This window comes from Myotis nattereri, assembly GCF_964212035.1.
Source record: "Myotis nattereri genome assembly, chromosome: X".
Classification (NCBI taxonomy): domain Eukaryota; kingdom Metazoa; phylum Chordata; class Mammalia; order Chiroptera; family Vespertilionidae; genus Myotis; species Myotis nattereri.
This window is the reverse complement of record NC_138078.1, coordinates 119,485,035-119,557,123: the sequence shown is the minus strand read 5'-3', so window position 1 is coordinate 119,557,123 and position 72,089 is coordinate 119,485,035. Positions and strand designations below refer to the sequence as shown.

Here is a 72,089-nt window from a genome sequence, read left to right as displayed (position 1 = left end):
TCCCCAAAGTTAATATTGAAATCTAATGTAATCCCAATTTAAAATTCAAGCTGTGCTTTGTTTTGTTTTTCCCTTTGGAGCTAGGTAAGTTATTCCAAAGTCCTTGTGGAAAAATGAACATAATAGCTGGGAAAACCTTAAAAAAGAACAATAGTTAGGAGTAACTCTCCCAGATATTGAATACACTAAAAAGCTTTTATGATTAATTAGTGCTTTACTGCCACATGAAGAGACAGACAGACCAATAGAACAGAATAGAAAACCAAGAATGAAACTGATGTATATATGGAAAAATTATATATAAAGGTGACATCCCACTTTGCTGGGGAACATATGGGCATTTTTATAAATGTTGTTGGGACAATTAGATAGCCACTTGAAAAAAACATGAAATTGGATCCTTATCTCACACTATATAACTATAGATGGATCAGAGATTTCAATGCATAAAATTGAAACCACACAAATACTAGATGAGAACACAGATGGCTGGGTAGGGAGAAATACTTTCTAATTTTGACTCATAATCCAGAAGCAATAAAAAAAAAAGACTGATAAGTTTGGCCACATAGAATACTAGAGGAGGAGACTATAAAGTGACAGCATGAGGGAGATTTTGGAACTGTTCTTCATCCTAATTGTGGGGGTGATTACACAAATCTATAAATGTATTAAAATTCCTAAAAAGTCAATTTTACCATAATTTAAGCATTATTACAAATGAATGCATAAAATAATTTACAAATGAATGCATAAAAATAATAATTCTGCATAGCATAAAAATCACAGTAAGTAAAGTCAAAAGACAAATGACAAACTAGGAGAAAATATTATTTGCAATTTATATCACAGATAAGGACCAGAAAGCTATTTTTTCCCTTTTGCTATAAAGAACATTATCAGGATAACTGGTGAAGCTGAATAAAGTCTTTAGATAATAATATTGTGTTGGTGTTGATTTCCTGAATTTGATCACTATACTGAGATTAAACAAGAGAATGTCCTTGTGTTCTGGGACATACACATTGAAGAATTTAGGAATAAATGGGCATCATGTCTGCAACTGACTCTCATATAGTTCAGAAAAAAATAATATGTATACATGGAAAGAAATAACAATAAAGCAAATATGGTAAAATGCTAACATCTGGGAGCTCTGAGTAAAAGGGATAAAAGTATTCTTCATACTATTTTATAACTTTTAAGTTTTAAGCCTGAAATTCTTTCAAAAGAAAAAAGGAATATAGAAACTGGCTTGAAGGGACTCCTAACAGACCACATTGGAACAATTTGAATATCAAGATGCCCTGACCAGTTTGGCTCAGTGGATAGAGCATTGGCCTGCGGACTGAAAGGTCCCAGGTTCAACTCTGGTCAAGGGCATGTTCCTTGGTTGCGGGTACACCCCAGTGGGGGGTGTGCAGGAGGCAGCTGATTGATGTTTCTAACTCTATATCCCTTTCCCTTCTTCTCTGTAAAAAAATCAATAAAATATATTAAAAAAAGAAATAATAATGATGGCAATGTAGTATAATACATCAAACTTTTAAAAAAATAAGTCCATAGTAATACAATACATGACAAAGTGTTATAATAGAGTTAATATCATTAATACATGAAGGGCTCTTATAAAATCAGTAAGGAAATGAGGAACAAACCAATAGAAAAAAAATAGGCAATGGATATGAATATACAATTGACAAAAAAAAACAACAATAATGGTTTGTAAATCTATGAAAAAATGTACTCCTCACTGATGATGAAATAAAGGCAAAGTAAAATAATAATGAGAAGCCATATGGCAAATATTTTTAAGATAATGATTGCTGATTAGGAGTCAGAAAATGGGCATTCTAGTAAGAGTGGAAATTGCTATAACCTTTTCGGAGAGCAATATCCAATGTTTATAAAACATCTTAAAAATGCTAACATATGGATCCAATAATTTCTCCAAGGAAACCATCAGGAATACATACAAAGATATAGATACCACAATGAACATAGCAGTATAATTTATAGCAGCAAATATTGGAAATTATGCCCAGCAATTTTAAAAAATTATAAATAAGTACACCAAATTAACAGTTTTTCCTTAAAATACATTCTATTATCTTCTTTATACCTTTTTTCACCAAATGTTCTATAATGACTAAACATCACCTTGATAATCAGAAAACGAACTATTTTTGAAAGCCACTGTTATCAATGACAAAGGCAATCTTCATGGAGGGAGCAATGTGTGTAGCCATAGCAGAGAATTAGAATAAATCCACACACTAGCTGATCAGCACTCAATGCAAATAAGACAAAAAACAGCTCCTAGATGAAACGCTGGAGCAGATAGAGGTACCATGAAGGGGTAGACATTATAGGCTGCACCTTCTGTGAACTTCCTGATGCTCAGAAGTTGGAGGAAGCAACCTCTATCCCTGCCATGGCCCTGTGCCTGTATAGACTGCCCAGGCCCTCCACCATGGCCCTTTCACATGTATTGCCCAATGTCTTTCCCATGACCTTCTGCCCTGAATGCTGCCCAACCACTCAGCCAGGGCCTCCTGCCTATGGGGTGACCCCAACCATCCCCTCCCATGGCAATGTCTCTGCCAGGGTGTGCTGGCTATGTTTGCTTGCTATATCCTGTTTGCCATGGTCCTCTACCTATACATGCTATCCAACTTCTTTGCAATAGTCCTCTGCCCCTGATGGCTACACAACCCAGGGGCCATGGACCTCTGTTCCTGTAAGCTGCCAAGGCCCCCTGGCTCTAAGGACTATCTAATCACTCTGTGTAGCTCTGGGGTTGTACCCAGCCCCTCTCCTAAATCACTGCTGCCACTACCAGTGTGAGCTGCCAAGACCCTCTCCCACCCAGTGCTGCTGCGATCATCTCATAGAACAAAGAATGTAAGGTTCTCCTATTCATTTGTGTTCCTCATCAGCCTTTGATTCTCAGCCTCTGGGTAAAGAGATAAGACTCTGCTCACCAACCTTACACTCATCTAGAAACAAAGAAAGCAAACTACTGCCTAAACCTTTTGCTTTTTTCCACCAATTCTGCTGTGCTTTGCCCTAATTCTATAAGGTCACACAGGTGTGAACCCAGAAGGGCCCTGTGATCATGAATTACCCCTAGTTTATAAGAGCCCAAGGAGATGGGCCAACATAGTATCTTCCTGGGAGTTGCAGTCTGTTCCACTGTAGGCCCACACTGAATGATCCTCAGTGAAAAAGCAGTAAAAATAGACCAGAATTCCCAAGAGAGCCTCCTAAAACATCCAACTTCTTGGAATTTTCCACACTGGGAGAGTACTAGAACCATGTACTGTGATTGACCTAGACTAGAGTAGGAGCTCCAGCCCTCACCATGCAGGCCGGCCAGTCAACCTAGAATGAAAACAAATGGCTTTTGTGATGCCACAAAAATACCTTATGGAAGCAAACTAGTCTGGCAACCAAAAAGGCAGGACATGAAAGGGGACTTACTGTGAGAATACACAGATGATATCTCCTTCAGTCAGTTCATAGGGAAGTCCTCCTAGAAGAGAAAACCACATTTCAGTTCAACTACCATTTACTAAGTGTCTATTAATACCATGCACTAGGCCAGGCACTGAGGGTGCAAAAAAGAGTAAGCCACAAGGTCTGCCATCAGAGAACTCAGTCTGATGCAATGACAGAAGTGAATATAGACTGCAACAATAGTACAGAAAAAGGAGTGACTGAGTAGAAAGGTCAAAGTTGCCACTAACCAAACTAATCCTCCTCATACGTAAACTCTTATGGAAAAAGAAGATTGTTTCCAGAACAAAACTCTGCTTCCACAAACGTACCTTAAACTCATCTACTCCTTACAAACTCACCACTAAGATCCAAAATCAGTTTAAATATGCAAATATTAACTCCACCTCACATAGACCCTGGATTAGTCAATTGTTAAGCATTTCATAGAAAATTAATTCCCCTGCAAGTTTCCTTCCTCATCTATAAAGTGGGATATTAGTACTTACCTCACAGAACTATTATAAGAATTAAATAAAACAATGAATACAAAGTGTTTAGCACCATGACTGGTGCAATCACTTCTTTGAACAAACTGTCAAATTACTGGATATGACACAAAGTGAATAGAGAGATGGTAATATGAACATGAACAGAAGGCCAGAACTAATCAGGTGAGGAAAATGAATTCTGAAGGAAGGGGATTAGGGCAGGAAGGAATTAGCAGTAATACGGGATAGTGGCTAAGACCATGAGTTCTAGAATCCCATAGTTCTGGCTGTTCCACTTACTAGCTATGTGACCTTAAAAAGACCATTAACTTCTCAGTGCCTCAGTTTCCTCAGCTGTATAATGGGGAAAGGGGTGGTAATAATGATCTGAGACAGAGAAACACAAACACCATAAGATTTCACTTATATGTGGAATCTAAAAAACAAAAATGGAAAAACAAAACAGAAACAGATTCATAGATACAGAGAACAGATTGATGGTTGCCAGAGGAAAGGGAGGTTAGTGGGGGATGGGTGAAAAAGTAAAGAGATTAAGAAGTACAAACTGGTAGTTACAAAATTGTCATGGGGGTGTGAAATACAGCATAGAAAATATAGCCAAGTCCTAGCTGGTTTGGCTCAGTGGACAGAGCATTGGCCTGTGGATCCTGGGTTCAATTCTGGTCAAGGGCACAAGCCTGGGTTTCAGGCTGGATGCCCAGGTTTCAGGCTCGATCCCCAGTAGATGGTGTGCAGGAAGCAGCAAATCAGTGATTCTCATCTTTGATGTTTGTATCTCTCTCTCCCTCTCCCTTCCTCTCTGAAATCAATAAAAATATATTTTTTTAAAAAGAGAGAATATAGCCAATAATATTGTCATAAGTAAGTACAGTGTCTGATGGGTTCCAGACTTAATAGGGCGATCCCTTTGTAAGTTATTATAAATGTCTAATCACTATGTGTACACCTAAAACGGATACAATATTGTATGGCAAATGTAATTGAAAAAAATATATACAAATAGTGACAATGGTCTGAGAAAGTGGCAAGACTCTTAGTACAATGAATGGCAGAAGGTAACAGCACTGAGTTGCAGGGAGAGCAAACTAGACAGGGGAGAAAAGAAATATGGAAAACAGATTTATGGGCAGACAACAGAAAGAAATAAAATTGGGTGATGAAATGTCGGGATGTATGAAGGGAGGAAAAGCTGACATGTTAGGAAAGCAGGGCAGTAGAGACTGAGGAGCACTGCTGGAGAAAGATGGGAACCTCACCCAGGAAGATCCAGGCGCTGTCTTTGTACTCGGAATGCCAGGACACTGTATCCGCCACCCCAAGCTGGACCTCACGCTCATTCAGCTCATTGATCAGCTTCACTTTCGTTAAAGGGCTGCACAGGGGGGTGGAAGAGTAGACAAGTAAGTGCGGCCTGACCGGGGACTAGTTTTCTAGAATTCGAGCCGCTCCCGCACCTAGGCCGGGCAGACCACCCCAGCCCGGTAGGTCACCCCCGCGGCCCGCCCCCAACCGATCCCCATTCTCCCCTCTTCTCAGAAAGAAGCTGAAGTCTTACTTCATCTCCGCGGTTTCGCGCTCAGCACAGAGGCACCCTCTACGGGAGAGGCTCCAGGGCGCATGTGCGGCTCTGGCACCACCCGCCCACAGGGCTAGGTGGAGTTCCGCTCCTCCAGACTAGCTCCGCCTCACCGGGGCTCAGCGCCTGCGTACTAATGCAGGAAGCGACTTTATTCTTCGGATTGGACGACACCTAACAGTGATTGGGTTAACTAAAAATGTTTGCTGAATGAAGACTTGAAAAGGTGCCAGCTGTAAAGACTGTAGCCCCAGCCTTAGTTAGCTGCAGTGCAAATCCCCACTGGGGTCAAGGGCGCGCGCGCGCGCGCGCACGGACACATACACATCAAAGCATCCCTGTTCAGGAGTTAGGGCAGAAAAGTAATGCAGATATGTGAGAGGGTAAATCTCTTTTGTCCCTCAATTCCAATGCATAGATAACTGACCAGTCGGCCTCTATAGGCTTACTTGAATACCCAGTTTTGTGTGAGAGCTGCTATACTCACCCTTTTCCTTAGTCTCTCTCCTACTTAAGCAGAAGGCATAAGTTAATATTGTTAAATTAATACCTAACACTTAAGCAGATAATGCTAGGTTACGTGCTAAGTAATTTGCATGTATTGACCCCTCTATCCTCAAAATAACCCCATAAAGTCTGTAGTTACCATCCCTATTTTATAGAAGAAGAAACTGAGGTTTGATAAAATTCATTAGCATGAAAGGTACTCTGCCTCTATCCATGGGTTCTGGTTGACTTAATCAGTCCTTACTGGACATCTCTATTTGTCCTGTACAGCAAATCTGTAGAAGGAGGGTAAGGTTGGGTTCTCTGTCCTCAAGGAGCTAATAATATTCTAGAGGAGATAAGATATATTTACTTTATAAATTTCATATTAGAAGTAATCAGGAACCCATAAAAGAGATAGTGGCAAATAATGTGTGATTTAAGCCATATTGAAGATTTGAATCCATCTTGCATGTGTCCACATCAATATCTTGTCTCAAACCATAAATGGTCTAAAAGTGAAGGTCCAGAGCTGTGTAGTTCTGTGCAGACTTAGCTCTAAACCTTTCATAAAAGCACTTCGATAATTACAGTGCTGATGACAACTATACCCTCACTGGCTCACCATGTTAACTCAATGTCCTGCCAAGAAGCAGAACAGAGGCCTCATTCATTCTCTGCCTTTCCCCCACTCTAAACCAGCTATTCATTAACTTTTTAGAATTATCTTGGCAATGAAAGCTAAACAGTGACAGATTGCATATGGGTTTTATCTGCTCATAGAAATCTTGGGTTGCTTAGTTGTATGGTTGAAGTAGCCCCTGCAGATTCAGCATTATCTAGTTGGATTCTTTAACCCAGCTGTGCCGTTGTCATCACAGTTCAAAAGGAAGCTGAAGCAAAAAGAGAAGAGTAAGACCAATTAAAAGGGAGGACAATTTAGGTTGAGCAGAACATGAGAAGACTGCTACTATCCAGTTGGTGGGTTCAGCAGATTTTCTGAAGCTAGGAGAGCTGAAAACTGTCCCAGTTTGCCTGGAACATCTCAGTGAATGTGCTTGGAATTGTTAGGAATTGGTATGTAAAATGATACATAGAGATTTTCATAAGTGAGTGGAAAGGGGTGGGGGTCCAGAGGGCCCTCTAAAATTGTCATCCAAGGTGGCTATTAGTAATATCCACCAATAACATTCATGTAGTACCCACTGTATGCAGAGCTCAGTTCTAGATTCTGCAGATAATGCTAAGGAAGCCCAAAGGCAGTCCCCACATTCAAGGAAAGACTAAACAAAAAAATATCTAGCAAAATTAATCTCTTCACTTCATAGTTTTTCTGTTCCGAGTTATTATCTCATGCCTTCTAACTCTTTCAGTACTTTTATAACTGCCAAGCCCCTCTTCTCTATTCTTTCTTCCCCCTGGTCTCCAACATGAAGCCTCAACTTCAACCAGACTCCACTTCTGATCATTTGCTCAAAGGCCCCTTTCATTATGCAAACTAGACACCTCTGCTGAGAGAGCCCTATATCCCAGGGCTGCCCCAGTTCCCAAACTTCCATCAAGGCATCTCTCATGCAGAAAACCTTTTCTGACCTTGCCCCCCCACAGTGATGGTTCCCACTTCTGAACTCTGCAGCACATCCCAATTCTTTTATGTTCTCCCTGCAGAAAGACTAAGATCCTAGACCTAGAAGGTAAAGGCTCTGCATTTTTAAGCCCTCAACACCTCAGCCCTCAAACATTTTCCTGCACACAAAGCAAGCACCCAATAAACTTATCTATATACTAGAGGCCTGGTATAAGAAGATTCGTGCAATGGGGGGGGGTCCCCTCAGCCTGGCCTGAACCCTCTTGCAGTCCGGGAGCCCTCTGGGGATGTCCGACTGATGGCTTAGGCTGCAATCTGGCCTCCCTCTGTGGGAGGCAACTGGCATGCCAATCAGGGGATGGCACTGGCTGGCAAGTGGCCGGCCCCGCTCCCCAACCCCCCTCCACTGGTCGCCACTGCCCCTCCGACCCCCCAATTTCCACCCCCTCCCTCTGCCCGCTGGCACCCGCCTTGGCTGGCCTGGCACCGGCCCTGCCTCCCCACCAACTGGTTATTTCATCATTTGGTCAATTTGCATATTAGGCTTTTATTATCTATCTATACTAATACAAGGGTAATATGCTAATTAGATTGGAAGACCTTCCAGATGTCCTTCCGGACAAAGCCATGCTGGCGGGGCCAAGGCAGAGGTGGTTAGGGGTGATCAGGCTGGCACGGGAGGGAAGTTGGGGGCGAGCAGACCGGCGGGGGGGGGGCAGGTGGGAGCAATCAGGCTGGCAGGGGGGCAGTTGGGGGTGAGCTGGCCGGCAGGGGGGGCAGTTGGGGGCAAGCAGGCCTGCAGGGGGGGCAGTTGGGGGCGAACAGGCCGTCAGGGGAGGGCAGTTAGGGGTGAGCAGGCTGGCGGGGGGGGTAGTTGGGGGTGAGCTGGCTGGCAGGCGGGGGCAGTTGGGGGTGAGCTGGCTGGCAGGCGGGGGCAGTTGGGGGTGAGAAGGCCTGCAGGGGGTCAGTTGGGGTAAGCAGGCCAGCAGAGGGGGTAGTTGGGGGCGAGCAGGCTGGGGGGGGCAGTTGGGGGCGATCAGGCTGGCAGGCAGAGTGGTTAGGGGCAATCAGGCAGGCAGGCAGGTGAGCGGTTAGGAGCCAGCGGTCCCAGATTGTGAGAGGGATGTCCAACTGCCAGTTTAGGCCTGATCCCACAAGAATCGGGCCCAAACAGGCAGTTGGACATCCCCCGAGGGGTCCCAGATTGGAGAGGGTGCAGGCCAGGCTCCACCCCCTCATGTACGAACTTCATGCACCAGGCCACTGGTAATAAAATAAAAGGGTAATATGCTAATTAGACCGGACATCTTCCAGACATCATTCCAGACATCCTTCCTGACGAAGCCGGGGCTGGAGGGAAGCCAGCCCCTGTCCCTGGTGCCTATGGGTGGCCTGAGGGAAGCCAGCCCAGGTCCCAGGTGCCTGCCGGTGGCCAGAGGAGGGAAGCCTGGGTCACAAGTGCCAGAGGGAAGCTGGTGCCAGCACCCGGGGGAAGGAAGGCCTACTCTTGCATAAATTTTCGTGCATTGGGCCCCTAGTATAGGATATAAAAGGCAAAGTGACTGACCATATGTCTGTCTAACCATCCGACCAACTGGCCAGCCATTACATATGACAGCGCACTAGCAATTTAAAAATAAATGTTGACTCGTGCATATGCGATACCTATAAAGCTCTCACTGGCACCAATTGCACACGTGTGTTTCTATCTGTTATTGCCGATTGTGAATTGGGTTGTTTTTGTTGACATTCTGAAGCTGAAAGAAAGTGGCATCATCGATAGAATATGTCTGAAGACCAACTATTGGCAGAGCATGTGACATTAAAGTTAAAGTTGTAAATACTTCATCACAAGGGCAATTAGTCAAGCATTCTGAAAGTGTTTTTACTATTAATGTGGTATACAGGGAGATATTAGAATAAGTTTAATCAATTTATCAGTCATTGTTTTTATCAATGTTGTTTTTATATCATGTTTTTGTTGTTTTTATATCATGTCTTTGTTGTTGTTATATCATATTATTGTTTATTTATTAATCAATTTATATATTATTTTCATATACCTTTTACTAATTTTCTTTCATCTCTGACACTTCTATTATAAAGAAAGGGCAAATAGCTATATTAAAATATTTCTTCTAATTAATTTCCTTTCAATGTGCATGAATCTGTGCACCAGGCCACTAGTTGGTTAATGAAATTGAAAATACACACAGCTATGGTTATTTTTAGGGAAACAGATGAGCATAGGGGGAGAAAGACTTTTATTTTCCCTTTCTATACTGTGAGAATTTTCTTACCTTTATCCAGATATTGCTTACATTTGTATTAACATGTTATCTTGGAAGAGAAATCATGACCTTTATATTCTCACTTTTGTCTTTCATTCATTCATTCAAATATCTATTGAACAGCTATTATATGCTAAATACTGCTCTAGGTGCTGGGGTTATAACAGTAAAAAAGGCAAGCAGAGATCCTGTCTTCTTGCAGTTTACATTCTTGTTGGGGTAAAGGAAAAGAAACATCCTATATAATAAAAGGCTAATATGCAAATTGTCCCCTTAGGTGGGAGTTCGACTGACTGGGAGTTTGACCAGAGGGCAGGGTCGGTCAGCCAACCGCCTATGGCTCCTCCCCCTGGCTGGCCCCTCCCCCAATCAGGGTGGGGGGCTTGTTGGGGGCAGGGCCTGCCAACTGCCCATGGCCCCTCCCCTTGGCCAGCCCCACCCCCGATCCCCCCCACCCCGATCGAGAGCGGGGCCCGCTGGCCAACCTCCTGTATCCCCTCCCTGATTGGGGTGGGACAGCCGGACCCCATCCATGCATGAATTCATGCACCGGGCCTCTAGTCTATATATATAAAAAGCTAATATGCTAAGTGTCCAACCTTCTGACTGGTCACTATGATGCACACTGACCACCAGGGGACAGACACTCAACACAGGAGCTGCTGAGCTGCAGTGACTTGGCAGAGGCGGTTCTTGGGTGACACACCCTGAAACCAGAGAGGAGGGAGTCCAATTCCTCGTGGGGCCATGCAATTCCACCTTCGGCCGTGGGTTATATTGTTGCTGGGGCACTATCATCCCCAAATCTGGTTTACTGCACACTTGCATTTACATTCCATACCCTGTATGACATAAACTTTTCAGAGTGCCCTCTCACACTCTGGGACCCCTCAGGGGATGTCAGAGAGCTGGTTTCGGCCCAATCACCACAGGCCAGGTCAAGGGACCCTACCTGCCGGAGGGACCCTGCTCATTCCACAGAAGCCCTTTCAGCCATGGTGCCATCCAGGTGCGGCTGGCTGGAAGGGACCATGAGAGGTTGGCTCCAGGGCATGTCCAGCCCATCTGGCCCAGTCACACCCCTCCAGCCACCTTCTAATTAATTTCTTTTCAATGTGCATGAATATGTGCACCGGGTCACTAGTATAAATATGTACTCAATGTTGATAAGTGCTATGAAAGAAAAACAAAGCAGGGTAAAAGTATAGGCAGTGACAGAGTGTTGCTATTTTATAAAGTGTGAGTGATCAAAGAAGGCCTCCCTGATAAAGTGACATGAAGGCAGAGACCTGCAAGAAGATGGGGAGCAAGCCATGGTATATCTAGAAGAACAGTGTTCTAGGCAGAGAAAACAATAAGTGCAAAGGTCCTGTGTGTTTGTGAAACAACAAGGAAGCCAGAGGAGCAGGCAAGGAGGAGAATGACAGGAGATTTTTATTTATTTAACAAAATCTAATTTAGTAGCCAATATGTACCAGACACTCTTCTTGATACTTTACTCACAACTCATTTACTTCTCACAATAACCCTATAAGGTAGACACTATTGTCCCCATTTTGCAGATGAAACTGAGGCACAGAGAGGTTAATTCACTTGCCCTAGGTCACACAGATGGTAAATGGCAGAGCCAGGATTTGAACCCAAGTAGTGTCACTCCAAAATCTGCATCCTTAGTCACTATGCACAGGATAAGTGGGAGCAGAGGAACAGATCAGACAGGGCCATGTTGAGTAGAAACTTCGGATTTTGCTCAATGTGAGGCAAGAAACCATCAAAGGATTTTATTCTGATTTACATTTTAGCAGGATCACCTTGGCTGCAGACTGGAGGGACAGGGAGAGCAGATAGGGGGCACCTGGAGTAGAAGCAGGAAAACTAATTAGGAAGCTCTGCAATAATTCAGGCAAGAGATGATGGTGGTTTGTCTCAGGATGATAGCAAAGGAAATGGTATTCCACTCTGATATTTTTTTAAAATATGTTTTCTATTGGTTTCAGAGAGAGGAAGGGAGAGGGAGAGAGGGATAAAAACATCAATGAAGAGCGAGAATCATTGATTGGCTGCCTCCTGTATGCCCCCTACTGGGGGTGAAGCCTGAAACCTGGGCATGTGCCCTGACCAAGAATCAAACCATGATCTCCTGGTTCATGGGTCGATGCTCCACCACTAAGCTACACCAGCTGGGCAATGCTGGTATTTTTTAAGCTTAAACATATGTTAAACAAAATAAATAAGAACACATATTACATCAACACATATTACATAAAGGCATATACTGTGCTTGTGAGTGCTCAGGTATTGGGCTAGATGCTGGGGATAATGCAGTGAATAAGACCACAAGACCCAGGCCCTGCCCATGACCAGCTCACAATGTTGCCAGAAGGTTATATATATGAGTAAATATAATACAAAGTGATGAATAATGAAGGTAATAGTGAAATGCTATTGGAACCAGATGAGAAATTATTTAATTCTGACTACTGAGGGTAGAGGGAGCGGTAGAAAGTGGATTGTTGCGGGGAGAGCTAGAGAGATAGGTGACAGTGAAATTGGGTCTCAATGGCAGTCACCATGTAGACGGAAGACAGAGGATGGGTGCCATGCAGAGAGAGCATTTTGAACAGAGCAACCAGCAGAAGAGCCTCCAGAGGCCACAACATTGAAGTGTGAAAAATGTATGGTGTGACCAGGGGATAGAATGGGGTAGGGCATCCCAGGAAGATGGAAGAATTCAGGCCATTTCTTGAAGGGCCTTATAAATTGAGCCAAGAAGTTCAGATTCCAGCTTGTAGGCAATGAGAAGTAATCATACGGCTCAATCATTCAGTCATTCAACCAACCAACAAGGCAGCCATTTCTGTTGAGGAACTGCTATATGCAGACACTGCATTAGGTGCTGAGATTACACAGGTAAACATGCTCAGTCTCAAGGGAAAACGTATGTGAAAAAAAGACAATTCAAATATGCTCCCTGGACTCTGGGAATACAATGGTCATTTTATTTTAGATCACCTTGGGACCAGTATAAGGGATGGATTAATGCACACAAATCTTGATGTTGGGAGAGCAGTTGGCTGTGGTGAGCATGAACTAAGTGAACATATTTCAGTGGCATAACAGGTTGAGTAAATCAAATGTGGGTAGTGAGAAAACATCTGAGAATGATGCTTAGGTTTCTGGTTTGAGAGACTAGTTGGGCAGTAACACTCTGTCAAACTAAGAAAGGCAGGGAGGAAGGCTGCTGTGGGAGAAAACTGATGAATTCAGTTTGGAAATTGTTGAGTCAAAAGTGCCTGAGGGGCCAACAAAGGAGACTGAGGAGGAAGATGAAAAGTGAGAATGAAGCATCATGAGAAAGTAGAATTCAAGAAGAGAGCAAGAGGTGACCGATATTGTCAAACTCTGCAGAAAAGTGTTCTTGGTATAAGCACCTTTAATTTTTCAGTGTTTCCACCACTTATTTCAATTGATCCACAAATAATTCCCCCATCAGGATAGTGGACTCCAGAGGACCCATATATACATCCTGTACTTACCTGCCCCTACACTGAAGACTTTGGGGTAATGCTATTTGATGGAAGCAAAATAGAAACCTAAAAGGGTAGGTGTGGACCACACTTTCCTTTAGTTGAAGAAACTGATTAAATATTTTTTAAATATATTTTATTGATTTTTTACAGAGAGGAAGGGAGAGAGATAGAGAGTGAGAAACATCGATGAGAGAGAAACACCGATCAGCTGCCTCCTGCACATCTCCTACTGGGGATGTGCCCGCAACCCAGGTACATGCCCTTGACCGGAATCGAACCTGGGACCCTTCAGTCCGCAGGCCGACGCTCTATCCACTGAGCCAAATCAGTTTCGGCCTAATTAAATATTTTATTTAAAGATCTGTTCCTTAATTATAGGTTACTGGGGAAATAAAGGGAGTACGAAATTATGTATTGTGTTAACAACAGAGGATCTCTTCCAGGTATATAAACCTAAAGTCATGATGTGTATGTAATGAACATGTGCATTTTTTAGAAGGTCCATGGCTTACATCCGATTCTAAAAAGGTTCTATGTGCCCAGCCACCATGGCTCACTGGTTGAGCATCAACCTTTGAACCAGGAGATCACCATTCAATCCCTGGTGAGGACACTTGCCTGGCTTGTGGGCTTGATCCCCAGTAGACGGCGTGCAAGAGGCACCCAATCAAAGTTTCTGATCATTGGTGTTTCTATCTTTCACTCCCTCTCCCTTCCTCTCTGAAATCAATAAAAAATATTAAAAAATAAAATAAAAAGGTTCCATGGTTCATAAACAACAGCCAAGGACCACTGTTTTAGAGCATCTAAGGATTATCTGTGAATACTGTCATCCACAGATAATTTGGAGCAGTTTGCAAAGCTTAGCAGGAAGCTGTTGCAGGAAAACGTGCATGAACTGGAAGCACAACAGCACCCCCATGGATTCCCCTCTAGGCCGGGCACAGCTGCTTGCTGCCAGCAATCTGACATTTAGGTAGCAACTTGAGGAGCTGGATAGAGTATCCCAAGCTCTTGAGGAGGAGGAGGCCAGGGGGAAGTATGCCTTCTAGAAAACACACAACAAATGTTCTCATACCACCTGGCTATCATTTTTCACCCTTCCTCCACTGTCTAGGCCAAAACAGCAGTTTGCCATACCTCAAGCATCACACATTTCAGAAGCTGCCAAAGTTTTTGATAAACTGACTTAAAAGGCATAATCTAGTTCCAAGGAAGAAACGGACAGAATAGAGAAGTTGCTGAGGAGTGTATGGCTCTAGTCCAAGTGGAATCTACCTGTCATCACAAATCACATTTACTCTAAATTCATAATGTGAAGTCCCCATTGGCATGCAGGTCTATGGAGCATGCATGCTAAACTGAACTGAGTAGAACAAACAGAGCAGGTGTGATGAGGAGTAGAGCTAGGCTGATCTAAATGGAGCTGAATGGAAAAGAATATTCAAGGGATGACAGGAGCCTGCCTAGAGCAGAAGTTCCAAAATGGTAATCACAATTGCATCTAAGCAGATAAATACAGATTAGGCACTCGATAGGCCAAAGTCTAGTACCCCACCTCCTATTCTCTAAAACAGTGGTTCCCAACCTGTGGGTCGCGACCCCTTTGGGGGTTGAACGATCCTTTCACAGGGGTGGCCTAAGACCATCAGAAAACACATATATAATTACATATTGTTTTTGTGATTAATCACTATGCTTTAATTATGTTCAATTTGTAACAATGAAAATATATCCTGCATATCAGATATTTACATGACGATTCATAACAGTAGCAAAATTACAGTTATGAAGTAGCAACGAAAATAATTTTATGGTTGGGGGTCACCACAACATGAGGGAGGAACTGTATTAAAGGGTCGCGGCATTAGGAAGGTTGAGAACCACTGCTCTAAAAGATTCCTTATATAGTCAGCTTTTACCCTCTCAGTCATTTTCACTATCCTAAGTCAGACTTTTCCTGGGGTGTTCTATTGCTGAGACAGATCATAGGATGCCATATTGAGACCAAGGTAAAGAAGTCAGTTACCAGGAGTGCCAGGTAAAACACTGATCCAGGGAATAGGAGATAGTGCAAATTAGGGAAAGGAGTGAGTGGGCCATGAGGCAGAGAAGCCAGATCACTGAGACATATTACTGTGAAGAGCAAATGGATGGTCAGAGAGACAGGCTGAGGGGCAAGCAAAGCCCTCAGAGATGAAGCACAGAGCAGGCTTGTCTTAGCTCATGCCACAATGACATTGCATGTTGGCTGGCAGCATTGTTCTTATGGGTGCTGGGGTTTGGCATCCCTCGAGAGGCTGAACACAGTTTTCAAAGCTATAGGATGATGCCACACATTTTTATTCTATCTCTGTTCAGCAACTTACCTTCTGGAGAGAACAGGTAACAAGTTAGAAGAATGTAGACTCTGAGGCTTGACAGACTTGAGTTCAAATCCCACTTCCACCATTTGCTAGCTGTAAAACGGTTGTTGATTTAGTTGGCTGCAATAATTTCTTTGTGCATTGGTGAAAATATCACTTCACAGGGTTGTTATGAGAATTAAATGATATCATGCATGTAAAGTTTGTCTGATCCTAGGTAGGTATTACTAATATTTTGTTTATTTTTTGTTTATTTTTTTGTTTTCTTCTTCTTTCGGTATTACTAATATTAATAATAAGCTTCTCATGTTCCAAATACCCCCAGCCATTGTTATAACCCCCAAATTTTTTCAATCCCCAAATTTTACCACTAGCTCTTCTTCAGGGAAAAGTTGGAATGGCTGCCTGAGAGATGGAGGGTTGCAATATACAATTCAGGCTAGCATGACCCCTTCAGTGCAGTCTTTTTTGAAGAATAGCCTTCAAAAACTACTTTCAATGAAAAATGCAAGAAGTATTAACTGAATATATATTTTCAACTCTCGCCTCACTCCATTCCATAAGCCATGGGAATGAACCAAAAATGTGTATGCCTCATTACCCAACTCCTACTCTGCAGGAGAGGAAAGGATTTCAAAGTACTAGCCCAACAATATCCTATATAATAAAAGCCTACTATGCAAATTTCCCGAACAGCAGAATGACTGGTGGAACAACCAGTGGCTATGATGCACACTGGCTACCAGGGGGCAGACGTTCAACCTGCAGGCCCAAGCTAGCCAAGGTGGATGCCAGCGGGGGTGGGGGGGGCTGATTGCCCTGCCAGTCGCCCCACAGAAGGAGGTGACGGGTGGCAGCGGCAGGGGGATGGGGCTCATGAGCAGGTGGCGCCAGGCTGTACAAGGTGAGTGCCAGCACCCCCCGCCCCCCATCATCCTGCCGGTGGCCCCATTGAAAAGCTCTGATTGCCAGCCAGGCCTAGGGACCCTACCCATGCACGAACTTCATGCATTGGGCCTCTAGTAAATAAATAAAAGGAGCAAAAAAGGTCTGACTCTGAGTGGCAAATGAAAAGGTTTTCATATTCACCATGCTCCTCTGGCCTGCATGAAGGCTTGGCCTAGATGCAACACAACCACAGCAATCCAGAAGTGCCTGGAAGGATCTTTCCTTTTAGAGACCTACCTGTTTATATAGCTACATGGGAGCAAAGCCTCGCCAAGGATTGCTTTCTCCCTATAGAGTGCCTGCCCTCTGCTGGGCTTCCTGGTCATTGGCATTTTGGCCTTCAAGCTTCTCTTTCCTGGCTAAGTAGGAACCTTTGTAGTATTGCAACCAAGTGTCTCTTAGTCAGTAGGCACTGCCAAGCAGCAATATGACCAGGACACAGTTTTTTTTAACTGTCTCCTCATATTAACCCTATAGCTCAGTTTATTCGTTTCCTGTTATTGCTGTAACAAATTACCACAAACTTAGCACTTAGAACAACACTAATTGATTAGCTACAGTTCTCAAAATCAATAATCTGAACTCAGTTTCACTTGGCTAACATCAAAGTGTCAGCAGGCCTGGTTCCTTCTGGAGACTCTAGGGGAGAATCTGCTTCTTGGCTTTTCCAGCTTCTAGAGGCCGCCTGCAATCTTTGGCTTGTGGCCCCTTCCTTGATCACTCCAAACTCTTGCTTCTGTGGTCATAAACCCTAATACTGCTCACTCTGATCTCCCACCTTCCCCTTATATGGACCCTTATGATTGTATCATTGGGCCCACCCAGAGAATCCAGGATAATCTCCAATCTCAAGAGCCTTAATCACAACAGCAAAGGCCCTTTTGCCACGTAAGGTAACATATTCACAGGTTACAGGGATTAGAACATGGATATCTTTGGGGGGCATTTTTCACCCTACCATACCCAGGCTTCTGCGACACGAGTAGCAAAAAGACCGTTAGACTAGGAGTGAGGATAACTGGATTTCAATCCCAGATCTGTCACTCCTTCCCCATTGCATAATCTCAGGCAGTTCCTTTTGCCTCATCTTCATTTGTAAACTGGGGGTAATAACATCGAGCTCCCAAGATGTTACTTGAATGTATGAAAAGCTCTTTCCAAGCATAGTAACTGGCATGGAGTAAGCACTCAATAAACATGCTAGAAGAAGGATGTCAGCATGGGGAGAAACAGAACGAGCAGTTAAGAGATCATAAACATAGTGCAGATGAAGATAAAGAAGTACTAAATAAGAGAGGCAATGGCAAGAATGGAAAGAAGGAGCAGGAAGATAAATGGAGAAGTATATATGAATCCAGATTTATATATTTCCTTGAGCTTAGGGTAAACATTATCCTCATTTCCCACAATCACTGGGCTTTAGCGACAACCAAAAAAAAAAAAAAAAATGGCTTCTACTTAATCTCAGTGCAAGTACCTTAAAAAAAAACAAAACCCAAAGCATATGCCCAGCCGGTGTGGCTCAGTGGTTGAGCATTGACCTATGAACTGGGAGATCACGGTTCAGTTCCTGGTCAGAGCACATGCCCAGGTTCAGGCTCAATCCCCAGTGTGGGTCATGCAGAAGGCAGTGGGTCAATGATTCTCACTCATCATTGATGTTTCTATCTCTCTCTCTCTCTCTCTCTCACTTCCTCTCTGAAATCAATAAAAATGTATTTTTAAAAAACCCAAAGCATAAAAGTGTCACGTTGAAGGTCACAGGTAATAGGATGTGCAAAGGCACAGAAGCACATAACTGGCAGGAAAAGAGGACAACATGTGATCTCTATGGTTGATATGAGATAGGACAAACTCTTAATGGCTGTCCTACACAAGCTAATGGCCTGTGTGCCAATTTCCAATACCTATGGCTCACAAGCTGTGTGACCTTGGGCAAATAATTTACCCACTCTGTGTGCCTTGTTTTCCTCAACTGTAAAATTGAGGTATTAGAAATGTTGTGAGGATGAAACAAGAATCCATGTTGTATATTTAGCACAGTACTCAGCACTTAAGCGCCCCACAAATGTTAGCTGGTATCATCATTGCTACAAGAAGGTTCAGATGCCCCAGAAGGCTAGGTCTGTTTCCTCAAAGTACCTCCCACTTCAAGGAGAGACTAAAGCCTCAAATACTGATTCTCCCACCCTATCTTACCTTACCCATTCTCTCAGTACACACACACAGGTAAAAATATGAGCAAAAATATATAAATATAGGTAACTATATATGCACACATAAATATATACACATGTATATAAATATATCTACAAATACATATATAAATATACACTGCATTTTTGTGTGGTCTGTAAAAGACCTTTCCAAATTAATGACTAAGCTAGAATAGGGAGGGGGAGTTTGAGGTTTTTTTTTTTTCTTTTGAAATTACTTGACTACATTCTCACTATGAAAATATATAACAAGTCAGAAAGTATTCAAAGTAAATTGTGACAGTGAGTCTTCACCCCCTCACCAATCCCACTTCCCTCCTAAAAAATATTCACTGTCTATTAACAATCTCCTTTCTATGTATTTATACACACATATAGATGGGTTTTGGGGTTTTATTTTCATAAGTGAGCCCAGACTCTATATATTGATGTGTGACTTGATTTATCAATCAACAATATAGCTTGGAGGTCTCTCTGTGTCAGGATGTATAAACCTTATCCCATATTTTTCACACAGTTGCGTAATATTTCATAGTAATGGATGTAAGAGTCTATTCATTCAGAAAAAAATATTAAATGTCACTTCTGCCTTTGTCCTTAGGCAAGATACAGCTAAACCATCACAGGCAAATGGCTGGTCTAGGAACCATGAGAAATCAGGCACAACTTGCCTTGGATATCTTCCTAGAGCTCCTTTTCCAGGGGCCTGGCTCTGAAGGCGGGCTGTGTTGAAGCCAGGTGTCTCCTCCATTCCCATTCCAGCCAAAACCTCTAGTCCTCAGCCCCATGCCCTCAGGGTGGATGAAGCACCCTTTTGCATGTTTGGTGACAATCCAGTATGACTAGCCTTTAATGCATTCATTATGGGATAGTTTGACCAGAGAATAAACCCTCTCATCCTTTCCTTCCTTCCCTTTCTCAACCGCCCATTTGTTTGCCTTGTTGACACTCCATTCCAGAGACTCTGAAAGCCCTAAGCCAACTCCAGTGGAGCAGGACTGTAAGCTCCAGCCACCAACCTCCCAAGAAGGAACCAAATTCTCTGTGGTCTTGACCTCACTGCATGGGCACACACCTAGGATGCACAGTTGAAACCATGTGGTAGTGTCAGAAAAGGAGCATAAAAGACCAAGGCTGATATAGAAGTGGAGGTAGCTAAGAGAGAAGAGGGGGAGCTGAGGGAGAGAAAAGACTCCAGGGTCCCATCAAAAACAGATTATGTAGGGACTGAAAGACAAATCAATGGGAGTAATGATGTTTTGCACCACTACAGGAATTCCATCAAAGGTCCTCCAGGCAGGTGAGCATTCAGCCTCTGCTTGCATACTCCCAATGACAGGGAGCTCACTATTTTACAAGGCTGCTTATACTAGTTTGAATCAGGTTATGGATTACTGAGAGGACAAGACAGAAACAGGGAAGTGTTTATGGTTAAAGAAAAATAAATAAATGTTTAGGGTATGGGCAAAGAAATAGCATACTCAGAAAAGCATCTGTTATGGGGTGGAGGGAGAAGAGACCTGGCAGCAGAGAATAGTGATATGGTAGGCAGAATAATGCTCCCCTGCCCACCCCCTCAAAGATGTGCATGTCCTAATACCCAGAACCTGTAAATATTTTACTTTACATGGCAAAAGGTACTTTAACTTAAGGGTCTTGAGATGGGGAAGAAACGGATTATCCAGGAAGACTCAATCTAACCACAAGGGTCCTTAAAGAAGGAGGACGGAGGATCAGAGTCAGAGAAGGAGTTGTGACTAAAGGATCAGAAATCAAAGTGATGTGCCATGAGCCAAGGAAGGTACCCAGCATCTAAAAGCTGAAAAAGCAAGCAACTTATCCTCCCCTAGAGCCTCTTAAAGGAATGCAGCCCTGCCAACACCTTGAGTTGAGCCCCTTTTTTGGACTTCTCACCTGGAGAACTTAAATTTGTGTTGTTTAAGCTACTAAGTTTGTGGCAATTTGTTATAGCCGGAAAGAAAACTAATACAACCAGGCACCTGAGAGTGAGAAACAGAAAAGTACAACCTTAATGTGCATATAGATCACCTGGAAATCTTATTTAAATGAAGCTCTGCTTTAGTAGGTCTTGGGTCAGACCTGAAATTCTGTATTTCTACCAATATCTCATGTCATACGAATACCTGATCTGATAAATACTTCAACAAGAGACTAGAAGACATGCAATAAAAATACCTGTGTAATGTTTTACAGTTTATGAAGCCCTTTCACATCCATCATACTCATTTTATCACCCCTGCAACCCTGTCATGTAGCTATTATTGCCCCAATGATACATATGAGGAGGTCAAATCTAAGTCAGAGAGGTGAAATTATTTGGCCAAGCAAAATCACAGATAGTATCAGGCCAGACCCCTGGTCTCCTGACTCTAAAACCTGTGTTTTTGCCATTGGACAGTATGTGGGAAACTAATATAGGGTTAAGCCTCCGACTGACCTGCTGGCAAAGTCATAAACAATTCCCAGCTTGGAGAGCACAGTCCTCTTAGCATAATTAGGCTTGACCTTATAACACTCCCTAGATCTTATCTGGGAAGCTAAGGGGCTGAGGAAGTGCAGGAAGTATAACCATGGTGTAAACAAGTGAAATTCACAAGAACAGTGTAACTTTGGTAACCACTGCCTTGTTTACCCCTCACTATAAAAAGCTTGGTGAGGCCTGAGCACAGGGAAGTCCTTCCTCTTGAGTTGGACTTGCCCGCCTGGTCCCCCAATATTCCCAAATTATTCTCGTGTCTTTTCTATTTCATTTGTTGTGCGGCTCCTCTTCCAGACCCGAACCCTGAACCACGCAGAACGTGGAGGGGAACACTTACGACACAGTAGTTCTCACCTATGCCTGAATATTGAATTACTTGAGAAACTTTTGAAACCCCAGATGCATAGGTCATATCCCAGACTAATGAAAGGAGAATCTCTTGGTGTGTGGCCCAAATTTCAGTAGTTTTGGAATTACCAAGTGATTCCACTACACAGCTGAGGTTTAGAATCATTTTAGTAGAGCAGTGGTTCTCAAAGTGGTTCTGAACCAGTAGCATCAGCATCACCTAGACGAGTCCCAACTGGGCTGACCTGGCACTTCAAGTCTTTGCCACATATCTGTTCCATGCCAGTAGGCTACCTCAGGAATGTCCTCATGGAGATGACAGAAACACAAGAAAGAGCAAGGCCTCTCGAGTTGTAGACTTAGAAGCACCATACTTGCACTTCTGCTTCATTCTATTACCCAAAGCCAGGTACATGGTCAAGTCCAGAGACAGAGGCAGAGGACACTTCAAAGTTAAATGCCCAAGGGGGTGGATGCAGAGAGGGTAAAAGATCATTCAACCCATCAGCAAGACCTATCAATTCTACCTTAGAAATACTTTCCACGCCTGTCCAATACTCCTTCTATCTTATTGCTACCTCCACTTCAGTTCCCCATGATCTCTCTTACCTATCACCACCTGACTGCTCTGCCCAAAGTTTTCTTGTCCATTCCTTCTCAGACCATTCTCAATGCAGCAACGAGAATAAACTTAAAAAGAAAACCTGCTCTGACCACTCATTTAATTAAGTCTGCCAAATGGTTTCTTATTGTTCTCAGGATAAAGATGAAAATTCTGAGTAAGAACTGAATTGTTTTCAATTGAGGGGTTATTTTAAAGCAAATAGGTGAACCTGGTGAAAGGGAGAAAGAGAGTGAAGAGGGAGTGTGGGAAAGAGAGGCTTTGTAATGACTTCCATGTGAGGACAGCCTGGGACCCCTTTCTCCAACCTCATCTCCTTCCATCGTTTCTTTCACTTTATGGTTGGAACACATCATAACTCCCCAACTTGTACACTATTTCAAGCCTCTGGGGTCTTACTTGGACTGCTCTGTGTGCAAGTAGAGCTCTTTATCCCTCCTTTTGGTACGGCTTCCAAACCCTCTGCCTTATCCCCTAAAAAAAAAAAGAGAGAGAGAGGAGAAGAGCACAGATTGGTTTGGCTGAGTGGATAGAGCTTTGGTCTGCGGATTGAAGGGCCTCAGGTTTGATTCCAGTTAAGGACAAGAGAGAGGGAAAGGGAGAGGACGTTTTTAGCAAAGGCCAGCTTAGGAGTACCCTAATTAAGTTAATAACAATTTACCTACCTATATAGTTTAAGTTTTAAAAATTTGGCTCTCAAAAGAAATTTCAATCGTTGTACTGTTGATATTTGGCTCTGTTGACTAATGAGTTTGCCGACCACTGACCTAGGAAGTGGTTAGAAATGCAGATTCTCAGGCCCACCACAGACCTAATGAATCCCAAATTCTGGGGATGAAGCCCAAGCCCCATAGGAGATTCTGATGCACTCTCAAGTTTGAGCATCTTGGGCCATCTTGACTCCATGAATGGAGTCTAGGGCTGGGAAAACAAAAGCACGTATAAAATTAAGCCAGGTGCCAAGCAACTGAAATCAGCCTTCTAATGGATGTAACAAGAATAAGAACAGTACTCAGGCTGGCAACTGAAATACCAAGTCCCCACGCCACAGCCTTTCTGATCCTTTGTAGGAGAAACATCTGCCAAAGGCCCACTTAGTCTGTCAAAACATCTGAATATATTTGCCTCCAACTCTGCACCTTGCTCCACTCCCTCACTTAAAATAACCTTTCCCATTTGTGCTGTCACCTGAACTGTGTAAATAAGCTTATAACCACTCTTCTCCCCACCCCTCTTTTCTTGGTATCCAAGAAGAGAGCAGCAGGCAAAAGGTTAGTTCTAATGTACCTGCGCAAATGGATATACAACCTAAAATAGGAGTGACCTACACAGCTGCCCTTTCTGAGCCTATCTCACCTGCCTCAACAACACTGTCACCCTTTGGCCTAACTCTATCCCTGGGAAATGGAAAATTCCACAAACATTAGAGCAGACACTTTCTAGAATGCAGTCCACCTCCTCTTCTCCTGTCCCAGATATATCTTAGGTCTACAGGATCAAGAAAGACAAAGATCAAGAAAGGCAAGGTTAGCCCAGCTGGTGTGGCTCAATGGTTGAGGGTCAACCTATGAACCAGGAGGTCACAGTTTGATTCTCTGTCAGGGCACTTGCCCGGGTTGTGGGTTGAATCTCCAGTGTGGAGTTGCAGGAGGCAGCCAATCAATGATCCTCTCTCATCATTGATGTTTCTATTCTCTCTTTCCCTCTCCCTTTCTCTCTGAAATCAATAAAAATCTATTTTAAACAAATTTTAAAGGCAAGGTCACAAGATAAAGGCAAGGCTGGCAGCCACTACTCATGACCAGAAACATGGTCTGACATGGTGCAGAAAAATTTTCAGTGAGTATATCCCACAGACACAGCCTTACTAGTAGACAGGGACAGGCTATATTCTAAACAAAATGAATGCTATTTACAGTTCTCAGCTTGATTTTTCCCTCCCTTCTAAATCCCAAACTGACTGAATTCCGAGGGATGAGAAAGAGGGAAACAGCACACCCTGTTTGAGAAAATTAGAATCTTCGGTGTTAGGAAGCAAAAGATAAGAAACAGCTAAAATATATGATAAATCCCCTGGAAGTCTGCTGAGCCCTGAAATAGCTTGCCTGACCTCACTTCCCACTTTAACTGATTATGATCATCTTGCTTTCATTAAAAGCAGTCATCATAGTAACTGAGAATTAGTTACTGAGCAAGTGCTTGATTAAGCTGAGATTAGTTGTTAAGCTTGAGATTGAGGAAGAAAAGAAGTGGAAATTTAACATTAGGCTGTGGAGGAAGAAAAGGTGTGGTTAGTCAATTGTATCATCTGCCAGACAGGAGATCTACTGAATGCTCCAGTCCCTCCATCGTCTGTGAAGCATCAGTGAAAGGAGAGAGAGTCTGGTGAGAGTGTGCACCAGGTACTTTCGAGTTGTCTAGTAACTTGGTTGTTGGAGGGGGAGGGACTAACTCAGGGCTCAGGGGAGGTCTGCACAGGGATTGCTGCCTTCAGAGAGCTGGAGAAGCAAGAGGCTGAGGACTGAAAATGGAAGAATGAGTGATTCTTAACAACCAGCAGGATCCCAAAGATGACAAGCTGCCAGCCTGGACTGCCAGTGATGGCCAGAATTGTGCTGTAGCTCTGAATCCACAGCTTCTTCTCCTCCAGCCCATGAGAAATTGAGCTAGAGAGCCAGCATGCCTTGGTAAGTGGAAATCCTGCCACTTCCAGACATGGAGTCATCTTTCCCATTTGGAGTGATCCTTGCTGTCCTGGCGTCCCTCATCATTGCTGCTAATGCACTAGTGGCCGTGGCTGAGCTGTTGTTGATCCACAGGAATGATGGTGTTAGTCTTTGCTTCACCTTGAATCTGGCTGTGGCTGACACCTTGCTTGGCGTGGCGATTTCTGGCCTTGTCACTGACCAGCTCTCCAACCCAGCTCGGCCCACACAGAAGACCCTGTGCAGTCTTCGGATGGCATTTGTCACTTCCTCCGCAGCTGCTTCTGTCCTCACAGTCATGCTGATTGCCTCTGACAGGTACCTTGCCATCAAGCAGCCTCTCCGCTACTTCCAGATCATGAATGGGTTTGTGGCTGGAGCCTGCATTGCTGGGCTGTGGTTGGTGTCTTACATCATTGGCTTCCTCCCACTTGGAGTCCCCATATTCCAGCAGACCACCTACCAGGGGCCCTGCAGCTTCTTCGCTGTGTTTCACCCGCGCTTTGTGCTGACACTCTCCTGCGCTGGCTTCTTCCCAGCCCTGCTCCTTTTTGTGTTCTTCTACTGTGACATGCTCAAGATTGCCTCTATGCACAGCCAACAGATCCGGAAGATGGAACATGCAGGAGCCACAGCTGGAGCTTACCGGCCCCCACGGACTCCCAGCGACTTCAAGGCTGTCCGCACTGTGGCTGTTCTCATTGGGAGCTTCACTCTGTCCTGGACCCCATTCCTTATCACTGGCATTGTGCAGGTGGCCTGCCAAGAGTGCCACCTCTATTTAGTACTGGAACGGTACCTGTGGCTGCTTGGTGTGGGCAACTCCCTGCTCAACCCACTCATCTACGCCTATTGGCAGAAGGAGGTGCGGCAGCAGCTCTACCAGATGGCCCTGGGAGTGAAGAAAGGGCTCGCTTCATTCTTCCTCCTTTTCTTGGCCAGGGATGGTGGCCCAGACGTGTCGAGGGAAAGTTCCTGTCACATTGCCACTATCTCTCACCCACAGCTTGATGGCTAAGACGGTAAGGTGAAAGAAGTTTCAAAATGCCCTTTCCCTCCTCTCTCTGGGTCCCAACCAGGAGATCAGATGGAACTAGGGGAATGAAAGCACTTATTTCAGGCAATTGATCATGACCCCATAACCCCTCACCCTAGACTAAGAGGTAACTGAGACAGGTTGCTGACTTTCTTCTATAATCAATTTCCCCATTTGAAAATCTCCATTTCTGTGTCCTTCTCTTGCAATAAGTCTGTTTCTCCTGTATAGGTGTACTTACTTAAAGCAATAAATGTTCTATTGTGCCCAGCTGGTATTGCTCAGTGGTTCAGCATCAACTCATGAACCAGGAGGTCACGGTTCGATTCCCCGTCAGGGCAGATGCCTGGGTTGCGGGCTTGATGTAGGGTGTGTGCAGGAGGCAGCCAATCAATGTTTCTCTCTCATCATTGATATTTCTATCTCTCTCTCCCTCTCCCTTCCTCTCTCTAAAATCAATAAAACTATATATTTTTAAAAAGAAATGTACGACTGTAAAGATGCTTAAAAGTCAAACCCTATTTTTAATATACCAGAACAACACTGTCCAATAGAAATATAATGCAAGCCACATATATAGTTTGTTTTCCACATACATAGTTTTAAATGTTCTATTAGTTACATTAAACAGGTTTAAAAAATAATAGGTGAAATTCATGTTTTATTTAATCCAATACAGCCAAAACATTATTTCAATGTAATCAATATTTTAAAAAGCTATTGCATTATTTTTTGCACACTAGATCTTTGAAGTTTGGTGTGCATTTTACCTTTACAGAACATCTCAATCCAAACTAGCAATATTTCAAATGCTCAATAGCCACATGTGGCTAGTGGCTACCATATTGGACAGCACAGCACTAGAAAAAAATGAGGTCTGTTCTTTTTTTGTTTGAAATTCTATTCTTTCTAACTTTATTATAGTGATTGCTTTGGTAAAGTGAGGAGTCCTGTCCCCCTGATATAAATCAGACATTTTAACTAGTGAGTTTGCACAAAATGTAGGAACCTGTATTAGATTCTAAAACGTGTCTTTTCCCACACATCATGGTGTTCAAGACAGTGTTTCTCAGGGAAATAGCCTACTTGTGATTATTTCTATTAACTCTCCCAATCTACCACCTTTCGAACTCTGTGGTGCCCCTTCCCCTCAGTTGGACTCTTAATTTGTAGCTACTTGGCTGATGACAATGATGAACCACAAATTCTGAGACACAGAAAGGGGAGAAAAAGGGAAAAGGGGTCAGTATCAAGAAAGGCACTACCAAACTCTTTACACTAGACCCACTTTGCTCTTTAGACCTTGAATTTCTTCCATTTACTCCCAAACTTTCATTTTCCTAAGAAACTCAGTCGCATAAAAGGATGTCTCCACAATGGCTCAGGAGACCAGCTGGGGAGCAGGTGCCTCTTTCTGCTTTCTGTGGGTACAGAAAATGACTGTTGGAATCTGGGAATTATGCGCAGGTTCCCTCTCGGCAACCCTAGCAGCAAAAATTCAAGAACAGAGTGGGGAAGAAACCCGGGAACTACACTCAGCCTTCCTGAGCTTCCATGTAACCCTCTCCTCAATCTCCTGGTCTCCACAGTGGATTCCTAGAAAGTTTGTCACTTAAGGCCCTAAACTAGGTTATCTCCCTAGAAAGCTGAATAGACAAAAGAGGGCAAGAAGAAACCTCAACAGTATGGATGAATTTGTCTGGGATTTGGTACCAAAACAGCCTTGGAAGGTTAACCTCTCTGTATCTCTAAAATGATGGCCTGGGAACTTGGATACTTTGCACTTGGCTTTTAATTCCCCTTCAGTCTTAGATGAACTCCTAACTTGCTTTCCTTAAGTTGTTCAGAGGTTAATGATCATCCCTTACAATTTCTATACTCTCAAAAATTCCTTTCTCCCTGTTTTCAACCTTTACCTTCACAAATGGCCTGTTTCTCACTAATTTATTCTAACACATAAACCCTCCTTTGGGAGATCTTTTTTCAGTTGCTTTGCTTACCACTCTGGTCCAGGGGAAGACTGTGCTTGCCTTCACCATGGTAGGTTTTATGTTCCTACAACTGAAGAACTTTTTTGGCTCTCGAGGGGATGATGGAAGCCAACATGCATTGAAGTATTGAGCACCCAGCGAGGACCAGTTATGCCAGCAATAAGGAACACCCTTGGATTGGATTATGAGTTATTGGGAACTAGGTAAAACACAAACTAACTGAGTTTTTGGACAAAATTGAAAGCCAGCTCAAATGACTACCCTCATTATTAGTGGTTCAAAGCTTAATTTCTTGGTCTTGCTGCAAAGGACTGATCTTGTCAAGGTAACACAAGCAGAGTATAATGGAAATTAGTTACAGGAGAAAGGCAGGAGCTGAAGAGAAGCTAGGTGTTTATGGTATTATTAAGTTCCGTTTAAGAAACCCTTTATCCCTGGGAGTCAGTATGTGCAGTGGAAAAAAATCACAGACTTTGAAGTCCCATAGATCAGCGTTCAAATTATGATCAGCCATTTAAATTCTCAAAGCTGCAGTCTCCTCATTTGTAAAACTGTGGTAATAATGCCTACCTTATTTGGTCATAGTGAGGACTAACTCTGATAATGTATGTAAAAAATGCCTAGTAAACTACAGCACACTGTTAGTGCTTAGAAAATGTTCTCTCCCTCTTCCTTAAAAATCCTGAATAAAACATCCAGCTGGCCAATTTAAGGGAGCCCATCATATCTGTAGATATTATGACCTCCAGGACAAGAACAATTTTGAACATACGTAAATTCACAGTTCAGAGCTGTGAATTCCTCAATCCCTAAATAAGGTGTTTTTTTTTAAAAAAAAAATGAATGATGAGAGGTGACTCAGGTTGAAAAACACAAACAGTAAATCGAATATCTTAGCAGGATCAAGGCAGAGCAGATACAAGCAAGGCACTATAATCATCCACTTGGGCTTAAGAGTAACTGCAATGAAAAACACTGCATTTAAAAAGCCACCAAGAGCAAAGATACAGAATGCTATATGAAAGTCTAATGGCTTTCTTTGATGCAGGCCCCTTCACAGATAAGGGAATGCACTGGAGAAGAATCATTTAAATTTCATTCATGCATTCAGTGTTGTCTCTGGATGGACATGCAAAAAAGCCAGATTCAGTTTAGCAATTTGATCAAAATAGCCAAAAGATATTAAGACCTTATATGATGAAATGTAGGTCAATCAGTCCCATGTATAGTTTCCATGAACAGCTTATTGTGAATTTGTTATAAAAATTGTGACATGACTAAGTTTTATACTGACTTCTCAAGTAGCTAACACTATACAAAGCATACCAGTTTCAGAGGACTACTTTCAAGAACATAAGAACACAAAGCACTCTGTGCAGGGGCATTTTGGGTGGTCTCACAAGTGTTAGAGGCAGGGTTCCCTAATCTACCCACACTCACCTGCTTGTCCACATGACCAATAAGCCCATCTCTGAGATTTGGCCAGCCGGAGTTAGCCTTGGAATATCTTTTTCTATATGAAGACATGTACATGGTTCAAACGGGAAATGAACTCATGATTTTGATTTCATTCTCTCAGTAAATGGCCAAACTGAATATAGACCAGTGAAATCAGCAGGCATGAGAGAAATTTCAAAGACACAAATAGAACAAGAGGAAAAATGGTGTCAATAGCTGGCCAGCAAGAACAGCAATGGACCTAAGACTTGACCACAACTCCTTGGCTGCTGTCAGCCACTCATTTTGTGACTCCTTCAGTAACCCCTATGTCATCCTTCAAACCACTGGCTGATCTGAAATCTCATTTTAATTAAAAAATATTTATTTGTTATTTCTGCAGTCACATAAACTCTATTATGGTACCTACAAGTGTCAACTGTCATTCATTCATTTATCTGTCTATTTATCTGTTTATGTACCCCACAAACATTCATTATTCAGAGCTAGGTATTAAAACTGCCCCAGCTTTGCTGGGATTTGTTAGAGATATATATTGATGTACATATGATTTTCATTATTCTTCTCTGATTATAATAGCAGTTTTTGTTCATTTTAGAAAATTTTGAAAATACAGTTATCCATAATTGTATCATCCAGAAATGATCACTGTTATTCTCTTTCATCTGTTCTCTTCACTTAGCTTTATATTGTGTATTTTTCTGTCATTAAGTTTTCTTCAAAAATATGACTTGTAAAGGTTGTTTTTTCAACATAAGTATATATTTTAACCTTTTCCCTATAGTTGTACATTTATGTTATTTCCAATTTTTCACTGTTATAATACCACAATATCCTTCTGTAATATTTGACATGTCTGTTTAATGCCTTTGGATAAATTCTCCAAAGCAATATTACTAGGTCAAGGAGCATTAAACATTTATAAGAATTCTGATTTATATTTTTGCTGGAATTTCTTGAAGTGTAATGTTTCCCTAGGATATTTGCTAACAAAAATGAAAAGTGAGTTATAAATGAACACACTACACTGATATGAATATCTAAAAAAAAAGTGCATGGCTTCCTGAAAGTATAAACCATACTGAAGATTACCTAGTTGGTATTTACAAAAGGAAACCTATTGATATGCCCTGCTGCTAGAGTTAAACTGCAAATTTAGAAATCTGAACTAATGGGACACAGTACCTAAGAACAGTCCTCACAGTACAACTAGATCATCAATATAGCATTGTATGATATCCAAGTATTGATTTCAATGTGTTTTCACTCTTAAAATTTTCTGAGGTAGTTGTTTTGTACAATACCATCAAATGCTAAGGCATGAGAATATAAAAACATGATCACATGGAGTCAGGAGACAAGTTTTGATGCAGTTAAGTCTCGAAGCCGTAGTCTCTCAGCCTAGCTGAAAAGGAAAGGTTGCTCATCTAATGGATCACCTATGGCAGGGTAAAGTTCATGAAAGCTTAACATGCTACTACCCAACCATATGTCCACTGGATTTACAAGCTGTTGGGACCATAATCAGCCACTGAGCTCAAAGAGCCCTCTCATGAGGAGTCCTAGAAACGACCAGTGCAGCTGTTTAGGGTCTCAGAGTCTGTTTCAATGCACAAAGCAGTTCCTGTTGTTTTTTTCTTTTCAAAACACCTCTATACAGTGAGTCGGGCAGGATTCATTTGCTCCAGAGGACTGGCGCCGGGGGGAGGGGGGGGCTAAAATCATGTAAAACCAAAAGCCTGAGGGGGGGGTCTCTTATTTCTTTAGGTTTGTGATTGTGTCATATTTCCTATTTACTATAATAAATCTACATCAGTTCCAGTTCTGTCTCAATTGTGTTGACATTAGGTACTAAAAAGCTGATAAACACACTGAGATAACACACTCATTGGCCCAGTAAAATGCCACACTGTCTTACAAAACTGTTCATTGCACTTTTATCACTCATAATATTTTTGCAGATTTGCCCACTGGGCCATTTAACAAATACTAAAATACTTCCCACATAAAAGCAAACTGATGTCATGTCATCTCAGAGATGGGTTAAAAAGTGAGAAAACTAAACCAGGCAATTATAGCTGAATGGCTAGAGGTTATTTCAAATGTGAAAACCAGACTCATAATCCAAAATTCCAACTACTACTTTAAGATTACCAGGCCCCTTAGTAGTTTTACACAATGATGTGTTAAATTGTTTATCTTATTTACTAAATGAATGGGACAGACAAGTATGCACAATGAATGTTTATAATGAGTTAGACACAGCCCAAAATAAAACTGAATTTTGATGCTATGACACTGAATAAAGAGAAGAAATATCCTTTAGTGAAACCTTAGGAATTGAGATTAATGCAGAGTGGCCATTCTGAGAAGATATGAAGACATTTGTTTTTTAAGAAGCAATATCATTACTCTAATTTACATGTAATATTCTGATTGGGCTAGGCTAACAAAAGTGTTGTCACTTATATGATATGCTTTAGTGAATGAAAAATTACTTATAGTCAGGTTCATAGTAGTTTAATTACTTTTCCCATAAATTTGTTTATAAGCCTAACAACACACTTCTTTGCACTGGATGAGAGACAGTGAGAAGGCTAGCCCCATGTGCACATTATTAAATTTCAAACTAGTGGCATCTGTATCAATAATTCCAAGTTCTTCAAAAAATAGTACAACACATGACAAGAACAAGTTCATCTGTGTGTAGTGGGCTAGTGATGAAGGAGGTCATTGAGAAGAAAGACCAAAAAAAGAAGAGAGGGAAAGCAGTACAAAGTGGAGAATAAGAGAAAAAATATATATTTAGTCGCATGTCTCTAAGAAAATAATTTCAGTCCAGTATTACAGTTAAGTGTCAAAGAGTGACCAACCACAGCTATTGACCTTCTCTCTCCCAGGGTGCTATAAAGATAGGGGAATTAATGAAATCAATATTCTTTACTGCTCACCTGCCATAAACTTTAAGTAACCCTGGACGAGACTGTGTCCGTACACCTCTAGCATAGTCATTACAAGTATGGGCTCATGAGCCAGACTGCCTAGTTAGAATCCTAGTTCTGCCATTTCCTAGGAACAAAAGTATTTTACCATTCTGAACTTGTTTCTCATAAGAAAAAATAAGAATAGTACCTACTTTATAGGGTGGTCGGAAGAATGTAAATTGTTTTTTTAAAAAAATATATTTTTATTGATTTCAGAGAAGACAGGAGAGGGAGAGAGAGATAGAAACATCAATGATGCGAGAGAATCATTGATCAGCTGCCTCCTGCACACCCAGCATGTCCCGCGATCTCCTGGTTCACAGGTCGACACTAAACCACTGAACTGGGCAATGTAAATAGAGTTTTAGAAACACAATACACTTATAACAGTATCTGACACATAATATAGCCATATAAGTGTTGTTGTTATTAGTAGTAGTATTAGTTTTCTAATGCTGTAACCTCTCAAATTAAAAAAAATTAAAAATTGAATGTTTTTTCATCACATACCCTACAGACTTTGATCACTATTTTATCCCTTCAAACCTAGAGTTTCCAGATCAGAAATGTCAGTTATTTAATCTTCAGATTGCTGGTAACATGAGGAATTTGCTTATTAAAAAAAAAATCCATGTAATCATCTGGAGTTAATATGAATCAAACTGTATTTTGTTATTGAGTAGCTTCATTGAAATCCCTCACTAGCTATCCTAATCAAGCTAAAACACATACATGCTGGGCTTTTATAAATACTTGATTGAGATAATTTACATACCATGAGTGCACCTATTTAAAGCATGTAATTTAATGTTTCTTAGTATACTTACAGAGTTGTGCAACCATCACCATAATCTAATTTTAGAACATTTTCATCCCAAAATTAAATTTTATACTCATTATCAGTCCCTTCTCACCTCATCCCCCTGCCCCTCACAGCCATAGGCAACCACTAATTTATTTTCTATATTTATGGATTTTCCTATTCTGGGTATTTAATTTAACTGGGATCATATATGTGCCCTTTTGTGTCTGACTTCTTGCATTTATAGTGTTTTCAAGGTTAGTCCACATTGTAGCATGTATCAGCATTTCATATATCTTTATGGCTGAACAATACTCTATTGCATGGATATACTACTCTTCATTTATCCATTCATCAGTTGATGGGCATCTGGGTTGCTTCTGCCTTTTCATTATTGTGAATAATGCTGCAAGGACGATACGGCAATTCTATGTTTTGCTTTTGAGGAACTGTCCAACTATCTTCCAAAGGAGCCACACCATTTTACAACCTCTCCAGAAGTGTATGAGAGTTTCAATTTCTTCACCAACTCTTGATATTGTTTTTTTATATACTGGGTTTTTTTTACTTGGGAAAGTAATTATTTCTTTGCAAATCAGCAGTGCCTGCTTATCTTTGTGTTACCCTTTCATTCGGAGCATTTTTTAAATGAACAGATTTTATTTTTTAGAAAAGTTTTTGGTTTACAGATAAATTGAGCAGACAGTACAGAGGGTTGTGTTGTTTTTTGAGACAAACAAGATTTCAATCAATGTCCTTAGTCCCTTTAAATATTATTTCCTTGTATTCATTGACTGAAAGAGTTCCCTTCTCAGTATACCTTCAAAAGACACTGGTGGATCTATTTCATATCTGACATGCCCATATAAAGATATTTTTCAATCAAAAATTGCAATTCAAACATACAACGGAGAGTTATTACTTAAGGGTACTCTATGGTGAATAATCTTTGTGAAAAACTAAATTCTTCATACATATAAATAATCCCCTATAAATGCTATGTGGCAAGAGGCAGATCTTTATGTACTCCCTGAGGGACCCTTACTGCAGCCTATTTCACTATAGAAATGGGTTAATCCTGAGTGCTCAATCAAAATATTCTATCCATCAATAAGTTATGGGAGGGAGGGGTGAGGAGGATATTATATTAATCCATGACTAAGAACAGGATAAGATACTATACCAAAAGAGCAAATCAAATTCTTTAATTTGAACTATCTGCCCATGATTTTGGCTACTATAAAGACAACACTCCTTAAAACTTTAGTAATTTGGCTAAAGACCTCATCAGCTTCAAACTATTTTTTCTCCAAATTTCATATTAAAAATAATTTACTCTCTTGCCCCCTTTATTCTTTATCATTCATCAGAATATTAGTCTTATTAAGACAACTTAGGCTGAGTATGTAGTCATTGCTAGTGTCCTCTGTGGTTTTCTGCCTTATTTTATGTTGGACTTCCCCAGGCTCAGTACTTGGACTTTTTCTTGTCTGACATTTATGTAGATTCCTAAATTGTAACAAATTAATCACTCTGGTGAATAATTTTGATGTGGGAGAGGGAGCTATGCACATGTGGGCATAGGGAGTACATGGGAAACCTCTGTACCTTCTGCACAATTTTGTTATGCAACTAAAACATCTCTAAAAAAATAAAACCTATTAAAATTAATTTTCAAAAGGTAGTGCTTTAGACTGACAGTTAAGAAGGACTGTGGGTGGTAGAATGAGACAAAGAACTCTGATAGCAATGTGCTAGTCTCAAACCTGCCACAATCCGGCTATGTGACTTGGGACAAATTTTCTTAGTTTATCTGGACTCTTGTTTTGTTTACCTAGATGTATAGGGAAGTAGATTTCAGTATGTCTTAACCTTTTTAGGGCTGTTCCCCTCCAGGATACCCTCCACACTAGGGTTATCTTCCTAAAAACAAAAGCTGTTATGTTAATTCCCTATTTTAAACTTCCTTTGTCTGCCCTATCCCTCCGGATAAAAGTCAAACTCTTTCTTTGGGCATATAGAGACCCTTCATAATTTGACCCTTTGGCCACACTACTCTTCCTTTCATTCTAGCCCACATTATTTTTTAACCAGTGTTTCTCAAAGTATAATGTTAAGGACCAGGTTCAGTGCCTGTAACAAAGCAAAATGCCTTTGCCCCAAGTAAGGTTAGGTTCTCAGATGATGGGAACTTACATTTTCACAAGATCGCCAGATGATTTGCCTCACGTGGTATTTGAAAACCACTGTCCTACATCTTGGCCACACTGAACTTTTCTCATTCCCCTGTCTGGAATGTCCTTCCCTGTCTCATCCATATGGTAAAATCTGCTTTTTAGCACAAATATAAACTCCACTATGAAGTCCTTGGCCAATCCTCTAGTTCCCTCCTCTGTGCTTCTGCAGTACTTCGTTGATCTTTCACATAGTACATAGCACCTACTGTAATTGTCTATTATAATGTGAGCTTGGAAACAGAGACTATCTTAACTCATTTTTATATTCCCAGCATCTAAGATATAAGAGACACATAATGTTGTTTGAACAAATAATGAACGGATAAGGATGAAGAACTACAGTAAACTACTTAGTCCACAAATATTTGAGTGCCTACAATGTGCTAGGCACTATTCTAGTACAAGAAAGTAGGCAGAACATTTTGCATATAAGACAATTAGAAACCTAGACACAGAGTTCTATTTTAAGCCACTTTTAGCATTTTATCTGTACAAACTTCTAAATTAGCTACTTGTTTTTTTATTCATGATTAGAAAAGGACCACTTGCCTAATGTTTACAAGTGAGTGGCATTATGACAATGAATGACAGTGGGAAAGCACAATGCACTTAGTCTGTGCTCATAAATATGTTGTAAGAGTCCAGACTCCATTTCATAGACACCTTCTCTTTATCAGTCTCTGGAGAATGTAACTTATAAAGAATTGGCAAAGGGGAAAATAGTAAATGAAGACAAAACCAAAGTAATTCCTCCAATAAAGTCTTTAATGAGAACCGAGGTCTGTAACATACACAGCAATAACTTCCCTGGCCTATGCCTTCTGCTCTCACCCAAGTCTGAGGCTAACCAACTACATTTAACCCACATTTAAAAAGAAGGCCATTTTGAATGTCACCCATCAGTATCCATCTTCATAGAAGATACCAATCTGGTGCCAGAATCTCAATGTTAACACTTCCTCTCAGGGAAGTTAACATGGTACCACAAACAACTGAACAATTTTGAACAATCCTATCTATTGTTCTTCCTTCAGGAGGCCCTTAGGAGACCAATGGTTCAGTAAACACTCACAACTTTGTCAAAATACATTTGAAGAAGGAAAAGGGAAAAAGAGTAGAAAGGTTGGCAGGGCTTGGCTCACATGTAATTCAGTCCTTAGATCTGAAGTCTCTTAAGCTGCTCATATGTGATAAAAAACTGAAGAGTAAGTCATGGAAGATCACTGGGTTAACACAGAAAGCCAAACCCAGTTTTAAAATTGTGCATTGCATTCTTAAATTAAGGTACTTAGTTTGTGCTACTCTAAGTTGCACTTGCTTAAAAGTCTTTTTAAAAACAATACCTGGCATATCAGCATGTACTGAATGCCCACCATGTGTCCATTATCTTCACTGGCATTTAGCAATATAAACAGATTAAAATTCTAACATAATTGGAGTCTTCAGGGGGCAAATAACACACACACACACACACACACACACACACACACACACACACCCAAGAACATCAATGGTAACATATAATTCAGTTCTAGAATAATCGTTTACAGACATTAGGTAATCAGAGCAATCCCAAGGAGGGTGAGAAATACTATCTCCCTCAACCTATAGACTCCACAAGGGCAGGAAATTACTTTTCAACCATGCAATGCTCACTACTGTACACACACCACCACCCACAGCATCCAATTCATGACTCTGCATGTAGAAGGCACTCAAACACAAAGTAAGGAGATTCACCCCTGAGGAAATAGCCCTATTTGACCCTAGATTCCTTCACCCTATTTATGTTTTCTGTCTTATTATTTCTCCAGCTGTTTTGGTCCTATAGTTAGGGGATAGGAAATATAGACCTCCTCAGCATGGACTTTTCTGTGGGCATTTCCCAGCAGGGAAATAGCACCTTCCAGATTTGTCTGTTATTGTTAGTGCTTTTTTTTTTAAGAGGACACTTTGCTATGCCTTTTCTAGTCCTTTCAGTTTGTATTAGACTCCAACTGAAAGTCATTTCTTAATTCCATCCTCAATGGTTACCGTTAGAATACTTAGGTTTCTCACTTGCCTAAAAGCTTCAAGGATCAAATTTTCCTTCCCATAGCCTAGAATTACCTGGGAGCTTAAAGTATTTGCTTTCATTCTCATGTTGTGAAAGGATACAATGATGTTCCAGGGTCCAAGTCGAAGCCAGTTTGGCCAAAATCCTTTATAGAGTGCAAAAAAGCCCTCGTGTTTCCACATCTGAAAGATGTAATAAAAAATAGAGTGAATTCCCCTTACTCTTTACATCTGACAATTACATGTATTTTAATATTCATCTTCCAAGTCCCCAACAACTCATGGCTCCATGAATAGTCCTTTTTTTCTAGACACACATTTGAATTCATAGATAATCTAAATAAATCTACCCATTCATTCAACAAATATTTATTGAGCACCTACCATATGCAAATGTATTCTTGATGCTGAGATAACAGTAATACTAGCAAATAAGAGAAAGAAAGTATCGCCTTCAACATTAACTGCAAAATGATCCCTGCAGAGTTTCCTATCAGAAAATGTATAAGCATGAGAAGAAATGTATGTTTTAAAATGTGATGGACTAAGGATAAGGATAGGGTTAGGGTTAGGGTTAGGGATAAAGATAGGGTTAGGGTTAGGGATAAAGATAGGGTTAGGGAAAAAAAAATACAATGTGATGGACTAAATGCATGAGGGCTATTTACCATTTGCAATAAAAAGGTATCCCCCCCAGGAAAAAAAAAGAAAGTATCTGTGGTAGACAGCTTCCAAGATGGTCCCCAAAGAAAGCCACCTCCAGTTTTTCATACCCTTGTGTAGGCCCACCCACACGTATCAGGATTGGTCTGTGTCTCCAATAGAATAAAGCGGTGGTGAACATGTCATCTCCAATGCTTTGTTATAAAAGATGCTTTATATATAAAGCTTCTGCCTTGTTCTCTTTTAGATCATTCACTCTGGAGGAGGCCAGCTTCCATGTCATGAAAAGGCCCAACTGTGAGAAACTAAGGCCTCTTGCCAACAGCCAAAGAGGAAGAGAGGCTTCCTGCTAACAGCCACATGAATGATCTTTGAAGCAAATATCCCAGCCCCAGTCAAGCCATCAAATAACATTTCATCACTGGTTCATCACTGCAGTTCTGTGTAATGCTAGGGCCTACCTCATATCAATGCTCTGAGGATCATATGAGGAAAATTGTGAATTCCTTTGAGTTTGGGTTTCCTGTTTCAAAGATGGTCTACACATACCAGCTTAATGGTTATTATAAATTAAAGGAAAAATGAGGTATATCAAAGGTCATAAACCAGTGGTGTATAATGAATCCAACCTATAGAAACAGTTCCTGTTTAATGGACAGATTATCTCTTAAGTGACTCCTGTAACTTAGGCATTGTGTTAGACATTGGAAAAAAATGTTATTCTGCTCTTGTTGGTTTGGCTCAGTGGCTAGAGCGTCATCCTGCCTGGGTTCAATTCCAGTCAAGGGCATGCACCTCAGTTATAGGCTCAATCCCCAGCCCTGGCTGGGGCCCATTTAGGAGGCAACCAATTGATGTGTCTCTCTCACATCAATGTTTCTTTCTCTCTCTCTCTCACTGCCTTCCTTCCACTCTCTCTAAAAATCAATGGAAGAATAGACTCAGGTGAGGATTAACAACAAAAAAATGTTATTTTGCCTTTCCACTGGTGAAGTGAAACCCACCACTATACTAAAAAGTAAATATATCTGGACTAGACAATAATTTGAGAATCCAGACTTATAAATATCCCTTATCTTATGCTTGATTTCTTTAGATAAATTCCCAAAAGTGGAATTGCTATGTTTTATGGTGGTAATCATATCATAAGGTATATAAACGTCAAATCATTATATTGTACACCTAAAACTAACATAATATATTGTATGCCAACTATACTTAAACTGAAAAAAATGAGTACTCGAGATAATTATCCATACTAAGCATTTTTTGGAGCAAACAGCAACATAAGTAGGGCGTTATTTATGAAAGCATAGTGATAATATACTTCCCCCAATGGATTATGAGCAAATGTCAAAGGTCTCAGCAAAACTGATGTTGAAAAATTGTGAAAATCAGCAAGAGTAAAGCCCAGATGCAGATAACCTAGAACCATAGATTGCTAAAATTACAAGGGACCTTAGAAATACAATCCAACCCCATCACCTCTCACCTAGAATACCACAATAAACCTCCAAATTGGTCTACAATCTCCACCTGGAAGTCAAAACAACCTTTTAAATTTTTAAACAAGACAGTGTCACTTTCCTGCTTAAAGCTCCCCAATGACTTCCCAGTGGAATTCATTCTAACTGCAGGTTTTCTGTGATGACATTTAGGATCCTACATAATTTAGCCCCTCCTTCTCTCCAGTTTCATTTCCTACACTTTGCCCTTCATTTACCACACTCAGGCATGCCAAACTTATTTTTAACCCTTGAACATGTCCAGCTCATTCCCAACTCAGGACCTTTGTACCTGTTCCTTCTTTAATGCAATACTTTTCTCTCCAATCTTCACATGGCCACCTTCTCATCATCAGACCTCTGCTCAAATGTCAACAAATGTCAACAAATATCTAAGTAAATATAGGGTGCCCAAAATAATGTATACACACACTTTGAATAATTATAAAGGCTGTGTTTATTAAAATACATTTCATTTTCAAAACAGAGTTATCAGCTGTTAAAGTGTGTAAAAATTTTGGGGGGAATGCCCTGTATTTGTTGAGTGAATGGATATACAAACACAGTTAGAGTCTCTAACACTTCCATGAGCCATCTGACTCCTTATAAAGCTCCAAAATATTGACTAACTTCTTTAGAACATTAGTATTAGGAGGCACATTTTTTGGCTTGAGGCAGTTGTATGAAAACAAACAAGAACTTTTATATAGATAAACAGAAACAACATATGCATTCATTCAACAAATAATTTGCTGTAGATAAAATGACAAATAAGATGCATGCTGTCCTGCCTTCAAGGAATTTACAGTCTACTGGATGACAGATATTAAATGTAATTACAGAGGGGAAGGGTTTGGGGGCTGGGTGAAAAAAGGTGAAAAGATTAAGCAGAAAAAATATAAGGCATGGCAAAAGTAAGTTTACAGTTATGAGTATACAAAACATAGTTTATTCTTGTATTATAGTTTATTAATAATTGTATTACTTTCCATACAAATAACTATAAACCTACTTTTCCCACCCCGTATATGACACAGACAATAGTATGGTGACCGCCAGAGGGAAAGGGGGTGGGGGAAGGTAGAAGAGGGCAAAAGGAGGATAAATGGGGATGGAAAGAGACTTTACTTTGGGTGACGAGTGCATGATGTAAAAGTAAAGCCCAGATACAGATAACCTAGAACCATAGATTCAGACAATAAACACACAAATAATAAAGAGCGTAATTTCAGATAGAAGAAAATGCTGTGAATAAACTAACAGAATGTATGAGATAGTGACTCAGTGATAATGATGGGAAACTAGTGCAGATAATATTTTATTGAGTTTACACTTGAAACCTGTATGGTTTCATTAACCACTGTCACCCTAATAAATTAAATTTAAAAAGAATTAAAAAGTAAAAGTAATTAAAATAAAATGAAATGAATGTGATGTAGCCATATGATGGGATATTATCCAATAAAAAAAATGGGCAAAGGACCTAGACACTTTTTGAAAGAGGACATAAGGAAGGCCAAGAAACATATATGAAAACATGCTCAAAGTCACTAATCATCTGAGAGATGCAAATCAAAACAACAATGAGGTACCAGCTCACACCTGTCAGAATGGCTATCATCAACAAATCAACAAAGGACAAGTGCTGGTGAGGATGCAGAGAAAAAGGAACCCTCGTGTACTGCTGGTGGGAATGCAGACTGGTGCAGCCACTGTGGAGAACAGTATGGAGTTTCCTCAAAAAGTTAAAAATGGAACTCCCGCCGAAACGGGTTTGGCTCAGTGGATAGAGCGTCGGCTTGCGGACTGAAAGGTCCCAGGTTCGATTCCGATCAAGGGCATGTACCTGGGTTGTGGGCACATCCCCAGTAGGAGATGTGCAGGAGGCAGCTGATCGATGTTTCTCTCTCATCGATGTTTCTAACTCTCTATCTCTCTCCCTTCCTCTCTGTAAAAACTCATAAAATATATTAAAAAAAAATGGAACTCCCATTTGACCCAGTGATCCCACTTCTAGGAATATATCCCAAGAAACCAGAAACACCAATCAGAAAGGATATATGCACCCCTATGTTCATAGCAGCACAATTTACCATAGCTAAGATTTGGAAACAGCCTAAGTGCCCATCAGCAGATGAGTGGATTATAAAACTGTGGTAATCTATACATGGAATACTACGCTGCAGTAAAAAAGAAGGAATTCTTACCATTTGCAACAGCATGGATGCACCTGGAGAGCATTATGCTAAGTGAAATAAGCCAGTCAGAGAAAGATAAATACCACATGATCTCACTCATTTATGGAATATAATGAACAACATTAACTGATGAACAAAAATGGATATAGAGGCAGAGCAGCATCAAACAGACTGTCAAATGACAGTGGGAAGGCTGGGGAGGATTGGTGGGTGAAGGTAAGAGATCAAATGAAGGACTTGTAAACCCTATCTAATATAAAGAGGTAATATGCAAATTGACCATCACTCCAACACACAAGATGGCTGCCCCCATGTGGACACAAGATGGCCAGCAGGGGAGGGCAGTTGGGGGCAATCAGGCTGAGAGGGGAGGGCAGTTGGGGGTAATTGGGCCAGCAGGGGAGCAGTTGAGCATCAATCAGGCTGGTAGGAGAGTGGTTAGGGGGTGATCAGGCTGGCAGGCAGAAGCAGTTAGAGGCAGGCAGGCAGGCAAGTGGTTGGGAGCCAGCAGTCCTGGATTACAAGAGGGGCTGGACCTAAATGGGCAGTCAGACATCCCTCAAGGGGTCCCAGATTGGAGAGGGTGCACAAATTTCGTGCACCAGGCCTCTAGTAAAGTATAAGCATAACTAATGTACGCAAGACACTGGGAGAGGGGTGAGGGCATGTGCCGGGGGGGGGGGGGGGGTAGGGGAGGCTGGGGGAAGGTCAATTGAAAAAAAAGGAGACATATGTACTACTATTTGTAATACTTTGAACAATTAAAAAGGAACAAAGTAAAAAAAAATCAAATTTAAAAAAAGGAACAAAGTACTGATACATGTTATAACATGGGTGATCCTTGAAACATTATGGTAAAATGAAAGGAGCCAGTCAAAAAGGTCACATTTTCTATAATTCCATTTATATGAGATATCCAGAATAGGCAACTCTGCAGTAATAGAAAGTAGATTAGTGCTTTCTCAGAGATGGTGGAGATAGGGGAAATATGGCTTCTGAGGTTATGAAAATGTGGTGATGATGGTTGCACATATCTGTGAATATACCAAAAGCTACTTTGAATAGGTTAATTTTATGATATGTGAATTAGACCTCAATAAAGATTTTTAAAAATATAATAAATGCTATGATAGAGCAAGTGCACTAAACTATGTACACATAACCTAGTTTAACAATCAGGGAAGGCCTTTATGAAAAAGTAACGAGATCTAAAAATGAGCAGGAGCTAGCCAAGTGAAAGGGACTTAGGATGGAGTGGGGGGGGGGGCATCTAACAAAGTATATGGTTTGGAAGAAAACTTGGAAATGAAAGAAAGTCAAGTACTAGAAATTGTTCAGTATATCTGGAATGCATAGTAAAGGTAGGAAAGATAAGACTGTGGAAGTAAAAAGAGGTCAAATCATATAGAGCCTTGGATCAATGGAAATCCACCCAATGGTTTTAAGATGGAGATGACAGTATGAGGTTTGCAGTTGCTCATTTCTATGTCAGAGACGAATGCTTATTCCATTCGCCAAAGTGTTTGGGGACTCTTAGAGATAAAATAACAAAGTATGATGCTATTATATATCATAATAATATAGAGTGAAATTGTTTTTAAAGAATTTTAATAGCAAAAAAGTGAATCAGTGAGTAGATATAAATAATTAAAGGTTAGTACCAACATGAAAATGTTTCCTTCTATACAACACAGGATAGTGGTTATAAATACAAACTTTGGAATCAGACAGGTCCTGGTTTAAATCCCAGAGCTAACACTTATTGGGTGTGTAATCTTGGATAAATACTTAGCTACTCTGAAACTAAAATCACTTTTATAAAATGGGAAAGATAATTATCTATTCCATAACGTTGATGTGAGTTAAAGGATATATTATAGTGTGATACATAGTAAACATTCAATAAATGCTATTACTAGATTATTGTACCTTCTATCTCCTTAACCAACCTTCTCTACTTATCCTCACTCCCTCTGTGTTTATCTGTCTCTTCCAATTAGAATTACAGCGTCATGAAAGACAGGACTTTACTGTTCACCAACCTAGAACAGTACCTGGCACATAAGACACAAACACTTTTGTTTCAAATGAATGAATGAATGAATGAATAAATAAACACACTCCTCAATGCACAGCAATTGGGTTTTTGTCAAACTCTACTCCCCGGAGTCTAAGAATCAGTGCCTCTGTGAATCACTATTAACGGAAGGAATTTTTTTAACACTCCAGTGTGCTAGGAAGGCAAAAATGTTGTGAATTCCTTTACCTGCTCTCCTTGGTCTCCCCCTCCACAGTATGCAATGCCTGTACACTACTGATTCCCAAGGCTCTTAGCTACACCCACGAACTCTCCTCTGAGTAAAGACTAATATATTCAAATATATCCACTGTATGTTCCTCAGGAACTTCAAACTAAGTGCTCAAAACTGTGATGTCTCCCACAAAACCTGTTCCTCTTCCTGTGATGCTCTGTTAATGAATGCTACTACATGGTCACCACTAAAATAATATGTAAGGTCTCATTAGGATATTTCCAAATATATAGTAAAGCACTCAACATATAAGTTATTATTATTCATGATGCCACCATCTACAGGAAACCCATCCTAAACTTCCAAATTGGACTAAAATTCCTTCCCACAGATCCCTGAGTTTTTCACTTACCAAGCTGTATTATGTTTGCACACCCACAGAGAAATGCTATAATTTCTCTGTGCCTACTAAAATGTGCCTGATCTATAATAAAAAGTTGTTAAATTAAGCTGAACCACAGAGAAACTATATGGCAATATCATATTTTAGCCTCAAATTTCAATTTTGTAGAAGTATTATCACCAGTGATTGTATCATACATAATTCATTTACGATATTTAGCTATCTACAAGAATAACATAGTGGAAACTTTCAAAGCAAAAGTGTGAACAATAGCACAATGCTGAACTGAAACTGAGTACCAGATTTTCTATCACAGGGTCTCCGTCTTGTTTGAAATGTGTAAATGTGGGATTCATTAAGTCCTTTATATTAATTGTACACGGTACTATTGATAAAAGTATCCTACAGTCACAAGCATTCAAATCGGAATAATAATATTAAGGACCACTAAGCATCAGCAGATTGCCAAGGACACAGCTTTTCTACCTGGAAATTACTCTGACAGCCTATTAAAATATACATGGTAACTCTTACGTCTTCAGAATTATATGTAGCAATTAAGAATAAGGCTTGAAAGAAGGTCTAAGACACCAACGAAAATTAAAAATGCAATGCAAGCCCACAGTGTCCATACCTTTAAAATACCATCCAAAGTACCCTTGTAGAGGTCCACATGTCCCACTATTGCCCTCTGGTTCATCATGCGAGTTCGAACCACATCAACTGGATTAGAAGCCAGAGCCCCAGCCAAGCCACAAGTAAAACTGGAACTAAAAAATGAAAAGTTCAAGTAAATAGACTGCCCTGCTTCCACTCCTGCCCCCTAAACAGAAATGAGGGCAAACTTAAATGTACAATGAGTCAGACTCATCAGATAAAACTTGGCACTTGTCCTTTCATTATAATCTAAAAAGAAAAAAACATGTTCTAAAGAGACATCATTTAAAGTTGTCCTTTTCACTTTTCAAACTGAAACTTACACACCTTTTTTTTCTTAAAGGGGGACAATTTTAAAAGTATTGCAAGATTTCTAAACAGCAAGTTTCATACATCATATATTAGTTATGTAGATTTTTCAAAACACAGGATCATATGCCAAATGCATTTCAGTAGTAAAATATCATAAAAATTGCAAGATGAAGAAAATGTAGGATGTGACTGGCAACAGTCTTTGGCCCAAAACTATGTTTTTGTTTCATAGGCCCTATACAATTTGACTTTTTCTGATTCTCATTGAGAAAAGTTTGCTTTCTGTTCTAAAATAAACCAAAGCAAATAACAGATGAGCTTATTATATATAGAAGCTGTGTATGAAAAAATGCAAACACTGACAGAAATCTCACAGGCTGTTGTATTAGATACTGCCCTCAAGTACCAAAACGCCCATAGCATCTGGGATGTAGAATAAAGGTATCAATTCTACATGAGGATTTCAGTGAGATTTTTTGTGTGCTGGTAATATGGCATGAGCACAACCTATCATACTTACACAAAGTGAGTTAAAATTGTGTCTCCCATCACCCCTGACAATATTAAGTGCTTCTTTGTAATATCGTAGACTGGTAGCTCTACTCCCACAACGATAGCAGCCCGCTGAGCAGTTGGAACGACACCCTACAATTAGACACCAAGAAAATACACAGGTAGTGTGGCATAAGTCCAAAAGTGAACAAAATAAATTGTGAGTTAAAAAGTGACAGAAAAATCCAAGTCTGGAGTACAGACATTACTCTTTCAAATCAATGCCTACTACTGGAACAAGTCTATGAATTACTAAAAACCATTACATTGTACACTTTAAGATGGTGAAATTAATGGTATGTGAATTATCTCAATTAAGATGTTATAAAAAATCAAATAAAGCCATGAAGCAAAAGTCAGTGGGGATGTATCACGGTTATTGATTTGTGGATACTGCACCATCCTTGCATCCCCGGGATAAATCCTACTTGTTCATGGTGTATGATCTGTCTGATGTACTGCTGGATCCGATTTGCTAGAATTTTGTTGAGGATTTTGGCATCTATGTTCATGAGGGATACTGGCCTGTAATTCTCTTTCACTGTGTTGTCTTTATCTGGTTTTGTATTAGGGTAATGCTGGCTTCATAAAATGAGCTTGAAAGTGGAATATATCCCAAGAAACTAGAAACACCAATCAGAAAGGATATATGCACCCCTATGTTCATAGCGGCACAATTTACCATAGCTAATATTTTGAAACGGCCTAAGTGCTCATCAGCAGATGAGTGGATTAAAAAACTGTGGTACATCTACTCAATGGAATACTACACTGCAATAAAAAAGAAGGAATTCTTACCATTTTCAACAGCATGGATGGGACTGGAGAGCATTATGCTAAGCGAAATAAGCCAGTCAGAGAAAGATAAATATCACATGATCTCACTCATTTATGGAATATAATGAACATAAAGTGATGAACAAAAACAGACCCAGAGACAGAGAAACATCAATCAGATGTTCAAACCTCAGAGGAAAGGTAGGGCAGGGTGGGGGTAAGGGGGAGAGATCAACCAAAGGACTTGTATGCATGCATATAAGCATAACCAATGGACATAGACACCAGGGGGGTGAGGGCATGAGTGTGGGGGGGGCCAATGGGGCGATAAGGACACATATGTAATACCTTAATCAATAAAGAAAAAGAGAGAGAAAAAAGTCAGTGGGGAGAGAAGCACTTCCAAGTTTAATTCACAGAATTTTAGGATATGCAGAAAGAACACACTAGGATGCCAGCAAAGGTATGCTGCAGCTAGGGAGAAGGCCAAGGCAAAAGCAATACTTCCTTATAAATCCTCCTGGGATAATACTACCAGAGTTTCACTCAATAGCATATTACAGCTCACATTATAGTGCAGGGCTGCTAGAGCATTAAAAGTCATATTTTGAAGACTACTGACAAGAAAATACTTATGATATAACCTTAAAGAAGGCAACACATAAAATTACTATTGTACTATTCTAACTTAGGGAAAAAGGTATGTGCACACACCAAATTTTTATAAAGGATTAGAGGGAAATACACCAAAATATTTTTCTTCATCTGGGATTAGGATAACAGACTAGTTAATTTTTATTTTTATATCTATCTATATTTTAAAAATCACAATGAATGTTTTACTTTTATTTTTTAAATTTATTTATCTTTATTGTTGAGGGTACTACAGATGTCCCCATTATCCCTCCACTTTCTTTCTCCGTCTGGTTCCCACCCCAACCCAGGCCTTCACCACAAATGTTTTACTTTTATAAGTAACTAGAGGCCCAGTGCATGAAATTCGTGTGTGTGTGTGGAGGGGGGTCCCCTCAGCCCAGCCTGTACCCTCTTGCAATCCGGGACCTCTTGGGGGATGTCGGTTTAGGCCCGATCCTAAACTGGCAGTCGGACATCCCTCTCGCAATCCGGGACCACTGGCTCCTAATTGTTCGCCTGCCTGCCTGCCTGATTGCCCCTTACTGCCTCTGCCTGCTTGCCTGATCACCCCTAACCACTCTTCCTGCCTGCCTGATCACCCCTAACTGCTCACCTGCTTGCCTGATGGCCCCTAACTGCCTCTGCCTGCCTGCTTCATTGCCCCTAACCACTCTGCCTGCCTACCTGACCACCCCTAACTACTCTGCCTGACTGCCTGATCGCCCTTAACCACTCTGCTTGCCTGCCTGATTGCCCCTAACAACTCTGCCTGCCTGCCTGATCGCCCCTAACCACTCTGCCTATTACCTGATTGCCCCTAACCTCTTCTGCCTCGGTCACCGCTGCCACAGCTTCATCTGGAAGGTTGTCCAGAATGACGTCTGGAAGGTCGTTTGACTGTCTGGTCTAATTAGCATATTACGCTTTTATTATTATAGATTGTGTTTAAATTTCATTGAAAATTGAACATAACATACTGTGGGGACAATTGCTTTCTGGAAGACCTGTTATATTATTCAATCATCTCTAAATTTCCTAACTCGCCCCAGCTGGTTTGGCTCAGTGGAAAGAGCGTCAGCCCGCGGACTGAAGGGTCCCGGGTTCAATTCTGGTCAAGGGTACATGCTTGGGTTGCAGGCTCGGTCCCCAGTTGGGGGCATGCAGGAGGCAGCTGATAGGTGATTCTCATCATTGGTGTTTCTCTCTCTCTCTCTCCCTCTCCCTTCCTTTCTAAAACCAATAAAAACATATATTTTTTAAATTCCTAACTCAATGTATACAATGGAAGTAATATAGCTGTGCTGTCACCATGTTTTATTCTGCTGATCGGGCTGACTGGCCCAACAATGCCTTCCTCTCTGACCCGTCCATCTGCTCAACTCTGTTAGAAGATGACCTTTACAGAAGACTACTTTGGTGAAGACTAAGGCCCCAAACTGGAGTCCATGGGCTGAATTCAGACATGTTTTGTTTCACCAAACAGTGTTTCTAGAAGGCTGAATAAACTGTCAACATATAAAAAACCAGGACACTTCACATAGAAATGCAGATTTGCAGCTTCTCTTGCAAATCCAGAAAACTTGGCAACACTGAATTCACATCACACATGGCAACAATGAGTGAGACAGGTGCTCTCCAGTTACCAAAGTCCCCACCACTCTATTGTCTTCCCAAAGCTGACATAGTGCCAGTTACGCTTTATTGTTGTATTCATGCGGTTATTTCTCCCAATGGAGTAGGGAAGAAAGTGAAATGTTTCCAGTATCCATATTGCAATCAAAGCAGGGAAATAAAGCATAAACAAAGATGACCATGTGTTTGAAGAAAAATGCAGACATATTTCTCTTTGAAATGAAAAAATAATTCTATTTAATATGCAAATAACATGTCCGTGTCAAAAGAATATATAACACAATGTACATGCCTGGATGATGTAAGTAGCCTGGATCATAAAAGTAGCTATGTTCAGTTCCTCAAAAAATTAAACATAGAATTCCCATACAATCCAGCAATCCCACTTTTGGGTATATACATAAAAGAACTGAAGTCACAGTCTTCACTCACTCATGTCCATAGCACTATTATTCATAAGAGCCAAGGTATAGAAACAACCTAAATGTCTATTAACAGATGAGCAGATAAATAATACACAATAGACTATTACTCAGCCTTAAAAAGGAAATAAATCCTGATACATGTGACAACATGAATAAACCTGGAGGGGCACTATGCTAAGTGAAATATGCCAGTCACAAAATGACAAAAGTATGATTCCACTTATATAAGGTATCCAGTATAGTCAAATTCATATAGACATAAGGTATAAGGTTGTGAGGAAGGGGAGAATGGGGAATTGCTTAATGGGTACAGAGTTCCAGTTTTTCAAGATGGAAAGAATTCTGGAGCCTGGTTGCAGAAAAATGTAAATGTACTCCACACAACTGAAGTTGAAATCGTTAAGATGGTAAATATTGTTATGTGTATTTTACCACAACTAAAAGTTTAAATTAAAAATTAAGTAGCTATGTTCCCCTGACCAAATCTTCAATTCTATTTATTGCTGTCTTTAGCCTTATTTTGTAAAAAAAATTCTAGCTAGTTCCATTTTCTGGTTTTAAATTGAACTAATCAAGAAATGGCACCCTGCTATTATTAAAAAGCAAATCTCAAAGATCATTAATAGATACCAAGACCATTAGGTGAAAGGTTATTAGATAACAGGATACATGCATGATGCTAGAATATAACCCTACAGACTACTTGCTAATTGCCAATGGTGAAACAACTTATCTTTTATGATGGTGAGATCTAGTAGACATCATCTTACCAAGTAATCAAACTTGACATCACTAACTATGGAATAACTCAACATCATCTGCCTGTTAGTATGTTGCATATGAAATACAGTCTTACCCATGAACTTCTCTTACCAAAAACATTTAACATGAATCTAATCAAGCCAACAGACTTCCAGTTTACAGAAAGTACAGAGGAAATATGAGGAATCATTTTATAAGAAAGCTAGCCTGGACTCATCAATAAAGGAAATTTGAATATGGGCTGGATGTTAGGTATTAGGGACTTACTGTTAATTTTCTTAGGTGTGATAAGGGTATTATTATTATTGAGAATGTCCGTATTCTTAAGAGATATATAATGAAGTATTTAGGGGAATGCCATGATGTCTGCAATTTCCTTTCAAATAGCTTAGCAAAAAGAAAAAGGGTATATATACATACATAAATAGATAAAGCAAATATGGCCAAACTTTAACAGTCATTTAATCCAGGTATATAGGTATTCATTGTTCTATTCTTTCCACTTTTCTGTATGTTTGAAATTTTTTTAAGAAGTTGGGGGAAATTATAAAGGAAGAAAAACAGCGAAGTTCTCTTTTTTAAGAGTCTATTAATAGAATTTCCCATTCTACTCTCTGCATATTCTACTAGTAGTCTTAATACTAAGTGGTTAAAATAGGATAAATCATTATATGCAAACAACAAAAAAAGAAGTATGGATAGAAGACTGAAAGATAATAAGACAAAATGTTAAAAGTGATTATCTCTAGCTAGTGGAACTTGATGGATTTTTTCTCACTTATATATTTTCTCAATATTTTACAGTGCATCTTTTACCTTTAAAAAGGTTGTTTTAGGCAACAACTTTAGAACGTAAGCATTACAGAGGTATCATAAACAGACATTGCTGTGTCAGTACAAAACTGGCAAAAATAGATATTGAAGAACTAATTCACTGTGAATTTGAACAAATCAAAATGCTATCTCAAATAATGTAATATCTTCTCTCACATACATAACCCCCAAACATTAAGTAGAAATAAAGACAACTGATAATTTCTGGTCCTTTCATAGGTGATAAGGAGCTTCTTACCTTATTTTTTAGGTTAACAAGAATCTTACACAATATAAGATGACAGTTCACAATTGTATGGCTTTATATATAAAAAAGTATTCTTTGCAAATTCTAGAAACTGAGTATACAACAATATCAGGAAACTGTACTCACCCTCCACAGACCCTTGGTACCTTCTTGCTGGTATATATCAATGAAGCTGCCAATCATGCTGCCTTGAAACAAGCTTCCCTGAGCCTGCATTCGAATCTAAAATAAGAAAAGGTGAACATTTTGTTTTGACTGGAAGAACAAAAATGAGATATTTCACTCATTTAACATTTAAGAAAATAGTTTTTGGGGATTAAAGAAAAATCAGGCCCAGCCAGCATGGCTCAGTGATTGAGCATTAACCTATGAACCAGGAGGTCACAGTTCAATTCCCAGTCAAGGCACATGCCTGGTTGCGGCTAGATCCCCAGTGTGGGGCATGCAGGAGGCAGCCTATCAATGATTCTCTCTCATCATTGTTGTTTCTATTTCTCTCTTCCTTTCCCTTCCTCTCTGAAATCAATAAAAAAATTTTAAAAAATTAAAATGAACCTGCTATTATTATGAAGTTAATGACTTAAACTATATATAGAAAGTATCTATAATAATAAGAGCATAATATGCTAATTAGACCAGACATCCTTCTGGATGACCTTCCGGATGAAGCCGGGGCTGCAAGGGAAGCCCAGGTCCTGGGTGCCTGCCAGCAGCCAGAGGGAAGACCGTTTCCCGGGTGCCAGAGGGAAGCTGGTGCTGGCAGCCAAGGGAAGGCAGGCCTACTCTTGCACGAATTTCATGCATAGGGCCTCTAGTATCTTATAAAGATGATTTAATCAGCCTCACATTCCTCATACGTAGGTCTATCATTTCTGGAGTTGAAAAAAAACTTGAGGAAAAGAACGAACAAGTACTCAGTGTAGGTAGAAAACAATTCACTTAAAATTTAAGTAATTTAGTGAAAAATTAAAACAGTCTACATGTCCAAAAACCACAAAGGATTGGCTGCATAAATGTATGGTGCATCCATTCATTTAATGGAATACTGTGCAGTCATGAAATTATGTTGTAGAATAATATTTGACATTGAAAAAATGTCAACAAGTAATCGCTAAATAGAAAAAAAACAGGCTGCAAAGCTGTGTGTATGCTATATAATTTTTATTAAAAGCATGTTAACTTAAAATAAGCCATATGCACAACAAAGAGAGTGGATGAACATACACACGCAAATGTTGACCATGGCTTAAGTCTGAGAGATGAGGCTATCCGTGAGCATTTTTCCCCCTTTTTGCTTTTTTTGCATTCCACTTTTTTTCTACATTTAACATGCACTGCTTATGTAATTATAAAAAGCAAAAATGTTTTAATGTAATTTTATGCTACAAGACATTAAACTGAATTTGTAAAAAAGCATAATACTATATTCTGCAAAGAAAAATCAGCCTGCTATTATTATAAGAGCACAAGAAAGGAGATAGAGCACTCTGCACACACAGAATCACAGGAGTTGTGCCCTAGCCAGTTTGTTTCAGTGGACAGAGCATCAGCCCATAGACCAGTGGTTCTCAACCTTCCTAATGCCGCGACCCTTTAATACAGTTCCTCATGTTGTGGTGACCCCCAACCATAAAATTATTTTCATTGCTACTTCATAACTGTTATTTTGCTACTGTTATGAATCATAATGTAAATATCTGATATGCAGGATGTATTTTCCTTATTACAAATTGAACATAATTAAAGCATAGTGATTAATCACAAAAACAATATGTAATTATATATGTGTTTTCCGATGGTATTAGGCGACCCCTGTGAGAGGGTCGTTCGACCCCCAAAGGGGTCGCGGTCCACAGGTTGAGAACCACTGCCATAGACTGACCTGTCCCAGTTCGATTCAGATCAAGGGCATGTACCTTCGTTGCAGGCTCAATCCTGGCCCTGGTCAGGGGGCGTGTGGGAGGCAACCAATCAATGTGTTTCTCTCACATTGATGTTTCCCTCACTGTGTCTCTCCCCCTCACTCTCTCTAAAAATCAATGGAAAAATATCCTCGGATGAGGATTAACAACACACAAAAAAAGAATCACAGGAGTCATCACTAAATACTAGTGACCCAAATGTAGCCCTGATTTTCATGAAGCAAAACTCTAGGTTTCCATAAATATCATGTAATAGCAACATGTCTCTATGTAGAAAATCAACTGCTACTACTAAGAGTTGAAATAAAAACCTTAACCAAATTATATCAGAATAGAAATCACCACAAAGACAAGCTGAAACCACAAATACCATATGATAAGTACAAGATTTCTTTAAGGAGATGATTCCTGAGCAGGTCTCGGACTAGGGTGGAGCAACAAGCAGGGCACTTCCCTCAGGCACAAAATGTAGGAGGAAAACACAAAAAACTTCAGTAATCCAGATAAATAACATCTCAATGAAACATTTTTTTAAAAATCAAAATTAATGCACAAAAACCAACAATGAACCAAGTATCAAAATTGCAACTAAAATAGGATCCAACACAGTGGGATTAAGGTGAGGCAAGGAAGATAAATTGTACAAAATATTTATATTCTATTCACCATTAATTTTTTGCATTCATCTTAATTTCTGAAAAATATTGCATAAAAACATTATCTCTTGATTACTGAGTTTTTTGGTACCTCCTTACATGTTGCAACCAAAGAGATTGCCTTACTTGTCTCGTCCTAGTCCTGGCCCTGTTCCTAAGAAGTCTTGAAGGATAAATTCATAAGGAAAGGGGGGGGGGGTAAGCAACTGAGGCAGAAACAGAACTACATGCACAAAGGCGAAGAAGCAACACATAGTAAATCAGAGAAAGAGCTGTCCAAGGATAAAAGGATTGAACAGCCCAACTGTGATTATAAATCTTATATTGTTACCATCACAGTCTAAGCTTGTGATCTGGGATTCTCTCATACTTTTTATCATATATTTAGTGTTTTTAATTAATCTGATTATTCTGATTTATTATACATTTAAATAAGTTAAATAGAAAATGCCTTTTAATGAGATAAAATAAGGTGAAGATTTATATTAAAATAAATGTTTCATTCTGTGTTTTGATAAAATCTGAAAGCAATCCATATTTTGAAAACTCAGCACCACTAACCTATATTGTTCTGTTTCTGAATTCAGAATATCCCAACGCAAGCCAAAATATGCATACCATTTTAAAGCCAAATCTCACTCTTAATAGAAATATGGATAAGGCAGGAAAAGACAGAAGCATTATAGACTTAAGGTACCTCAATTAGGTACTCAAAGAGGCTTTTCCAAAAGCTACCTTTCAATTTATTCCTTTGTTCGGTTCCATAGGTTACACCACAGGTCAATATACCATACTAAGCTCTAGAAGGGGTAAAGGATATGCCTTTCTTTTGTAAAGTGGGGAAAGGACTATTATATATACAAGTTCTCCCTCAGATCACTTTTAGAAAAGAGTACAAATAGAAGTAGGGATCTTGAAATTGATTTCCTTAAAATTGCTAGCCCTTGGAAAGAACCTATAAAAGGTTTCAATATTCTAGTTTGAAGACCAATGGATTAATGCATACCTTAACAAATTGACTACTATTTATTGAGCATCTGCTATGAACAAGTACAATGACAGGCAGTTATATGTATTATCTATAATCCTTAACAACCTTATGTGATTAAGTACTGAATTATCTTCATTTTACAAATGAGAAAACTGAGGCTTAAAGCAATTAAGTGATTTACCCAAAGTTTTACAGCTGACAAGTGACAGAGTGGGGAATCTGACTCAAAACTCATGCTCTTTTCACATCACACTGCACATCCAAAGCTACCAGACCTCTCTTACCTTTAGTACATCGGTGGGATTGGCTATAGTGGAAGATATCACTCCTGACACTACCCCACAGATCATATTAATTAGAAGAGTTTCATCTGTAAAAAGGAGGGGGGAGAAAGAAAGAAAGAACGAAATGTCTGCTTGTATCAGGTACCAGTTTCTGAGAACGGAGTACTGAGCTCTCAAAGGAAGGGAAAACTAGTCAGAGAAATGACTGTAGAAATGAACTACAAAGCTTATGAAAATGAACACATATTTCTAGATCTCAAATCAGTACTGAAACGTATAAAACTGTAATAAATAAATCATTTTTAAAAAAACTATTTCTAAAGGACACTGGAACATGTTCTATTATTATATGTAACTGCTAATTACACACACAAATTCAAATGTGGTATTTTACTTTTCAATCATGTCAAACATCTAAAGAAAACTATTTTTAAGTCTTTTTCTGGAAAATCATCAACTCAAAAGACTCAGGACTGAATGTTAAGAGATAAATGATACTCACTTATTATATGGAATATAATGAACAAAATAAACTGACGAACAAAATAGGTCCAGAGTCATGGATGCATGGAACAGAATGACAGATCTCAGTGTGGAGGGGGGTGCAGGGGATGGGAAGAGATTAACCAAAGAACACATGCACATATACATAAACCAGGGACACAGACAACAGTATGAGGAAGGCCTGGGGTGTAGGGGGGCAAAGGGTGGGGAAAAGGGGATATCTGTAATACTGTCAACAATAAAGTTTTTTAAAAGATAAAATCTTTACCCTTGCCAGTTTTGCTCAGTGGATAGAGCGTCTGCCTATGGACCGAAGGGTCCCGGGTTCGATTCCGGTCAAGGACATGTACCTCAGTTGCAGGCTCCCCCCTGGCCCAGGCCTGGTCAGGGTGCATGCAGGAGGCAACCAATCGATGTGTTTCTCTCACATCAATATTTCTCTCTGTCTTTCCCTCTCTCTTCTACTCTCTCTAAAAAATCAATGGAAAAATATCCTCAGGTGAAGATTTAAAAAAAAGATAAAATTTTTGTCTAATAGAAAAAAATTGTCGAAATATTAATTGTGATTGGCCTTAATATCTATTAGCCTCAATATCTACTAGCCTCTATTTATTTACAGGAGATTTCTATAATCAAATGTGAAAAACTGGTCATTTGGAAGTAAATCCCCTCAGCTACCAAAAACAAAACAAAACAAAACAGAAAACCCACAGAGCCCCTGGCCAGATGGCTCAGTGGGCTGGAGCATTATTCCATGCATCAAAAGGTTGCGGGTTTAATTCCTGGGCAGGGCATATACCTAGGCTGCATGGTCAATCCCCGGTCAGGGCACATACAGGGGGCAACCTACTGATATTTCTCTCTCACATAAATGTTTCTTTCTCTCTTGCTCTCTCTCCCTCTAAAATCAATAAAAACAGTCCTAGCTGATTTGGCTCAGTGGATAGAGCTTCAGCCTGCAGACTGAAGGGTCCCAGGTTTGATTCCAGTCAAGGGCACATGCCCAGTTTGCAGGCTTGAATCCCAGTAGGGGGCATGCAGGAGGCAGCCGATCAATGATTGTCATCATTGATGTTTCTCTTCTCCCTCTCCCTTCCTCTCTGAAATCAATAAAAAATATAAGTTTAAAAGATAAATAAATCAATAAAACCAATAAAAACATATCCTCAGATAAGGATTTAAAAAACACACACACAGAGCATATTTTTTCTGAAGTTAAAATGCAATCTTCACCATGCCTCTTCATCATGAAGAGCCCACAAATAGAAACTAGGTAAACCCAAGTGAACAATCTGTCTCCAACCATGCAACAGTTCCAGGCCTGTGGTAAAATAACCACTTAGTACAGCATCCGGCTGGAAATGTTGCAGCAGCAAATACAAGGCCATATAATAATGCTGACTGCGGATCTAAAATTATTCCACCTAACAAACGTTTGTCAAACTCAGCAGCTAGAAAAGTCCTTATAGTGGAAGTCCTCTTGTTGACGAGAACAGCATTAATTTTCTGGACAAGCTTATTCCATGTTCCCTGTGATGGCCAGAAGCCTTATTTTCCCTTTGACAGGAAAAAGAACAAACTTGAAGAGCAGACCCCTCTAACACATTATCACCTCTACAAGGATTAATCCCAAATCAGCACAAGCTCACTTTGTCCTTGCAATGACTGTCACCCATTCTCACCCAAAATGAACACTTTCTCACGAAGCATGATTTCAATAATCCCCTTGAGTATTACCCCCAAAGAAAATGAGGAGTCTATACTGACCTTCTAAACGTTCTACAAATAATCTCTTCAAGCTTTGATAAATGCCAATTTTAATGGTGCCATATGATGCCTGTCTTAGTAAAGCAGGAGCAATTCTGCCCAAAAAAAGGGGGAAAAGTCAATTATATTCAACATGTCCTTGCAAATTATACATGTCTAGACAGATTACTCATTTCCATTAGCTATTTCATTCTACCAAAAGCAAAATATATATATTTTCAAGCACCCATGGAACATTCACCAAGAGAGCATTTTAGGGTACTAAAATAAACCTCAACAAACTTTTAAAAATTGAAATCATATAGGTTATGTTCTCTGGCCATAATGGAATTAAACTAGAAATCAAGAAGGAAAATGCTTCAACATTTGGAAATTAAACAGCACACTTCTAAACAATCCATGGATCATAGGAAGTCTCAAAGGAAATTTTAAAAATACATAGAACTGAATGAAAATGAAAAATTCACCCTTTAAAATACGTGCGATGCAGCCAAAGCAGTGCTGAAAGAGAAATTTATAACACAAAACACTTAGATTAGGAAAGAGAAAAAGCCTCAAATCAATCATCTAAATTCCTTCCTCAAGAAACTAGAAAAAGAGCAAAATAAATGCAAAGCAAGCAGAAGGAAGGCAATAATAAAGAGCATAACTTAATAATAAAATTGAAACAGGAAAATTGAGAAAATCAATGAAACAAAAAGTCAGCTCAAAAAGTCAAAATATTAGCAAATTGAATCCAGCAATGTATGAAAAGTATACACCATTACCCGCATCATAGGTACAGTCTTAAAAATCAACCTTACTTCCTAACAGTTGCAGATACATCTTTCATCCTTTTAAGAAGGAGGTACCAAGGCCAAGAATTCACCCTATTTAAGTTATAAACTGGTGACATTCTCACTCTTGTGTCCTTTGAGATCCTTCCAAATTATAAAACTATATTTTAGTAGTTATAAATAGAAAGACAGCAGAAGCTCAGCCAGTTAGGGAAAAAATGATGGATAAATATGCATATTTCTGACTTTATTTGCTTGCTATCAGAAAAAAAATAATCTTGTGATTATCCATGCTGATGAAAGAATATGGATGTATTACTTGATCTTCCCCCAAGAAAATTCTTTGAAATTCAGCCTAACATAGATTAATAATAAAATTGATGTCTATTCTGTGAATAATAAACTGGTAGCCTAGATGCAGGAGTAGCCTAGGAAACTGGCAGCAGATAACAAACTGGACAATAAACCACAAAGATATGGCTAATCAAAAGTTAACCCCTAATAGCTGCACACACTTATAAATGAACACAAAATCCAAAGCTCAAGGCTTTAAGCAAGTGAAATATAAATTGACACATCAATATTCAATTACAAGTTGAAATGGTGAATATGAACAGCATAAACTATCAGACAGCTAAAATATGTGACATCTTTAAAAACTATTTCTATTCATGATGGAAGGTAAGGATCCAGTTTTACCCTGAATACAAAGCCAATACACCTTCTTCTTTATAGATTCGGAACAAGGCATGAAACATTCCTCGATATTTTATCTCTTTGAAGCGGGCATCAATGCTTTGGCCTTGAACCTGCAGTCGAGTTTTGGTTAGGTCCACAGGAAAAGTTCCTATAAAGAACACACTCATTTATAAGGTTTTTCAAGGACTCACAGTTAAGTGTTGGCTGAATGTATGCAAATGACATTTTTTCCCTTTATTTTATTACTAGAGGTCCGGTGCATGACATTCGTGCACTGGGGGGTAGGGTCCCTCAGCCAGGCCTGTGCCCTTTCACAGTCCAGGAGCCCTCAAGGGATGTCCGACTGAAGGTTTAGGCCTGCTCCCCACCTAAGCAGGCAGTCGGACATCCTTAGCACTGCTGTGGTGGTGAAAGAGGCTCCCACCACCACCACTGCACTCACCAGCCATCAGCTTGACTTCTGGCTGAGTGGCACTCCCCCTGTGGGAGCGCACTGACCACCAGGGGGCAGCTCCTGCGTTGTGCATCTGCCACCTGGTCAGTGCGCATCATAGTGACCTGTTGTTCCTCCGTTTGGTCGATTTGCATATTATCCTTTTATTACATAGGATTTTTTCCCCAATCGCCATTTATTCCCCATATACCCTCTTCCACCTCCACCAATCTTCCTCCCTGCCATGAAGTCACCACACAATCGGCCAATGATATTTTTTTAAAACATAAGACAAATTTTTCTTATAACACATAGAAGAACACTCGAATACCACTGTCTTAAGTCATGTCTTGTAAGTGGTAAAGTGAACTGCACTGTATTCTATCTGGTCAACAGGATTTTACCCATAGTATAATTGAAATTATAATATAATAAAGTGCTTTTAAGATTGTCCTTATATATAGTAAAGGCAAAATAATTTAAATGTTTTCATTTCATGTGTTACATACAATCTGGCATTTATCTCTGTCTCTTCCTTCTGCCCACTTCAAGTCTCCCCACTTCTCCCTCTTAAAATCTTCCTAAATTTTAACAAAGAAGATACGTACTGTGGTATGTATAAATTGATGTTAGTTTTACAAACTAACAAATTGATAATAAATTTTAATTAGCTAATGTGGAAAAAAAAAAGCTTTCTAAGTTTGACTTAACTTCACTTTCCATACCATTAATAGTACTTTCCCAGAAAATGTTAATTGATGGCTTTGAGACAATAGTTTTTAAAACAAACAGGGCCTTTCTTTTTTCTCTTACTCTAGCATTCACCAAAAGTTGCCATTTATACCATAAGAAGCAGATTTTTCAGTTTTCACATTCTTACCAAATTCTGCAACAATAGAGGCAAGGCCGCCATATACAAAGGGTTTCCAATTCAGACCAGACATCTCATGGCTTCCAGTGTCACTTTTCTGATGCTAAAAATAAACATAAATCAGAACAAGGCACAAAAGTAAGGAGTATCTATCAGTGTCTGATCACATAACACACCTCAACAAATTTGGCAAATAAAACAGACATAGAGGAACAACCCTACCAAATGGAATGACAAAAAAATGGGGGATCCCATTTTATGTGGTAGATGATCATGAATGTGTTTACTGCCACATAGTGGCAGGGGTGAGAATCACTCAAAGATCAACCTGTGCCCTTCATTCTAATTTAATTTTATCCCCATCCCCACCCAAAGAAGTTCCAGACCATCCAGCACACACAACTTAGACATTCAACTAGACAATTACTAGTGAAGGAACCTGGAGTTCAAATTATATAGGCCGAGGCATCTCATAAAAGCAGTTCATGCTATTCAGTCACATTTATTCGTGTGCAAAACACAGCTGACACCACTACCCTCACTTATACTTAGCCCTCTCATCTTACCACTAAACTTTACAGTTTTAGTTCATGTATCTCATTCTAGCTATCCACAACCCTCCCCCCTGCCCCGCCCCACTAGGGTCCAGGCTGAGTTAAACACCTTTTCACCTTCCTTCTGATTCCTGAAGGAATGACAGAAATATTGTATCTTTCTTCTCTGTGACATTTAACATCCAGTGAATCTTCTTTTCCCTGGCCTTTTAAAGCACGTGCATACAAATGTTATTTTTTCTTTGAGTTCAGGTTCTTTAACAAGGTATTCTACTCTTCATCTCCTTTTCTTCCTTTCTCATCCCACCCCCAGTAGACTTGTCATCTTCAATCATTTCAAGTTTTTTTTCCCTGCCACTCTCAGCTCTCTCTCTTGAATTTTTTCCTTATAGTTCTGCCCTCTAGATGAGTGATTTTCAAATTTTAATGTGCACCAAAATCATCTAGAAGGTGGATTAAAAAATAGATTGTTGGGCCTCACCCTCAGGGTTTCTGATTGGTGGTCTGGGTCTGGACTATTTGCAAGTTTCCAAATAATGCTGATGCTAAAAAAAGACACACCCAAATAATGCTGATGCTTCCACACGTTAAGAACTACTACTCTTGGTATCACCTACTAAATCCTAGTCCAGCTGAAATTACCTCTTAAGTTGAACTCTCGGATTTCTTTATTCCTTTTTCAGCGCTTCACAGATGTATATTATTGAATTTCAAAAGCAACTTCAAGTAGTTTATAGTCAGGAATGAAGACTCTGAAATCAAACTGCCTAGGTTCAAGTCCTGACAACAACACATACTAGTTCTGTGATCTTGGGCAAGTTATTTAACCACTCTATTTCTGGGTTTTCTGAACTATAAAATGGGGATAATAATAAATACTATATTATAGGGTTGTCGTGAAAACCCTATGTAATAAAGAGGTAATATGCAAATTGACCATCCCTCCAACACACAAGATGGCCGCCCCCCATGTGGACAAAAGATGGCCAGCAGGGGAGGGCAGTTGGGGGTGACCAGGCTGGCAGAGGAGGGCAGTTGGGACAATCAGGCCAGCAGGGGAGGGAAATTAGGGGTGACCGCTGACAAGGGAGGGAAGTTAGGAGTGACTGGGCCAGCAGGGAAGGGCAGTTGGGGGCAACCAGGCCGGCAGGGGAGGGCAGTTAGGGGTGACCAGGCTAGCAGGGGAGGGCAGTTAGGGGCAATCGGGCCAGCAGGGGAACAGTTAGGCATCGATCAGGCTGGCAGGCAAAAGCAGTTAGGGGTGATCAGGCAGGCAGGCAGGCAGGCAGGCGAGCAGTTGGGAGCCAGCAGTCCTGGATTGTGAGAGGGATATCCCAGATTGGAGAGGGTGCAGGCTGGGCTGAGGGACACATCCCTCACCCTTGTGCACGAATTCATGCACTGGGCCTCTAGTTAAATAATATAATGTAAAACACCTAGAAAAGCACTTGGAACCTAGTTCAACAACTATTAGTTTTTATCATTATTACATTTTGAAAACTTAAGTACTCCAATATACATTTTTACAGATATTACTTGCTATCTACTTCCCCCATTGCCCAATCTGGGGTTAGCACCTTTGAGTTGCATTCTCTTTTTTAGTGGAGGCAAGGTTTTGCTTTGTTTCCACATAAGGAATTCTCTGTAACTAAGCACAGAACAATTTTCCAGAGAGGATAGTAAACTGCAGACAAATGTTTTAGTTAGAGGTCACAAAAATAATTATGGAAAGTTTCTTTCAAGCATAGTGTGATCAACCAGTTCATCTGACATAGAGTCTCAAATAGATAGCCCTTTTGGAGGAAAGTTGTTGGAAAGAATTCTAAAGAGCAAAGAAGGAATAAGTACTTCACATAGCTGCTGCTTAAAATTAGAGTCTTCAGTACTAAATGCTATCTTATCAATTGATAGCAAAGCATGACACATACAGTGAGAGGGTAGGCATGGAAAAGCAAGAACCATGGCATATTCCCTCTCTGAGTCTGTGGGGGAAAATGCCCTCTCCATTGACCAATTTATAGACCCCCTAAAAGAGCCAAACATTTCAAATGGCTGCTATGCTTCTCTCCAAAGCTTTATCTTTACAGATTCTTTGAATCTTCTCATTATAAGAGAAAGCCTCTATCAGAATTTTACAACCTGCTATCTAGCCTTTTAATAAGGCAGATATGTTCAGGGTTCAGGCTTCAATAATAATTCAGTTAAAGGCAGGGGGCAGAGCCAAAGCAGAACAAAAAGACCAGCCACTAAATCTTAGGTCAGTTGCTCAGTGGTTCCTTAATGAAGTTTTCACAATTCTGAGGTGAAATGAACAAGAGTACCTAGTGCTTTTTTTCAGTCCAATATATTTCATTTAAAGGATTATTAGGAAATCATGTTCTTCCAGTACCTGGAACATTTTTTTAAAATCACTTCTCTTGTATAAGGTAATAGCAGTAGTTGGTAGTTAATTGTGCTTAATGCCTTAACAAAATAAGACTGGCAATCCTAATTTGTGCCTCCTGCTCGCACTCTCATTTAAATTTTATTGGTCTATGAAATCCAAAAGCCTGGGAACCACTGGCCAAATTAACACTGCTACCACTCCTACCGCTCCACTCCCATGTGATAGTAAAATACCTTTCCTTCTAATGTTAGGAAATAATCCTGCTATGAAGAAGTCCTGTATTATGTTTAACTAGGTCTTATTTTAGATATTCCTTCCTCCTACTGAGCCAAAAGTCTGCCTTCCCGTAGTTTTCACCCATTTTTGGAGGTAATATTGGACAAATTTAGTCTTTTTACCTAGGGAAGTCCTTCCAATATTTAAAGACAGATATCATGCTCTCTCTCCTGCATCTTATCTTTTTCAGGCTACATAACCACAATTATTTTCATTATTATACTCAATTATTATAGCTGAAAATTGCAGTTGCTTTTGTGGAGGCCACATCACACTAATGCATCATTAAAATGTCAGCTCAAACCTCCAATTCTTTTAAGGCTATTAACAAGCATGCATGTTATGTCATAGCTATTCAACAGTTGTGCAATGTTTTCTGAATCTTCTTTTTTCCCTTCTATATCTTAACCTCAGGTATACAAATAATGGCTAGGATGAGATTTTTCTTCTAGTTGCCCATGTTATTTTTCTCTCTTAACTAGGTTAAGATCCCTGAAGGCAGAAACCATGTCTCACAGCACTTTTTATAACCCCTACAATAGCTTGCACAGAATTGGGTACACATCCATTAAATACATGGTTGGCTCCAGTGTGATGTGCTTTATCTATATATGCAGCCTGTATGTAAAAGATTACAGGAAAAATCATGAAAGTTAAGTTGCTGGGCCAGACCAACACTACATACTGGATACACGACACTTTGCTGATCCTCAGAGATTCTCTGCCTATTAATTCTCTTCCCTTGATTTTGTTGCAGATAATTACATGTGTAAAATACCCCCAGCATCTAACAATGCCTTTGACTTGTGGGGGCTATCCCCAGATATGGGTAAAAGGAGAAAAGTCATATCTGAGTTAAAATAAAAATAGAGTACCTTATATATTTTTATTGTATAAAATAAAAATATTGTATGAAAAATATCTTCAAAATGCACAGACATATTCTGAAGTTTGACTAAGGAAAATCTGATATACTAAAGAGTGAAAAGAATGTCCTAAAATACGAGTTACATAGCCCTGCACTACTCCAAAAATCTGATGAGAAAAATCTGGGTGCCTTTCTTGCTTTCTCTTTTAAGAAAGAGTAGGCATAAGATTCTTAGCTTCAAGAGATAATAATGGAGAGTAAAGCAAATATTTATTGAAGGGACATTAAATACCCAAACCTGCAATGTGCTCTAGTCTAAATTTGATGTTTTGTTTGTTTGTTTTGTTTTGTTTTTTTAAAAAAAAAAACACAGAACAAATGTTCTAACACCTTAACAATATTTATCATTTAACCTATACTTCCAGGATAATCAAGGAGAATAAGGTGGTGATAAAGGTTCTATAAAATACAGTGCTTGCCTTTCAATAATTTATAATCTGGTAGAAGAAATCAGAGTAGTTCCATTAAAGAAAAGTTAAGTGCTAAACTATATAATACAAACTATAAGAGCAAAATAAGCATGGAAAAGGAGACAATCAGCATGGGCCTACATAATTTGGAAAGGCTGGTGAAATTGAGAGAATTTAAAATGGGCCTTGGCACAATGCAGGATAGGTGTAGGTAAGGAAAAAGGCAGGGGGAGGAGAGCAGAATGAACAGACACACAAATGTGGGGGAAAGCATAGCACATGGAGGCAAACATCAACATGGTTTGCTCTGAGAAGAGTGCAACCTAAATGGAACAGAAAATTCCCTTACGTCATTGAAATAATATTAATCAAGAATTACAAGGAACAGGTCATGTTGAAAGACTTGGGCTATGAGGGATACTGTAAAATTTTAAACAGGGAAGTGATTTGAGGAAATCCACATTTTAGTTAGCCTACGAGGGCTGCAGCAAAGTGATTACAAATGGGAGAGCTAGGGAAAGTAGCTTAGGATGGTATGAAGTAAAGCAGACAAGGTGTTGGTTGGCAGTGAGGTTAAAGATAAATTCTTAAAATGGAGACACAAAGGAACTTGATGATATAGGGAATGAAGATGAGAGAGGAGTTCATGGTAACTCTAAGCATTCCTAGCCTGGAAAAAAACAAGGAAATACTAATAGAAAATTACAAATGTCCCTGCTATTACCTTGTCTGAGAAATTAATTCGTGCTGATAAAGGCTGTCATCACAATTAGTTATTTGAACTGCATTTTAATAGATGCCTCCAATGCCTTGACCTCAAGGAGTGGAAGGGTAGAAACTGAAGGGGAGCAACTTTCAACAGCACCCCTCACACTAATACAATGGAGGTGTTTGCTTACTCCGTTTACAATCACGGCCGCCGTTGCAAACTTCACCCTTAGAAAAATTAGGATTATTCCAGGAAAGACACCCATTCACCCTCTGGGTAGCAGGATCTTGCCAGTTCCTCGGCTGTCAGAGCGAGTTCCTGAAGAGAAGGGAGGCGCCTGAGGAGGCGGCCTCCCAGGGGGGTCGAGGAAGCAGGGTTCAATCGAAGAAGTAAAACCAACGATGCCAGAAGAGTGAAAGACAGGGAAGGGACTCAGCTGAGGGGAGAGAGAGACCAAAGGACCGTTAAGCCCCTCCCAGGCCGGGAACCAGGCCAGCCCGGCCCCGCGCGGCCTGGCGCGGCCCAGCCCCGCTCCCCAGCCTGGAAATGCAGGAGCTCCCCCTCACCTGCTCGGGTTCATCGGACGACTGGGAAGCCGAGGCTCCCACAGTCGGAAACACCTCTGCAGCGCCAACCCGGAAGCATTGAAACCAACGGAAGTAACCAAGCTGTTGCCCTGGCAACAGTGGCGCTGGCATCCCAACTCCGCCTCCTTCAATCCTTAAAGAGGAGGCGCAAAATAGGAGGCGAAAACAACAGGGGTCTTAATGGGGGAGGGGAGTCGGCAGGCTACACCGCGTAAAGGCCCAAAAGGGCAACCTGACTATTGGGAGAGGTCGGGAGTGGTCGGGAGAGGGTAGTAAGGCCTGAGAAATCGGCAGCTTCTGCAGTCAGCACGCTTGTCTACTAGAGCAGAGATATTTCCTCTTCATCACGTTACTACCCACCTCGAGCGAACTAGGCCCAGGAAAGGAGGGGGTTGGAAAAAAAACTCGGGCCCGCGAAGGACGGGGCAAACGGGGAGGCGGGGCAGGCGGAGTGAAAGGGCGGTGCACCTGCGCAAAGATCACAAAAAAGGAGGGAAAGTGAGGGAGCAGGACAAAGGGCTTAAAACCAGCGGGAAAATGAGGCAAAGGGGGTGAGCGCTATTTCACAAAATGCCTAAACTGGGAAAGAAAGATCAAGTAAACAAATAAACCTCAACACCCACTAGGGCCCAGGCATTCGGGACTGAAGAATTAGACTCAAGCAGACGGTTGAGAAAGAGCAAGTTGGAAACAGAAAAGAGCTATCAGAAAAAGTTAAAGAATCTGAAGAGTAGCAATACAAACAGGGGAGTTCGAATTAATCCGCAACTCACAATCAGCCAGAAAACTAAGTGAGGGCCCGCTGACTGGCTCTAGCACCTCCAGGATGGAAGGAATAGGTGCAAAGCATTCTGAGTTATTCCGTTACCCAATGGGCTTCCTCTAACTTTTAACCGTCTGGAGTGAAGGCTCCTCCCCACCCCACCCCCCACCCCTGTAATCTCGTAAGATTACATAATACGTGGGGCCTTGACTTACGAGTGTCCTGACTAGCCAGTTTTTTGAGATACGTCTCTCAGCTGATTTTTTGCTTTGAGTTGCGAGCTAAAATTCGGGTTACGAGCCAGCTTCAGATACCCCACCGCTAGTTGGCACAGTGAACGTCACAGTGAACGCCACAACATCAGCCCAACATCACATGTCTCACTCGTTCACTTTAAGATTTGACATACAAGTAATTTGAGTTATGAGCTCCATCACGGAATGAATTAAACTCGTAAGTCAAGGCCCCACTGTAATAGGGTTTATCCATATAACAGTTTAGCGGCCCTAAAATGATTATTTGTTGAATGAATACATGTTCAGAATACCTTTGTCCCCCCCCCCCATTTAAAAATGTCTTAAGGCAGCATACATGTTAGCTGACATTAGGGAATGCTTACTGAAAATGATGCCAAGAGCTTCATGTGCACACAACTACCCTATGAGACAGGTACTATTACTTTCCCATTTTGGTAGATGAGAAAACTGATGTAGTAAGAAGTTAAGAAAGTAACTAGGTAAGTGGCAGAGCTGGGGATTCAAACTCTGGTCTGAATTCAGAGACCAGGCTCATAACCACTATACTATACTGTTCTCAATTCTAATACTCTTGTTACCGTCAGAAATTTATTAAAAATAGAAATAATATAAGAAACATGTGCATGCATTCCAAAATGTGAATTCCCTTCAATTTACATCTCAGCAAAGCACTCCCTTCCAGTCAGCCAAAGGAGATTGCAGCTTTGAGTCCTTCTTTGAAGGGACTATACTCTCTCCAGTGACATGAATTGTATGTCCAGCTGTGGTCTGAGCTATCCCTCATATCCAGGTCTATGAGCCTTTTAGAATTATAGCCCTCTCTGAGCAAAACACTACCAGCTTTTATACAAAATTGTACTTTTGCTTCTTCAGCCCCTGCCTCCACAAGTTGATCCCACTAATTACATAAATAAACTTTGTTAAAAGGAGATTTGTTTCAATTACTTGTTTTAAAAGCTCAAAATAGATAACATTTTAAATAGCATTTGTAGAAACAACATAAGAAACACGTTTATTGAAAACATTTGCAGTTTGATTGCTTAGTTTGTTCAAAATATTTTTCTAAAACTACAACATTAAAAAATCTAGTCTTGCCAAAACCGGTTTGGCTCAGTGGATAGAGCGTCGGCCTGCGGACAGAAAGGTCCCAGGTTCGATTCCGGTCAAGGGCATGTACCTGGGTTGCGGGCACATCCCCAGTAGGAGATGTGCAGGAGGCGGCTGATCGATGTTTCTTTTTTTTTTTTTTTGCTTTGCTTTCTATTTTTTTTAATTAAATCTTTATTGTTCAGATTATTACATTTGTTCCTCTTTTTTCCCCCCATAACTCCCCTCCTCCCAGTTCCCGCCCCACCCTCCGCCCTCACTCCCCACCCACTGTCCTCATCCATAGGTGCACGATTTTTGTCTCTTCCCGCATTTCCCACACCCCTTTCCCCTCCAAGAATAGTCAGTCCATTCCCTTTCTATGTCCCTGATTCTATTATGATCACCAGATTATTTATTCACTTGATTCTTAGATTCACTTGTTGATAGATGCATGTTTGTTGTTCATAATTTGTATCTTTACCTTTTTCTTCTTCTTCCTCTTCTTAAAGGATACCTTTCAGCATTTCATATAATACTGGTTTGGTGGTGATGAACTCCTTTAGCTTTTCCTTATCTGTGAAGCTCTTTATCTGACCTTCAGTTCTGAATGATAGCTTTGCTGGATAAAGTAATCTTGGTTGTAGGTTCTTGGTATTCATCACTTTGAATATTTCTTGCCATTCTGTGGGAAACTGATATAGGGTTAAGCCTCGGACTGACCTGTGGGCAAAGTCACAAACAATTCCCAGCTTAGAGGGCACAGTCCTCTTAGCATAATTAGGCTTGACCTTATAACACTCCCTAGATCTTATCTGGGAAGCTAAGGGGCTGAGGAAGTGCAGGAAGTATAACCATGGTGTAAACAAGTGAAACTCACAAGGAAAGTGTAACTTTGGTAACCACTACCTTGTTTACCGCTCACTATAAAAAGCTTGGTGAGGCCTGAGCACAGTGGAAGTCCTTCCTCTTGAGTTGGACTCTCTCACCTGGTCCCCCAGTATTCCCAAATTATCTCGTCTTTTCTATTTCATTTGTTGTGCGGCTCCTCTTCCAGACCCGAACCCTGAACCACGCAGGACGTGGAGGAAACACTTACGACATCTGGCGCCCAACGGGGACTCTGGAAGTGAAGGCAAAGTGAGAAACAAAGAATTCACCGTAAAGGTAGGAAAATTCACCGTAAAGGTGAGGGGTTATTTCACCGCACACAAACAGCCACAATCAGCTACAGTAGTCCGGAGCTGTAGGCGGTGTGGGAACGTTTTCTCAACCAGGCTAACGGGGCAGGATTCGGCTTTAAAAAAAGTAGATTGGGCTTTTTTTTAAAAAAAGTAAGAAACTTTATTATAGACTTTTGAGTTGTATGTTTAAGGAGTTAAAAGTTTCAGAAGGTAATCTCTTATAGTTTTTGCATGTTGCTATAGAACATAACTTGTTTTCTTTTTTTTTCTTCTTTTTTTAAATTAAATCTTTATTGTTCAGATTATTACATTTGTTCCTCTTTCCCCCCCCCCCATAACTCCCCTCCTCCCAGTTCCCGCCCCACCCTCCGCCCTCACTCCCCACCCACTGTCCTCATCCATAGGTGCACGATTTTTGTCCAGTCTCTTCCCGCATCTCCCACACCCCTTTCCCCCCCAAGAATAGTCAGTCCATTCCATTTCTATGTCCCTGATTCTATTATGATCACCAGATTATTTATTCACTTGATTCTTAGATTCACTTGTTGATAGATGCATGTTTGTTGTTCATAATTTGTATCTTTACCTTTTTCTTCTTCTTCCTCTTCTTAAAGGATACCTTTCAGCATTTCATATAATACTGGTTTGGTGGTGATGAACTCCTTTAGCTTTTCCTTATCTGTGAAGCTCTTTATCTGACCTTCAGTTCTGAATGATAGCTTTGCTGGATAAAGTAATCTTGGTTGTAGGTTCTTGGTATTCATCACTTTGAATATTTCTTGCCATTCTGTGGGAAACTGATATAGGGTTAAGCCTCGGACTGACCTGTGGGCAAAGTCACAAACAATTCCCAGCTTAGAGGGCACAGTCCTCTTAGCATAATTAGGCTTGACCTTATAACACTCCCTAGATCTTATCTGGGAAGCTAAGGGGCTGAGGAAGTGCAGGAAGTATAACCATGGTGTAAACAAGTGAAACTCACAAGGAAAGTGTAACTTTGGTAACCACTACCTTGTTTACCGCTCACTATAAAAAGCTTGGTGAGGCCTGAGCACAGTGGAAGTCCTTCCTCTTGAGTTGGACTCTCTCGCCTGGTCCCCCAGTATTCCCAAATTATCTCTTGTCTTTTCTATTTCATTTGTTGTGTGGCTCCTCTTCCAGACCCGAACCCTGAACCACGCAGGACGTGGAGGAAACACTTACGACATCTGGCGCCCAACGGGGACTCTGGAAGTGAAGGCAAAGTGAGAAACAAAGAATTCACCGTAAAGGTAGGAAAATTCACCGTAAAGGTGAGGGGTTATTTCACCGCACACAAACAGCCACAATCAGCTACAGTAGTCCGGAGCTGTAGGCGGTGTGGGAACGTTTTCTCAACCAGGCTAACGGGGCAGGATTCGGCTTTAAAAAAAGTAGATTGGGCTTTTTTTTAAAAAAAGTAAGAAACTTTATTATAGACTTTTGAGTTGTATGTTTAAGGAGTTAAAAGTTTCAGAAGGTAATCTCTTATAGTTTTTGCATGTTGCTATAGAACATAACTTGTTTTCTTTTTTTTTCTTCTTTTTTTAAATTAAATCTTTATTGTTCAGATTATTACATTTGTTCCTCTTTCCCCCCCCCCCATAACTCCCCTCCTCCCAGTTCCCGCCCCACCCTCCGCCCTCACTCCCCACCCACTGTCCTCATCCATAGGTGCACGATTTTTGTCCAGTCTCTTCCCGCATCTCCCACACCCCTTTCCCCCCCAAGAATAGTCAGTCCATTCCCTTTCTATGTCCCTGATTCTATTATAATCATCAGTTCATTCTGTTCATCAGATTATTTATTCACTTGATTCTTAGATTCACTTGTTGATAGATGCATATTTGTTGTTCATAATTTGTATCTTTACCTTTTTCTTCCTCTTCCTCTTCTTAAAGGATACCTTTCAGCATTTCATATAATCCTGGTTTGGTGGTGATGAACTCCTTTAGCTTTTCCTTATCTGTGAAGCTCTTTAGCTGACCTTCAGTTCTGAATGATAGCTTTGCTGGATAAAGTAATCTTGGTTGTAGGTTCTTGGTATTCATCACTTTGAATATTTCTTGCCACTCCCTTCTGGCCTGCAAAGTTTCTGTTGAGAAATCAGCTGACAGTCGTATGGGTATTCCCTTGTAGGTAACTGAGTTTCTTTCTCTTGCTGCTTTTAAGATTCTCTCTTTGTCTTTTGCTCTTGGCATTTTAATTATGATGTGTCTTGGTGTGGTCCTCTTTGGATTCCTTTTGTTTGGGGTTCTCTGCACTTCCTGGACCTGTAAGTCTATTTCTTTCACCAGGTGGGGGAAGTTTTCTGTCATTATTTCTTCAAATAGGTTTTCAATATCTTGCTCTCTCTCATCTTCTGGCACCCCTATAATTCTGATGTTGGTACGCTTGAAGCTGTCCCAGAGGCTCCTTACCCTA

At 40.4% G+C, this 72,089-nt stretch overlaps 3 protein-coding genes across 7 annotated transcripts in view; 1 reads left to right on the top strand and 2 right to left on the bottom strand.

Annotated features, from left to right (window-relative positions):
- Positions 1 to 5,924, bottom strand: part of RBMX2 (RNA binding motif protein X-linked 2) — an 11,982-nt gene extending 6,058 nt beyond the window's left edge. Inside the window, exons 1-3 of the mRNA XM_081115167.1 lie at positions 5,566 to 5,924; positions 5,267 to 5,382; positions 3,484 to 3,535 (exon numbers count right to left, since the gene is read on the bottom strand). Coding sequence (XP_080971293.1) covers positions 3,484 to 3,535; positions 5,267 to 5,382; positions 5,566 to 5,570 — 173 coding nt within the window. The 5' untranslated portion in view covers positions 5,571 to 5,924. The remainder of the gene's footprint in view (positions 1 to 3,483; positions 3,536 to 5,266; positions 5,383 to 5,565) is intronic.
- A 19,272-nt stretch (positions 5,925 to 25,196) lies between these two features.
- Positions 25,197 to 38,703, top strand: GPR119 (G protein-coupled receptor 119; the record flags this gene model as incomplete). Its single annotated transcript, XM_081115165.1, has 2 exons — positions 25,197 to 26,208; positions 38,660 to 38,703. One exon carries the CDS (start codon positions 25,197 to 25,199, stop codon positions 26,202 to 26,204), a length of 1,008 nt encoding a protein of 335 aa, XP_080971291.1. The 3' UTR covers positions 26,205 to 26,208; positions 38,660 to 38,703.
- Positions 36,438 to 66,468, bottom strand: SLC25A14 (solute carrier family 25 member 14; the record flags this gene model as incomplete). Of its 5 annotated transcripts, XM_081115161.1 has the most annotated exons (11): positions 36,438 to 36,892; positions 37,852 to 37,932; positions 45,405 to 45,540; positions 46,260 to 46,384; positions 51,731 to 51,826; positions 55,458 to 55,543; positions 57,729 to 57,823; positions 59,204 to 59,351; positions 60,517 to 60,610; positions 65,961 to 66,206; positions 66,337 to 66,402. In XM_081115161.1, the coding sequence occupies 10 exons, from the start codon at positions 66,033 to 66,035 to the stop codon at positions 36,851 to 36,853; spliced, it is 978 nt and encodes a 325-aa protein (XP_080971287.1). In that variant the 3' UTR covers positions 36,438 to 36,850. The 5 variants fall into 5 exon arrangements, with proteins under 5 accessions (XP_080971287.1, XP_080971286.1, XP_080971288.1 ...); XM_081115160.1 differs by lacking the exon at positions 65,961 to 66,206 and having other exon boundaries at positions 36,440 to 36,892; positions 66,337 to 66,468; XM_081115162.1 differs by lacking the exons at positions 65,961 to 66,206; positions 66,337 to 66,402 and adding an exon at positions 61,704 to 61,813 and having other exon boundaries at positions 36,440 to 36,892.
- Positions 66,469 to 72,089: the final 5,621 nt, after the last annotated feature.